The sequence below is a fragment of the Dryas octopetala genome, chromosome 3 (genome assembly GCF_963921425.1).
Source record: "Dryas octopetala chromosome 3, drDryOcto1.1, whole genome shotgun sequence".
Taxonomy (NCBI): Eukaryota; Viridiplantae; Streptophyta; class Magnoliopsida; order Rosales; family Rosaceae; genus Dryas; species Dryas octopetala.
Genome location: NC_141368.1, coordinates 22,096,392 through 22,168,480, shown reverse-complemented (window position 1 = coordinate 22,168,480; position 72,089 = coordinate 22,096,392). Strand labels below are relative to the sequence as shown.

Genomic DNA, 72,089 nt, shown 5'->3' with positions numbered 1-72,089 from the left:
AAGTTGGTTGTCTGGTCTTAACAGGTACATGGGCTCGGGAAATCTCATTCACGAGGCCGTTATGCTGCCGGATTTAGTATCCGAGCCAGGGCACGGTGAAGGGTATTCCGGACTTTTACGTAGTTAAATTTTAAGTGAAACTTATCTGCTTATATTGTTGAGTACCGTGGTTTCATTGTCTGTTTTAAAGATTTACTGTCTTACGTTAGAGAAGATTAGGTGTAGGATTTGAATTGGGAGAATGAATTGACGAGGATTTGAGGTGAATGAATTATTTGGGAATTATGGAGTTTCTTAGAGGAGAGTCACCAAATTAGAGAAGGATTATTTATAGTCGAGGTTAATGATTGATGATTAGGCAGTTATTATATACAAATGATCAAACTAATTATTGAGGAAAAGTCAGTATGTTTTGAGTGACAGACAAGTGATGATTTATAAGCGGGGATCAAATTCGGAAGGATTCGGCAGAGTTCAGAGAAATTTTGGGAAAAAAGGTTGTGAGTTGGAAATGCGAGTACGGATTGGATGAGCCTGCTCGTATGAGATTGTGGCTAGGATACGAGCCTGCTCGTACGGAGAGACCCCTCCGTATGAGATTGTGGCTAGAATATGAGCCTGCTCGTACGGAGAGACCCCTCCGTATGAGATTGTGGCTAGGATATGAGCCTGCTCGTACGGAGAGACCCCTCCGTATGAGATTGTGGCTAGGATACGAGCCTGCTCGTACGGAGAGACCCCTCCGTATGAGATTGTGGCTAGGATACGAGCCTGCTCGTACGGAGAGACCCCTCCGTATGAGATTGTGGCTAGGATACGAGCCTGCTCGTGCGGAAGGGTCATCCGTACGAGATTGTGGCTAGGATACGAGCCTGCTCGTGCGGAAGGGTCATCCGTACGAGATTGTGGCCAGGATACGAGCCTGCTCGTGCGGAAGGGTCATCCGTACGAGATTGTGGCTAGGATTTGAGCCTGCCCGAGTGCGGGATTGTGGCCAGGACATTGCCTACAGTACAGGTACGAGAATGATGTGAGTTTTAAGAATAAGTGTTTCGAGATATTAGCCTCCAAGGATAAATTCAGTTCAGAGTTTGACTTACGGCTGAGGGGATTTAAAAATGGTTTTGAAAGAAGAGATTTTTGAAAGTAGTTATAAAGCTGGAGGATTTCCATGAAACGAAGTGTGTGAAATTAGATAGATGGTTGTTTGGTTGCTTGTATTGCATTTGTTTGCTAGGACTTAGTAAAATCTAGGCTTGAATCGTGAGGACGGAAATGATAGTGTCTATGCGTTGAGGATATTAATTAGAATGTGAATGATTGAGGTTGAGGTTAATGGTTGATTGATTAGGCAATTGATTGGTTGGAATGATTATTAATATTATTGGTGGGATTTTGATGTGAATTTGAGGGATTTGGTTCATCTTGTTGCTTGGATGATTGGTGATGGAACTATTATGAAATTGAATAATTTTGGATTTTATTGTGGATTATTTATTGAGTATGGAATTGAAGAAATTATTGAGAACAATTATTATTATGAAATTTCACTCATACGAGCTTTAGTGAGCTTACCAGATTTGTTGTATAACTCGGTACACCATGGATGCGGTGTAGGATTGGTGTTTTGCAGGTTAAGCAGACTGAGGAAGCAGTGGGAAGAAGACGAGGCAGTGGGACTCAGAGAGATTTATTTAAAATGTTTTTGACAGAATTTTATTTACTTATGTTGTTGTGTATGGCTCAAAAGTAAGAGAAAGCAGATTTAACAGTTTGATGTTCAGTATTTTCATGGCCCGAGGTTTGAGGTGTTTCACATCATAAGCCAGGGCCAGCGCCCTAAACCAGTTTATACGTTGCCATTCACGACTATAGTTTTGGATTATGAGTATCCAAGGTATTTTCGACTCCCGGACTTCACATGCTTCTCCGGCGAAGATGATAGGGTGTCATCCATTGAACACATGGCTAGGTTTACGACTCAATATAACGAGCATTGGGGGGAAGAATTCTTGAAAATGCATCTCTTTGTATCTTCCCTTACTGGTGCTGCGTTCAGGTGGTTCATGCACCTACAACCAAATTCGATTGGGAGCTGGAGAGAGTTGGAAGTTGCGTTTCATGAACAATTCCATCACTGCGAAGAGGTTGTATCTGTTGCTGACCTGGCACGGCTGTTCCAGAGGGAGAAGGAGTCAAGCCTCGGCCTATATTGCAAAATTCAGAAAGGCTAGAATAAATTGCCTAGTTGCATTGGTCGAGCAAGAATTTGTGAAATTTGCTAGTGCTGGTTTAGAATTTGAGTATAGAAAGTACCTTGATGGTACCAACATCCAAGATCTATGTGCGTTAGCTGATCGGGTGGCTCGCTTTAAGTCACTTTTAAAGGAAAAAGCCCAAAGGAAGAAGTCACTTTTCAGAAATGAGCATCTATGCACTTTCTAGCCATGGAGGAAGATCAGTCCGAAGAAGCTAAGGTATCATTAGTCGAGATCAACATCGACAAACCTTACGAGTGCTTAGCATTAGTGAAGCCCCCGGCAGCAAAACCTGGCTTGACCGGCCAGGTAATTTCATACCAATCCTAGGGGAACACTCTTAGGTTGAAGGTAACCAAGCACTATGGCTTCGATTTGTGCAAGGCAGATCAAATTTTTGACCAGATGAGGGTAGAAAAGGTAATCAAACTTCCGGCAGATCACGTGATCCCGTTGAAGGAAGAGCTGGCCGGCAAGATTTTCTATAAATATCACGCCAAGTTTACACATGCCACGGCAGCATGTGTAACATTCAGGGAAATTGTCCAGAAACTGATTGATGAGGGCAAACTGAAGTTTCCTCAGAAAGATAAGGGTTAGATAAAGATTGACACTCAACCCTTCGGGACGTAACTATGAATATGGTGTCTCTGGGCATTCTAAATCCAATTGACCACCATCCCAAGATAAGGGTAGACTTGACTACACTTTGGGGGTAGGCAGAAGAGGCGCCACCAAAGATGTTGAAATGGTTGTGATCAAAGATGCTGAAAAGAATAAGAGCTTAATACTTGAAAAGAAAATTCAGCTAGAACCAGCTCTCCAGATCAAACAGTCAAACTTGGCAGGTTTACAGGTAAAGCTGGAGGAAGACTCTCGCCAAACTAGGTCGAAATGGATTCTGAATTAAGAACAACCGTGGATGAAGCCCCGTTAGAGAGTCAGGTTTAGAAAGAGAGACCCAAAAGGAGTTCAAGGTGGAAGACAAGACCGGCTTGAAAGAAGCAGATTACAACATGGTGTGTACCTTGCCGACATAATTTGAAGCCCTTTTCGGCGCACAGGGATTTCTTGAAGAAGATTTTGTAGATGAAGGGCTATTAGGGGTAGAAATTAATGATGTGGAAATCCCAGCCGGGGAAAAGGTTATTCAAGTAATCGGCAATGTTGCCGTAACCAAGTCTGGCCAAGCTTACTTTCAAAAGCCAACAGAAGAAATGACTAGCCACCTAAAGTCTTTATATATCACGACACATTTAGAAGGGGTACCGGTTACTAAGGTATTATTGATGGTGGCACCACAGTCAACATCATCCCTTTTGGATTAATGAGGAAGTTCCATAAAATAGAGGCTGACCTTCTGACTACAGACTTATTACTTACTGGTTTTTCCGGCAAAAAGATGAAGGCAAAAGGAGTCTTGCTAATGGAACTCATGGTAGGGAGGAAGTCCTATCTCATGGCGTTTTATGTAGTGGAGTCCACGGCCAACGATAACCTGCTTTTAGGTCGTGACTGGATCCATGCGAATTGCTGTGCACGTGCCATCTTCATCTCTAATCTTCTGGAATGGCGACCAGGTTGAAGTGGTACAGGCCGAGGGAAAGCCCTTTGAGGCGATGACAGGTGTAATGGAAGCCCAGTACTACGATGACAACATGGGTTATTTGGTCTTTGAAGGCCAAGATGCAGATAGGTGCCCAACCAGTGTCACCACAAGAAAGAAGTCAGATCAAACTGCCGAGGCAGAGATGCTCACGACAGTTACTCAGCTATTTAAAAAGAATTATTAATGATAAATGGCCAAAAAGAAATGAAATAAGCTTTAGAGGAAGACCTTGCTCAAAGACTTAAGGAGTATGAGCATGAGAAAAGTGTCAACGCCGAGTTAGTCAAGAGTTGCATAATTCTGGAAGAGTCCTAGTTTTTCCAAGAGTCCTGGGTAGACTAGGAAATTTTGGTGGTCCAAAAACATGAAGATTTCGATGAAAATTTTGGTAGTCCAAAAATACGGAGAGGAAATTTCGGTGGTCCAAAAACACAGAAATTTCAGTGGAAATTTCGAGGAAATATCGATATCGGTAAAAATTAGACAAAAAGGTGAAAATTGTGAGAAAAATAAGGAAATTTTGAATGAAACTTTAAGAGATGTTTATTTAATAAATTATCTACTACTTTGAAAACAAAATTTTAAGAAACTTAATCACATAGTGAATTTAATATGAAATTAAATGAATATAATGCGTGTTGTCGAACACTGTTACTTTGAACTTGCTTATTAATTTATGAAATTTGATTGAACACACCTCAATTTTATTTATACTACAAATTTTAACACTTTATACATTACATGGTGTCATACCCCAAAGTGGAGTCTATTACTTTGAGTATGTGGCAGCGCCAGATTAGTCACCACCCTTGAGATAAAACCATCTCAAAGCCAATGATCAATGTAAGGCTAATCAACACTAGAGTTTGAACAAAATATCAGAGTTAAATTTTTGATTTTAACAAAACAAATGTAACTAGTAGAAGCTTTCCTAAGTAGTGAGGTTGTGAGTTGAAAATGAATTCATGAAATGAGAAAATAGACCCTTGCTTTGAAATTCAATAAGTGAAGCAAAATGACATAAGAGAATTCATTAAACCTTTCAAATTGAAGCCAGTTATAAATTAAAAACAACAAAACAAACAATGAGCCATTCTAGTCCTTAGAATATCAACTAACGGATTTCTCAACCAAAGGATAAAATAAAGGTAAAAATAAGAAAAAAGATTGTTACACACTCATCCATGCTAGAATCCTCCTCACTTGAGGAATGGGATGTTGGTGGTGTTAGGACTTCCACACTTAGAGACTTATCATTCCTGCTACTCTATCCTCCTTCAGAACTTGTAAAATCCACCAAGCTAACCATTTTAAATTCTAAGGGCTTTTGCACTTAATAAACTGTGTTGGGGTCAGCATCACCAATACAGCTGATCATCTACTCTACTAGTCCAAAACATTTTCATACAATTCAAGATAGCTTTTAATTGTATAGGAAAGTAAGGCTTTTAATAAACACTTTTACCAAACTGGCCAGATTCACAAGCATATCAATTTGAAGGCATCCAAGCAATTCCAACAAGTCCAAACCAATGTAAAACATGTGAGACTATGACATTAATACACAATAAATCTGTTTGGGGTCCTTAGAATAAATTATAGATATGTACCAAACAAAAGATAACCTCTTTGTTCTTGGTTCATTAATTATAACATTATACATATCTCAACCGATATCTCAAGTAATCATGAATTAATCCATGAAATGCAAATGCATGTCTAAAAATAAAGGACAAAATTAATCACTTAGTTTAGAACTAATGTTCACTTTTTACAACCACAAACATGGATTTGATCCACATGTTTAGATCAATGGAAAGTTATTTTCTTTTATACAGTTATTATAGTTTGAACTATGTGCTAATGCAAGCTTTGATTATTTTTACTTGTTAAGTTGTTATGCATGTACCAATTGCCTTGTGGAAACAATTAAATTGCTTAAGTGATTTAGTAAGTATTCTCGGATCACATGCACATTTTTCTTTTCTCAATTTTCCCTACATCAACTCTTCTTCTCTAAAAAGACAAACACCATCTCAAAACTCATCCACCATATTCACAACCATTCTTGCAAGAGGAGCTTGGAGGCACTTGGGACAATAAGCTATTTTGAGTATCCTTGGAGGAGTAACACCCCTTGAGAGCTTGGCTTCAACATCTAGAGTTTTCTCTTTTCCCTCTAGCGAGCATCTCCCCCCGACGCCGACCACCTCCCCCAGTCTCTCTATCTCTTCCTCCCGCAGACTCTCTCTCTCCTCTCCTCTGCACGTGCGGCCTTACCACTGGAGGCAGTGGTCCGGCCACTTTCCTGGCTGCGCAAGGCCACCGGCGTGACCCCCAGGAGACGGCCATCTCCCCTCGGCTTTCCCCTCGCCGGCTAGCCTCTCCTGTGCGCAGGAACAGCTCGGGAAGCTCTGCCTTGCCGCCGGCCCTTTTCGTCGATTTCGACCATTTCTGGCCACCGTTGGCCGTGATTCTTGAGTGGTTTTACTCCTCTAGGTATGGGATTTCATTCCCCCTTGGTTTAGTTGATCAATTTTGAGAATTTTGTAAAATTGAAATTTGGGGATTTAGCACCCATTTCGGATTCCTCTTGAAATTTCGAAAATTGATGATGTTGTATGTAATTTTGGACAATTTACACCCCTAGGAAACGGTATTTGATTATTAGAATTGTAAAATTTAAGAAATTTGGACAATTGGTAATATTTAGATTAGACACCGCCACTTTGGGCGGCGACGGCGGTGGTTTCGACTACCCAGCTGTCAAATTCTTTAATTATTATGAAATTGAGGTTTATTTTTAGTTGGTTATTGAGTTTAGATGGGTTAAGGTTGCTGAGACGTGATAAAACCCCAAATTGGACAGTAATTTGGTTACTTTTTCGATACCAAAGGACTCCTAGACGAACCCCGGCTGAGGTATAGCGTGTATAAGGTTTAATTGAGTAAATTGAGCGGATTAAAAAGTTTGGGTGTTGCTGGATTTGGAGCGGGGAAGGTGATAGAAGGCTTTTGAGTGTTGGGCTTTAAACAAAATTTTATTTTAATCGTGAGAAAATATAGATTTAAGCGGAACGTTTAGGTTCACACACGAACCTTATATTTTCGTTGAGCCGAGCCGAGCCTAATTTCATATTTATTTATGTATATTATAGGCAATATCAACGAGGCTCAAAACAACCCGACAAAGGATCGATGTTGATTTCGCACTGTGAGTGGACCTTAGTTTACAAATTATTTTATGAATTTCATATTTTGACTCCTATTGCTAACTTGAGTTTTGATCGAGAAATAATAAATTGTGAGTGGATTGACTTTTGTTTTTCCGAAATGTTTCTGTATTTTAATTCTTTTCTTGAAGTGTGAGTGGACTTTTGTTTTGAAAGTGTCTTATGATTTCACGATTAAATTCATAAATTTAAACGATTAAGAGGTATTTCAACAAGCTGTTATATGTGATTACATATTGAAGATATCTTTATTTAAAGTCGGGCTTTGATTGTTACTTAGTTCCTGAAAGGATTTCATATAATCTTGGAGGTTCATTTCTTTGAATACTTATATTTGGTTTGTGATGTCTTGATTTGAGAAATGACACTTTAGAGTTTGGATTATTAAGAAGAGCATTGAGGGAAAGAAAAGGGTTATTCATTTATCTCAAAGGTAAGTAGAGATTTAAAGAGTATTTTAAAACTGCTGTGTAAATCTCTGCTCGTGCAGAGTGACCTCTCTGTACGAGATTGTGGCCAGGATACGAGCCTGCTCGTGCGGAGTGACCTCTCCGTATGAGATTGTGGCCAGGGTTTGAGCCTGCCCGTACGCGGGATTGTGGCCAGGACATTATCTACAGTACGGGTACGAATATAGTGTAGTTTCATTATTCTTTCAAGGAATTCTATTACAAAAGTTTAAACGAGAAGTTCTTTTTATGCTTTATCTTGATTCTTGGACTTCTACTTTTGCATGATACTTCTATTTAGAAAGTTCTCAATGAATGACTGCATATCGGTTTTATTCATGTATCTTACGTTAAATGGTTTTATGACGTTTTAGAAAAGATTTCAAAAATAGTTTTAAAACTGGGAGATTTTAAAGAGCGATTGTAAAGTCTTAGAGATTATTATTTTATGACTTCTAAAAAAATAAATAAATTTTATGTTTCATATTGTTAACTCATCCACTCACTGAGTTTATCTCACGTTTTCCCATATATTTTGTTTTAAATTTTCCCCCAAGTAGTAGCGATGGTGGAGGTCGAGCCATATACGTCGAGACATAATTTTTTCACTCTCATTCCTCGGACATTGTAGGCGACATGTTCACTTTGTTATTTCTTTTAGCTTTAGTATGAAACTTGTTGTATTAGTAGTTCTGATAACCGCATTTGGACCCTAAGAATGAATTATTTTTATTTGTTGAGTCTGAGACTCCCTGTTGTTTGCGATAGAGGTGGCTGTTGAATTTTAGAAGTGTTATTTACAGGTTTATAAATTTTTGGGTTAGTCCAATTTCAGGGGACGTTCTGCCAAATTTTCAGTATGATTTTTCTTGATTTTGGATCCTACAGGACCTCTCAGAGTTTCAGGGTGGAATCCGAGGGCAGTCCTGTCAGTATGTATATGAACAATGAAACTATATATAAAAGCATTCAAATAGGTTCACTGATTCAAACCAAATCAAAGTTTAAACAAAGTACTCCAAATCAAAGTTTAAACAAAGTATTCCAAACCAAATTAAAGTTTAAACAAAGTATTCCAAACCAAATTAAAGTTTCAACAAAGTACTCCAAAATACTCCAAAATATTAAACAATTTCTCAAATAACCACACTCATTCCACATTATAAGTTATCCACTCCAAATGTTCTTCAAGTGACATTTTCAAAAAGGCCTCTTTTATTCCCAACTTATGAATAAATGCAGCTGCTTTGTAGCGAGTGCGACTATCCAAGTTTGGGGTCTCCTTGATAGCATTCCATATATTGTTCTTGTTCTCTCTTTCCTTTTCCTCTATTTCAATTTTTTCTCTATCTTTTTCTCTTTTCTCCATCAGATTATGCATTCCTCGAATGTCAGTTGCAATTGCAATAATTGAATCCATACCAAGAGAAATCTATTCTAGAACATCGGCTCGAGCACTCATGGTATCAAATGAGCTAGAGTTCCCTTCATACTCACTTCTAGTTCATTTTTTCGGACCACTGTTTTCTAAGGGAACCTCCATATTAGTTTCCATGATATATGGGGATGAAGTATAATGTTCATGTGATGGAGCTTCGTATGACTGTGTAAAACCTTTACATCCATAGTATACACAAAACGCAAGTAATATATATAGATAACCATTGAGGACTGCAATATAACCATATACACGAATACAATATGCATATCACTTACCAGGTGAAGCCATGAACTTGGTTGCAATTCTAAGAGCAGCAGCCTTCCAGTCACAGTAGTAAAACAACCTTTCTCTTGATGGGGCAAAAAGAATAGGTATCGATGCTTTGTGTGACCAGGGACCATTGCTTTTATAGAGTCAAGTAGAATCCTAGCCCCCCCCTCCCCCCTTATCAAGGTGTGCCGGATTCATATCCTCATAGGACTCTACATCTGATTTTTTTGTAGACTTGTCTTGCATATTGTGTTATTACTTAAGATATCTAAGTCTCCTAATTCCATCCACATTAGTAAACCAAAAAGGTGAATGAGTAGTTGAGTTTTCCTAATGGTCCAATTGCTTATGGACTAAGCAACGTTGATCACATAATGATTCCTACAAGGACAAGGAATGTCCACTGAAGTCTTACATTCTCCCACTTGGACAATCATTGTTCCTTATCAGTAACATTACTCAACACTACAAGCAATTTGCAGGTGTGCTGGACTTTGATTAGTCAAACAAGACTTAGGCCAACGTTTGTCAAAATGCATCATTATACATCAGACTATAAGCAGTAACAAAGCCATTTAAATGCTAAAACCACTTACGTACAATCATTGATGTTTAAAAATACATCTTACAAAAGTCATCAAGACAATAAATGAAAATATAGTTTACAAAGCTTCATCACAGTACGCATAATCACTGCATTTGTAAACTTGGTCCTTCTGAAAATTTTGCTTTCCTATATGTAAAACATATGAAAACTTAATAGCAAGATATCTATATGCATGATCAATTAGTGTACAGATGCCACTGTCTATAATGATCTGTAAGACATTGTCAAAATAAATAAATAAATAAATAGGCATTCATGCAAATACCTTTAATGAATGTATACATATAAAACTGAAAACTAAAGTCTAAAACAAAAATTGTTATAATTGAATGAACAAATTAAAATCATGATAGGTCTCATCCAATGTAACACATTTGAAAATGAAATTCAATTACTGAAAATTAAAACGATTAATAGGAATTGTGAATAGCTAGCTCCCATTATTCCTAAAACTCCCACTGAATTGTTGCATCTAAACTCTCAAGAACTCCCAAATGAGCCACATGTTGTTTGAAAACACTAACTGCCAAAGGCTTAGTAAAAGAATCTGCCAGCTGATCATTTGTGTTAACATGCTCAATTTGCAATTCACCAGCCTTGACATTTTCTCTAACCATCAAGTATTTGGTTCCAATGTGTTTTGACTTAGAAGTCCTCTTGTTATTCTTTGAGATCGAAACTGACAGCCCCACTGTTGTCACAGTATATCTTGATGGGATTTGACACTGATTTAATCATCCTCACATCTAACATGAAATTTTTCAACCATATAGCATGAATGGCTGCTTCATATAATGCAACATATTCTGCCTGCATGGTCGAAGTAGTGGTTAAGGTTTGCTTTACACTTTTCCATGAAATGGCAGTCCCTTCAAACATAAAAACATACCCTGTAGTTGATTTCAAACTGTCCACACATCCTGTAAAATCAGAATCAGAATATCCAACCAAATCTAAATCTTGTACTCTCCGAAAAACCAACATGTAATCCTTGGTTCTTTGCAAATACCTTAGAACCTTCTTACCTGCAATCCAATGGGCTTGGCCTGGATCAATTTGATACCTACCTAACATACCTACAGCAAAAGCCAAATCTGGTCTAGTGCACATTTGTGCATACATGACAAACCTAACAAGTGAAGCATATGGCTTATCTTTCATAAATATTCTTTCTTGCTCATTTGTAGGACATTGTTCCTTGCTGAATTTATCTCCCTTTGACATTGGTGAGTCACGAGGCTTGCAGCTCAACATATCAAATCTTTTAAGTATCCGCAAAAGGTATGCTTGTTGTGAGAGTCCTAGAAGAAAATTCTTCCTGTCTCTTTTAATTTCTATCCCTAGGACATAAGAAGCTTTTCTAAGGTCCTTCATTTCGAATGTGTCTGACAAAAATCCTTGGTTTCTTGCAGCAGTACCTAGTTGCTACTTGCCAACAAGATATCATCAACATAGAGCACCAGAAAAGTGAAATCACTACCACTCATTTTGAGATATATGCATTCATCAGATGGATTTTCTAGAAATCCATATGATGTGATAATAGAATCAAACTTAACATACCACTGCCTAGAGGCTTGTTTGAGTACATAGATAGATTTCCTTAATTTGTAGGCTAAATGCTATTATCCTTCCTTTATGAAACCTTCAGGCTGAGACATATAAATCTCCTCCTCTAATTCCCCATTCAGAAATGCAGTCTTGACATCTATTTGATGAAGCTCCATGTCGAAATGTGCCACTAAAGCCATGATTGTCCTGAAAGCATCCTTGCTTGAAACAGGTGAAAAAGTCTCTGTGTAGTCAATTCCTTCCTTTTAAGTGAAACCCTTTTAGTCTTGCTTTGTATCTTCTATGCTACCATCAGGATTTTTCTTAGTTTTAAAAATCCATTTACATCCAATTGTTTTGAAACCTTGTGGAATCTCTGTTAACTCCCATACTCCATTGCCATGCATTGAGTCAATTTCTACTTCCATTGCATCTTTCCATTCTTGTGAGTTTGCATTGTTCATTGCCTGAGTGAAATTGCTTGGGTCAGATTCTGCTCCTATGTCAAATTCAACTTCCTGCAGGTATAAACATAGTCATCCGAGATGGTTGGTTTCTTTTGTCTAGTAGAATGTCTCCTTGGTGCATCTTGAATGGTATGTTGAATCTTAATGTTGTTTTGTTGTGGAATGACATTGTTTGCTTCTTCTTGTGGTTGCAAGATAACTGTATGTTCTGGTATAGGAACAATCTGTTCATATATTGGGAAATTTAATTCCAATATCTCGGTCTGCATTTGTGTTCTATCCAAAACTTCTCCCATCTCGAAATCACTCAATGCTTCATTTTGTGAAACTGCTTCATCTATAAATTTAGCTATGTTCGTCTCCACAATTCTGTTAGTGTGAGATGGACAGTAAAACCAAAAGGCTTTTGATTTATCAGGATAACCAATGAAAAATGCACTTGTGGTTCTTGCATCAAGCTTTCTTTGGTTTGGATTGTAAAGCTTAGCTTCTGCCTTGCAACCCCACACATGTAAGTGCATTAAACCTGGTTTTCTGCCTGTCCATAATTCAAAAGAGGTTTTGTCCAAAACCTTATTTAGAGCTCGATTTGTAGCATAGTTGGCAGTTTTTAATGCCTCTCCCCACAAGAACTTAGGCAATCCAGAAGTACTCATCATACATCTCACCACTTTTATAAGAGTTCGATTTCTCCTCTCAGCAACTCCATTTTGGTGAGGAGTGTCAGGAGTAGTGTATTGAGCTATTATGCCATGTTCTTGTAGGTATTGTGCAAATGGCCCCATGTTTTGACCGGCTTCACTATATTTGCCATAGAACTCACCCCCTGGCCTTATCAGACCTTACAATCTTAATAGATTTTCCAAGTTGCTTTTCAGCTTCCAATCTGAATATCTTGAAAGCCTTATAATGATTTCATTCATTTTATAAAGAAACCTTGTGCCATTATAAATAGTGATTTCATTCACTTTATTTCAAACACTCTATAACCTTCAGGGTTAATATCTTTGGTGTTTGAACTATAGGTTCTCATTATTCCACGTTTATAATGATGTTCAATTCTACTAGAATTGTCTCTTTCTAGTTTGACCAATCATTTAATTTTGTCAACATTTATAGTAAACGTGGTTCCACATTATTATAGCCCATGATGATTTTTAGTAGCTACTATAAACAAAATATATCATCATTATATCAACGATCTCACAATTCTCATTTGCATGCATTAGATATAAATATATATATATATATATCTTTGTAATTGGTACGCATGCCTCTTCAGGGGCTTTTATAGTCTTTCAAAGACTGTCATCTCTTCTAGGATGATTTGTGTACAGAATGTGGATCTTTAAATTTAATTAATTGGGCTTATGTGGACCATTTCATATACTCTCCACTTCTGGGGAGCTAAACTTTGGAAGCTATAGATTTGTCACGCTTCAAGTGTGCAATAAACCATTTTCCGCCAAATTGATGGACTACTATGTTAGGACATCAATCCATGTTGACATATATAAAATTCCATATATGACTTTGCAGTTTTGTTGTATATATATGCATCTAGCTTTCAAATAAATGCATTCACTAGATTTGCATTATCATTCATATCTCATTCCCATATTGAATGGTATGAAAAAGACTAGTACATGCATATTATGCTATTTCACACCGTTCTTCAGAAACGGTCATTTCTCCCTCTAACGGCAGTAAAATTTTCATAAGTGCATATTTAAAAATCAATAGTGTGAATGATTATACAAACTCAATTGCTTTTATAACTTCAAGTTATATAAAGACAAAACATAATCAAGTTTGCAATGCACATGTAGGTATATGAAACTTCTGATTTCAAATAATTCTTCAGCATCTAACTTTAAGTTATAATAAGAATCAATAAATTAATTATGAACAACTATGAACATATATGCCAATATGTTCTAAATTGAAGCTATGAAACTTTTAAGTTCATTAAAAGACATGAAACTTCAAGTTTCTATACAAAATATAAGCAGAACTTCGGGTTCTTAAATCTTGTTAAAGTATAGAACTACAAGCTCATATGAATAAAGGCTTTCTACTTAATCTAAACTTAATCAAGAACTTCAGGTTCATAAGAAAAATTATGAAGTTATGAAAAATTTGAGTTCTAAATCATGGAATGATAGATCAAAGAACTTCTGGTTCAATTTGATTCTATAACATAGAGCATGAAAATCAAGGAACTTCAGGTTCTGACTTGATTAAGTAATGCACATTAAACTACAAATTTTAGTCAATCATAAGAACATTAGGTTCTATCGCATCTCCAATTTTCATCCACTTCTGATAAAGAAACAAAAAGTCAAAGAACTTCAGGTTCTTATTTGACTGTTTAATGTAGAACTACATGTTATGATCCTATTTTTCATGAACTTCAAATTTCTCAGGTTTTAAGTAAAACCAAGGAATAAGGAACTTCACGTTATATGCGTTAGAATATCAATTTCTTTATAAGTTTGATCTCTCCATTCCGTGGTAGGAGGCATAAATACAGTATAGATCAAAGATTTAGAACTTCAAGTTCTATATAAAGAAAATGATATAGCCAACTAGTGTACATAATGAAAAGAATTAATTAACAATGTACAACATCTAATATTTATAGACCTGAACTTCTGGTTTAATCAATATTAGCAAAATATAGATAATATGTTCTCATGTATTTCCAAAACCTCAAATTTGGAGTAGGTTAGAACTTCGGGTTTTAAATATTTGCTCCTCAAAAGTCATAACATGAACATCATGTCCACATTAACATATTTCTGAAACTTCAGGTTCCAGAATCAAAACATGGGCATAAATTTAATTTAAAACTTCCGAGTCTAAAATGTTCGAGCTTTGAACTTCAAGTTCATATGCAGACTTCAAGTCCTTATTTTCTTTATGTCTGTACTATGTTAGAACTTCTAGTTCTTAACAGGATTCATATATTTTGAATTTCATGCCAAAATAATTTGCTCAAAACTTTAAGGTTGAGACTGTAGTAATTAGAATTTCAAGTTCAAAATTATATTTATACTCGAAGCTTTAGGTTCGATGTTTGGGACAACAGGTCCATAAAAAGAATTGTAATAACCTAGTTTTAAAAATAAAGTATAATTTTTGTTTATTAACATTTACTTATACTTATATTTATAAGTGCTTATATTAATATTAATATATATAATTTTTATATATATTTACTTTTTTTTTTTTTTATGTTTATATGTATATTTAAAAAAATAAAAAAAATGTTTTGGGTAAATTTTTTTAATTTTGTTTTAATTTGGGCTTGACTTGAAAGTTGACTTTTAAAATTAGTGGGTTTTTGATTTTGACTTTGGGTTCGTTCGAAAGGTCTCGAGCCTACAAGTCCATAAACGCGAACCGTGCGTGAATCAGAGTTACGGTTTGAGAGATACGAGCTCACTTAAGACAAACCCATAAGCAATGAAATAGACTCATATGTAATTGGCTTTCAGAAACAACACTATTTGATAGGCCCACTTACAACACCATTAAAACATGTAATGAGCTGAGTTCATTAAACATATGACGGGCCCAACTTACACCACACACCACACACTCATGGGCTCAAATGAATTATGATGCATGAAATGCATTTTACCTTAGTGCATGAGCTTTTGATTTTCAATCTTGATGTCTTCAACCTAAGACAAACTCTAATAAGCTAGACTCTTAATTATATCCTAGAGTTTGTTGAATGTGGCCAGCAAATGTAAAATAATTACAATGGTTTTGGTAAGAAAAAACCAATTTATAAATTCCTAGAACTATTAATCTCTCTCTTTGGTTTTCCTTGACAAAACAACCCAATTTGCTCACAATTCACTCAACACATATCCCCCAACTTAAACAATGTTCCTAGCTCAGATATATATATATATACCAACCCAGGTATTGTGTAACGGCCCGACCCAAATTTCACGAGAAATTTAAATTTTTATTCGTAATGGCCATTTAGAGGCATAGTGATAAATTGAATTGTGATACCTCGTATTTTTCAAAAAATTTATTTTAAATATTTTGAGAATTCATTTTGAAAATAAAAAAGTTTTGGTTTAATTTTTTAAATTAAGTTTTAAATTGAGTTTGACTGAAGAGGTTAACTTTTTATTTAACGAGTTTTGGACTTTGAGTTTGTCACTATTACAAAAACACTATATACATCACTAGCTTGTTACTGATACTATAAAAACTGTAACATCGCATTTTGTTTTCGACGATATCTAAACCAAATAACACATCATTAACATTTTTCATGTGATATCTATTGTACTTTTGTTAAGTTTAGAGGAGTTAAGAACTGATGTCGAATGGGTGTACTGATGACTTAAGTTAATCCACAAAAATAAAAATGCTACTGTTCACTCAACTTAAAATGTTTTTTTAGTCTTCCACCTAACCTCAGACCCGATAATCCCTCACATTTCACTCAGAAAACACCATCTCTCCATTATTGCCCTCTACCTCTCCTCCAAGCTCGGCGACCTTGCCGCCGACCCCGACCCCGACCCCCTCGATCTGGCCAAGGCCGCCCAGCTCCACTCCCGATGGGCTAAGCTCTCTCATCAGCTCCTTCTCTCTTTTCTGGATCTGCAAAACCTAGGTTAGGCTTCTTCCCTCTCTCTCTTTCTTTGTCTGTCTCTCTCTCTGGATATGAAAAACCTAGGTTAGACTGATATGGGCTCCGCCGATTCGACCACCAGTGCACCTTCGCCGACTGCGAAGCCCGAGATGGGGCGACGAGGAGGACGATCCTGCAACGTCACCTCTTTTCCCCTTTCCCTCTTTCTCTGTGATTTCTGTGTAAATTTTAGATTTCTGTCTAAATTTTGGCTATTATTTTCTACAGATAATTGATTATGTTTGCTTGAGGTCAGCAAAATCCTATTTTGATTTTTGGGTTTTGTTCTGGCATGTGATTTGTGCAGGATTTGCAGCTTTTTAATTTCTATTCGGGATAAGGAGTAAGGATTTGCAGAGAATGTAAGGATTTTATTTCATTTTTGGGTTCTTTTTTTATTTGTTCTGTATTGTATTTGTTTTATTTGGGGTTTCAAAATTCTGTGTTTTTATTTGGGGTTTCAATAGCACAGCAGAACATGATGAATTCCTTGCAGTCTAATATGGGTTCATTACAAGGGAATTCAGTGAAATCAGTGCAGCAGGTTGCTGTTGGTTCTCAATCTCCAACAAAATACTCTCAGTGCTCCACAATGTATACTTCGACACACACATTGACTTAATGTTCTGCGCGCATCACCATGATTCTTTCGGACTCTTGTGTTTTCTCAGAATCAAATCTGATATTTGGAGACATTATATCTTTGACTTTATTGGCTGACAGTTGTAGCTTCTCTTTCAATTCGCTTTAATTTTGTCATCTCTGTTTTTTCTTGGCTACATATGATAAAGAAAACATTTTTACTTGTGAACTCCTTTTTTATTTATACTTATTTCTAATTTGGTAAATCTTATAAAAATATTAACTCTAATTTGGTAAGTATTTGTGGAATCTTATCTCGCGAATAGAAAATAGGAGCAAAATCATATTTGAAGTGTCTTTTATCCCTATTGTGTAAACTCAAAGACAGTAGACTGAGAAATTGATTTAACTTGATTGATTATTATTGACTGAGTTGAAAACAACTTAAAATAGAATAAACAAAACTGACTTAGCACATAACTTGGAACAACACGTTCCATGACTAACAGACTTTCACCACTACTGGGATATCCCTACAGACTAGGAAACAACCAAACAACTAAGTCCCATAAGAATAGGATAACATACACCAACTTATTCAATAATTAATAAGTAAATAATAATAAACTTTAACACCCTCCCTTAAACTGAATGTCCTTCAGACATCAGTTATAAAGTAAAAACAAACTTATTTATCCATCTCAGCTCCCTCCAGCAAGATCCTTTATAGAGCAAACACCCAGCAAATTCCTCAACTTCAAGAACACAGCTCTTTTGAGAGGCTTGGTAAACACGTCTGCAATTTGGTCTTCACTTCTACAATAAACCAGATCAATGGTGCCATCTGTACACAAATCACGTAAGAAGTGATACCTCACATCAATATGTTTGCTTCTTCCATGTAGAATATGATTTTTTGAGAGTTTGATGGTTGAACTGTTGTCACAAAAAACTGGTGTAGATCCTTGCTGCTGGCAGTGTAGTTCTCCAAGTAATCTTCTCAACCATATCGCTTGACAAGAACATGAAGCAGCAGCAACAAATTCAGCTTCAGTGGTGGATAAAGTGACAATTGGTTGCTTCTTAGATGACCATGAAACAGCCCCTGAAGCCATCATAAACACATAGCCTGAAGTTCTTCTTCTATCATTTGGATCTCCAGCGTAATCACTATCAGTAAAGCCAATTAAACATGACTTTGACTTTGCTTCCTTTTTGTACAATATCCCAAAATCCATTGTACCTTTTAAATACCGAAAGATCCTTTTTGCAGCAAGGAGATGAAGTTTTGTTGGGCACTCCATGTAGCGACTAATGAGGCTCACAGCGTGCATAACATCTGGTCTTGTGGCTGTCACATACATTAAGCTTCCTACAATCTGCTTGTAGAGTGTGTTGTTGACCTTTTCTCCTTCAAGGTCCTTCATTAGCTTCATTCCAGGTTCAGTTGGGGTGCCTACTGGGTTGCAATCCTTCATTCCAAACCTGTCCAACACTTCCTGAACATACTTCTTTTGTGAAACAAAAATGCCTGCAGCAGATTGTTCTACTTCGATGCCAAGGAAGTAGTTCATCAGTCCAAGATCTGACATATCAAATTCAGTCATCATGGAATTTTTAAAAACATCAAACATAGCCTTATCGTTTCCAGTGGAGATTAAATCATCTACATATAAGCACACAATTAACATCTTTCCACCATCACCAACTTTAATAAAGAGTGTATGCTCATATGGACACTTTTTAAAACCTTCTTTGATGAAATAAGCTTCTATACGACTATACCAAGCTCTAGGTGTTTGTTTAAGCCCGTAAAGAGCCTTTCTCAACTTGTATACCTATTTTTCCTTCCCTTGTTGCACAAAACCTGGTGGCTGGTCAACATATACTTCTTCTTGCAATTCGCCATGCAAAAATGCAGACTTCACATCCAATTGAAAAATGGACCAAGAATTTTGAGCTGCAATGGAGAGGACCAATCGAATTGTATCGAGTCTTACAACCGGAGCGAACACTTCTTTGTAGTCAATACCCACTTCTTGCTTATAGCCTTTAGCCACAAGGCGTGCTTTGTATTTGTCAACTTCTCCATCCTTATTCAGCTTTGTTTTGTAAACCCATTTGACGCCAATCGACTTCTGCCCTTGTGGAAGGTCTGTCAACTCCCATGTATTATTTTTCGCAATTGATCTGATTTCCTCATTCATTGCTTGTTTCCATTTCTCCTCTTTGAGTGCTTCTTGGAAAGCTATAGGATTAGAATCTGAAAATAGAGCAAGATAGGTAAGTGGATATTCATCAGAGTGATCAATACCATCTACCTCATAGTCCATCATCCATGCTGGTCTTTTTCTCGTGCGTGGGGGCCTTGAATCAGCCGTGGAAATAACTCCATATGTACTTGCTTGTGGATTTGGTATGCTACTGGAAATTGTAATTGATGACTGCTCAGAATTTATTTCTTCTCCTTCATCAAAATCTGCAGGAATGTACTCCTTTGAGCTTTCAACAGCCCATGACCACGAGGATTCCTCATCAAACACCACATCTCGGCTGATCACAATCTTTTTATTGATTGGGTTGAACAATTTGTACGCCTTTGAATGTTCACTAACCCCAAGAGAAATGCACTTGACCCCTTTGTCATCCAGCTTCTTCCTCTTCTCATCTGGAATATGTGCATATGCTACACAATCAAAAATTCTGAAATGATCCACTGCTGGTTTATGTCTGTTCCATGCTTCTTCAGGTGTCATATCTTTGACAGCAAGTGTGAGACAACGATTGAGTATATGAATGCTCCAATTGACTGCCTCGGGCCAAAAACTCTTTGGAATGCTTCGGCTTGCCAGCATGCTTCGAACCATGTTCAGAATTGTCCTGTTCTTCCTCTTGGCCACTCCATTCTGTTGTGGTGTGTAGGCTGCTGTAAGTTGTCGCCTAATTCCATGCATCTCACAAAAATTTGCAAATTCTTGTGAGTTAAACTCTCCACCACGATCAGTGCGAAGAGTTTTAATTACTCTTCCAACATCCTTTTCAGCAAGAGCTTTGAAGTTTTTAAAGGCTGCAAAAGCTTCTGATTTTTCCTGCAAGAAGTAAACCCACGTTTTTCGACTGTAATCATCAATAAACGTGATAAAGTACCTCTTGTTCCCATTGGAAGTTGGGTTGATGGGTCCACAAATATCTGAATGGACTAACTAAAGAGATTTGCGAGCTCTCCATGCTTTCCCCTTTTGAAAAGTGTCTCTATGCTGCTTGCCAACAACGCATTCTTCACAAATTTGAGATGGACAATCAATTGGTGGAAGTCCTTTCACCATACCTCGCTGATGAAGGGTTTTCAATCCATTGAAATTCAGATGTCCATAGCGGAGATGCCATAGCCATGCTGTATCCTTCACTTGAGCAGAGAAACATGACTCAGTCACACTTTGGATATGCAACGGAAACATCCTGTTTGCTGACATGCTAACTTGTGCAATAAGCCCCTTCTTTGGATCATGGATTTGACATGTTCCTGCTTGAATATTGATCACATAGCCTTTTTCTTGAAGCTGCCCCACACTCAACAGATTGCTTTTCAAATCCGGAACAAAGAAAACACTAGATATAGTTTGAGAAGTGTTATCTTTGGCCCGAATTTTAATATTGCCCTTGCCCATGACAGAAATTGCAGAATTATCTTCAAATCTTACAGTGGTGCGACAAGACTCATCCAAATCAGAAAATGCTGACTTATTACCACACATGTGGTTACTGCAACCTGTGTCTATATACCACACATCATGGTGAGTGTTTTCAATAGTTTGGCAAACCATCAAAAGAGTAGCTTCATCTTTTTTTTCTATAAAATTTGCCTTTTCACCTTTATCTTTGTTCAAATTTGTTCGACACTCAGAACGATAGTGGCCATACCTGTGGCATCTGTAGCATTCAATGTTTGTGTAACGACCCGACCCAAATTTCACTAGAAGTTTAAATTTTTATTTAACTTTGGTTTCAAAAGGGTTTCAAGGAAGTTTAGTTTTACGCGACCTTGGAAATTTTTTTAAATTACTTTGGGAGTTTTTGAGAAATAAATGTTTAGGATTTATTTTTAAACTTTCGTTTTAAATTAGACTTGACCTCAAAGTTGACTTTTAAAATTAGTGGGCTTTCATCTTTGACTTTGAGCACGTTGGATAGGTCTCGAGTCCACGAGTTCGTAGACACGAAGCACGCGTAAAACGGAGTTACGGTTTGAATTTTACAGACGAACAAAGCATGGGGGCATTTTAGACTTTTGCGTTACATAGATTGTTCTAGAAAGACCCAAATTTGTATTTAAATTACCTATCTCTCTCTCTCTCTCTCTCTGGGGGACACACAGACTCACGCACACACACCCCCCCCCCCCCCCCCGAATTCTCTTTTCTCTCTCTGGCCGATCATCTTCTCCGGCAAGGACTCCCTCGCCCGGCGACCGGAGGCGGCGAGACCTCCACCCAGCTACTCGCCGTCCTTCTCTCTCCTTCCCGGCGTCTCTCCTCCCTAGAAACCCAGCAGAAAACCCGAAACCAGAGCCAACCCGATTTGGGACTTCGGCGGAGATTCGTCGATCCCGGCGGAGTTGGGATGCCGGAGAACAACCAGTCGCTTCCGCTCGACATTCCGAGCAAGGTGGTACCCTCCTTTCACACCGAAGATAACCCACGACTGAGAATCGACGATTTAAAGCCGACGGCTCCTTTCCCTTCTCCGACGACTCCTGCGGCCGATTGCCATGATTCAGGTATCAATCTTGACTCTCTCTCTCTCTCTCCTCTACGCATTGGTTGGGTTGGATTGGCCCAATTATGTTAAGAATTGAAAACCCAACTCAGCCACTAACGGGCACAGCGAGCCTCGCCGCGTGTGGTGGCTGGTTTGGACTCCCTTTAATGTTTTTTAGTCTTTCTTAAGTTCAATGAGCCTATTGGAGTTAGAATTAAGTTGATATATTGTGATTAGGTTAAAAATTAGTTTTCGATAGCCGGCAGAAGTGGCGGCAGTGTCGAAGTTCGGCCACTCCGAGACCATACGGCCGCTAAATGGAAATTGGGTTAGTTAATTGGAGAATATATTGATTGTGAGTTGATTTGTGGGCTGGAATTGCAAAATTTCCGACAGTTATTGAACCGATTTTGGTTTATCGGTTGAATGTTGTGAAATTGGACAAGTTGTGAGAACTTCGGAAATAATTGTGACATTTGGTTGTTTGGATAGGTTGGGTATACTTGAGGATCTCAACCTTTAACGGAATCATAAACCGAGTCGCGAAGGATATGATACACGAGAAAAGTATAATTTCTATTTGTCTAAATTTGAGACATTTCTGTTTTATGAGTGGATCGACTGGATTAGATTTGACTTGGGTTAATTGGTTTTTAATGATTGAAGGATCTAAATTATTTGAAGAGCTTAATTATGAGATTAATCGGCTATCACAGTGAATTGGATTGATAATTGGGTGACTTGGTATCATGCTTGTTTGGTATTGAATTAAGTTAACTTGAGACAAATTTTAGACTTTCGAACAGTACAGAGGGACACTTCGGTTGTTTCATGCAATTTCAATTGACACTAGTTTTCTCGACTATTAAATTAGATTTTTCTCACTGTGAGTGGACTTAGTTTTATAAATGTTTTTATGAAGTTTCAAAAATTAAACTCTTATTTGTTGCCTTGAGTTTTATTTGGATTCATGAGATGAGCATATAAATTTATAATGTTTGGGCTTGACATTTGATTTCCTGGTTTTAAGAATTATATTATTTTGAGACGATTTATTAATTGCATGATTTGAGGATTTGTGAAAAGCTTAAGAAATCGTTGATTTTATCTATTTACAAGAATGGTTTTAGAAAATGGCAGAGCGATTTTCAAATCGCCATATAAGTACCCTCACCCACAGGTACAAATACAAATAGGTCTTTGGGCCGTGTGCCGGGATGCCTCGCCCTTTGGGGGTAGTCTACGTGCACATACGACACTTTGGCTTGTTGTACGACGGCGATTCGACGGTACAAGGGCCACCGTATGTCCACTTGTATGACGGCGATTCGACGGTACAAGGGACATCCTAAGTCCACTTGCATGACGGCGTTGCGACGGTGCGGGTGGAAGGGCAATCTACGTGCACGTATGACACTTTGGCTTATTGTATGACGGCGATTCGACGGTACAAGGGCCACCGTATGTCCACTTGTATGACGGCGATTCGACGGTACAAGGGACACCCTAAGTCCACTCGCATGACGGCGTTTCGACGGTGCGGGTGGAAGGTTATGTAGACGGTCCACTTGGTGCGACGGTCTTGTACGGTACCAATGTGGAGCCTGTAAATTGGGTGCTTATATGGCCAACGTTTTTACTAAAAAATTTATTAGATAAAAATATTTTTAGTTATTTTCTATCAGTTCAAGACTCAAAAGAGGTTTTAGCTAGAAATTTTATAAGATACAGCATTTCTATTACTTCCTATTATTTTCTTTGATTAAAAGGAATTTCAAGTTGAAATTGTTATATAGAAACTTTTTGTTGGAATTATGTTCATGATGTAAGGTTTGTTAAGTTGTGAAAGAGTTCATTACAAAGATGTTTTCAAATGATATTCATTTTCAGTTCAAATTGGATATTTTTCAGCCCGAGCAGTTTTGTAAAGTGGTTTTCAAATGAAAGGTTTTGAAGTTTATTTTGTCCACTCACTGAGAGTTTTCTCACGTGTTATTTTTATGTTTCCCCCAGGTAATAGCGATCACTGAGGTCGGACCGTACCACGTCGAGGCATTCGAGTTATTCATCTCCAGCTTATTGGTATAATAAGATCAAGGTTTTCCTTGTAATAAATAAAATGAGATATGATTGTATAGTGGATTAGATATGCTCTGATTAGAATTGTATTACTTGTTGTGGGTCTGAGACATTATTATTTGGTTGTGGTAGAGGTGGTTGATATGTTAGAAGTGCTTTTTAACAGGTTTGAAATTTCTAGGTTAGTCCATTTTCAGGGGAGGTTCTGCCGAATTTTCGGTAGGATTTTCCTTGAATTTGGATTCCCGCAGGACCTCTCCGGGTTTCAGGGTGGAATCCGGGGGCGGTCCTGTCAGTTTGACTTATCGAACCTTGAATCTTGATCATGTCTTTTGCCTCTACTTTGGGAATTAGGAGTGGAGTGATCTTCTGACTTGTTGTGTCTGCCTTCTCTGTTGCCATCATTATTTCTTCTGCCTCTACCCCTTCCTCGGCCTCGACCTCGACCCCGACCTGAGCCTCTGGATGTTGGGGATTCATAGTTGGTAGAGACCTTCAGAGCTTGCTCCTCAATGGTACTGCGAGTGATCTTCCGTTCATGTACCAGTAAGAAACTTTGGAGTTCATCAATTGAGAGTTCATCAACATCATTTGATTCTTCAATCGAGCAAACAATATAATCAAACTTTGGAGTCATAGACCGCAAAATCTTTTCAACAATGGTAACATCTTCCATCTTGTCGCCATGGATCCGCATCTTGTTTGCAATTGCCATTGTTCTGGAGAAATAGTCATTGACAGACTCTCCCTGCTTCATTTGAAGAGCCTCAAAATCTCTTCGGAGTGTCTGCAATGCAGAACGTTTCACCTTTGTTGAGCCTTGGTACTTCTTTTTCATGGAGTCCCAAATTTGCTTCGAAGTGTCTTTTTGAAGAATTGTCTCTAGAATTGCACGATCTATTGCTTGAAAAAGATAATTCTTCACCTTTAAATCTTTCAGCCGTTGTTCTTCCAAACTTTTTTGTTGAACTTCTGTCAACACTGCTCCATTTCCTGGTTCATGAATGCCGGTTTCCACCAAAGTCCAATACTCCTTGGATCTCAGGAAATTCTCCATTAACATGCTCCAATGATCATAGTGACCATCAAAGCGAGGAATTGCAGGTTGCACAAAAGTTTCTGATGCCATGAGAGTTGCTGCTGCAATACAAGAGTGAGTAGAAGAGAGCTGCTGCTCAGTGAAGACTTTCTACACGACCTCTGTTTCTTTTTCTCTCTGTGGCTCTGATACCAAATGTAAACTCAAAGACAGTAGACTGAAATTGATTTAACTTGATTGATTATTATTGACTGAGTTGAAAACAACTTAAAATAGAATAAACAAAACTGACTTAGCACATAACTTGGAACAACACGTTCCATGACTAACAGACTTTCACCATTACTGGGATATCCCTACAGACTAGGAAACAACCAAACAACTAAGTCCCATAAGAATAGGACAACAGACACCAACTTATTCAATAATTAATAAGTAAATAATAATAAACTTTAACATATTGGTTGTGAGAGATTCAGGTTTTTAATTCATAAGTATGCTTCAATTGATTTATAAAGAGATTTTTGGTGTAGGTATATGAATATGCTGCTTCATGGATATGTTGGTTGCTTATCAGATGTAGTTTCCTGTGTTGTATTATCTACAATCTTTTCCATGAACAATTATGTCTTGCTTTAGCCTTGTAGCTTCTGGTGTGTGTTCCGACTGTTCATGTCGTATCAAATGCTTTTTTTTTTTTCAACAATTTTAACTACATCTTGCTGAATAGTTTTCCATTTTCCTTGAATAATGTTCAGAATGTAATGCTTTTCTGAATTATTACCCTCATAAGCAAATCTAGTATGCTTTTTTTGTGCAAGTATTGACTTATATTTGTTGCATCTCTAGATTCCATATCCCAGACAGTAAATGCAAATTTTGGTGATTAGTAAGAGGAATTCTATCAAAAGGTAAAGATTCCCTGACTCCTTGTCAATTAAATGGTCCTCACATTCTTTGTTTATTTAAGCCTCCTGCACTTGATCAATCACACACTCACAGAAGCACTCACAATGCAGACGAATAAAAGAGAGAAAGTGAGAGAAGAAGGAGACATATATATATATATAGAGAGAGAGAGAGAGAGATTATAGGGCTAAGTCTAATATTCAGCTTCACACATTTTCTTAATTCATCTGGTTTCTTAAGTCAATAGCCTATGACTCTGTTACATTGGAAAAGTAAATCTTAGCCAACATCAACCTAAGGTAATGTCAAAAGACCAAAATAGACATAGGAAGTAAAACCCTTAAACATAACAGGGCATTAACATTAACACACATATGATATAAGATTAGAAAGAAATTGAAGGCAGGGTTTTTGGGGTCTGGCCATTTGCAGGTTTTTGTCATATTTTTGGTTCCTGAATGTATAATTCAATTGATAATGGAAAAACTAGTTGATTGAGCTTTGTGTTCAGTTGGCCTATTTTTGGTTCTGTAGCTCCCATTTTCTACTTGCACTATTTCCTGTTTTTTGGGGCAAACTCAGATGGTGTTTTTAAATGTAATGCTTAAAATTGCAAATATGTGGAAGAAAAATAGATAATGGAATAAGAAATGCAAGCCTAGATGAGCTAATAACTATAATGAGTCATAACTTCTTTGACATCCTTATTTACAGAGCATGTCCCCTTCCTTTTAATGTTTGGTAGTTTTTCCTGTATTAAGAAGTTAATATATCAGGTTGGGGAGTATGATGTATTGCTTACCATTTTGTTTTTTCAATGGTTGGGGGTTTTCCAACTAGACGGTAAACCTTTGTGACATGCATGCTAGGATCGATTGAGAGCATGGTGGACTTGCATGTGAGTTTGGAGTTGCTGCCTACTGAAACCGAGCTGTACTTTGGGATAAGAAGCCATAAACTTAGTTGTGAACCCTGTGTGAGCCATTCTGACTTTGTGACTAGCTAGTACATGAGAATTGAATTAGTCAATGTGAATTAGAAATGTGACTAGCTATCAAATTGCTTGCAAGAATTGCATATACTGGCTATCTCATTGATTGATTTGTAGGGGCCCTTTATTAATTAGTATTAATTTTAACCCAAATTGTGACTTTGCTTCTGCAGGCCTTGTTTGGATTTGGTTTTAGCTTGCATGTTTTGATTAACTTATAACATATATGATGCAGGAGCATCTCCTAGGGTTCCAAGACTTATTATTTTATTTAGTAGCTTTTTAATTTTTATTTCCTAGCTGGATTTAGAGTCTAGTTTCCTTATTTCATTAGGTCTTTAAGGTAATTTTACTTTATGTTTTCCTAGTTGGCTAAGGTTTATTGTTTTCCTAGTCAATTGAGGAAATTGTTTTCCTATATAAGCTTAAGGCTTAGGTTGTAATAGACAGTTTTTGGCATAATATTATTCAGAGATTTCTGATGTGAGAGTTGCTTTTGGGTTCCTAAACCCTAGAACTCATCTATCTACTTTCCAACTTTGATTCTATAGCTTTATTCTCTCTCTTTTCTACTGTTATTGCTGGATTTTCCTTTCTATTGTGGTTTTTGCCCTATTACTACAGCTGGACAGCAGTCTATGCTTCTGTCCTCCATCAATATATGTTAGTAATTTATTTAATTATCATTCCAGTTCACTAAAGAGAAAACCAAGCGATCCAGTTATAGCCAAGAAAAGATTGATGAGGTTCGGGTTGAGTGGGGGGAATTTATGAACTTGAATTATGTTTAGACATGCATGTTGGCATTTGGTCCCTTGATATTTTGTTGATATTTTGTTTAGATCAATTTAGCTAGCTAGAGTTGAAATGCCATTATTTTGTTAAGGAATATTGCAGATTTGTAGACGAAGGGTTGCTGCATGCTTATGGAATTTTGATGAGGTGCTGCTGCCATGCCATTTTTTTGTAAAGGAACAATTGGTTTAGTCCAAGTGCTGCTGCCATGCCTATATTTTGTGAATTGTGGCATATTTTTGAATACCAAGTGCTTGAAAAGAAGAAATAGGGTAGCTAAGTACATGTGCTAGATAGTTTAAATTGTGTAATCCCTTTTGGGTTATTTAATTGACCAAGTACTTTCATTTTCATATTGTATGGATGATGACATTGTGGGAAAGAAGGTATTTTTAACTTGGAAGCATTAGTGAATTGTGAAATTGCAAGCAAATAGGTATTTTGAAATTGCCAGCAGGCTTTACCTTTAGGTACTTGCAATTATCAATTATATCACTTGTTTATAAATTAAACTGATGTATACTACACTTCACATGTCACTATTTTTGTAGGAAAAACTTAAACATATCAGTTATTGCACAAAACTGTAATTTTAGAGATAGTACATATCATATTTAAAAAAAATACTGATACAATAGACAAGTTTCGTATTAGTTTAATATGAAAACTGATGTCTACTAATTAAACACGATGTATATACTTGACTTACTTGACTGTATTATATCAAATTAAATTCAAAAACTGATGTGTAATGTAGTCAATCATATCAGTTCCACAATACTTTATGATGATCTATATATATAACATATGTGTTTCACTTACTTTGCTCGTCGGATATTTCATAAACTGATGTATGTTGTCCATCATTAATATCGAATTTAAAATAAATATGATATTAGAACATATATTAGACATCAGTGAAAAATTGATGTATAACTGATGTACATTAGATATCGCCTCTGGAGACATCGGTTGAAAATAAGATTATACATCAGTTTAACACTGATGTATATCGATGTATTTGTAGTAGTGTGTGCTTGTTGGATAAGTTTTGAGCCCACGATTTCATAGACATGTAGCACGCGTTGATTTGAGTTACGGTTTGAGAGATATGGGCGTTTGAAGCGAGGGGCAATTTTGTAAACTGACAAATTGGGTTTTAAAAACCCAAAATCAGATTTTTTTTTTTTTAATGGGATATCTCTCGCTCTCTCTCTCTCTCTCTCTCTCTCTCTCTCTCTCTCTCTCTCTCTCTCTCTCTCTCTCTCTCTCTCTCTCTCTCTCTCTCCCCCCGACCTTTCCTGGAGCTCCCTCTCTCTCCGGCCTCCCTCCCTCGTCGTCCAGCCAGGAGGTGGCGATGCCACCACCTCAGCCCCTTCCTTCTCTCACACACTCTCTCTCTCTCTCTCTCTCTCTCTCTCTCTCTCTCTCTCTCTCTCTCCTCCCCTGGTCTTTCTCTCCCTGACAGTTCTCTCTCTCTTCCCTCCTCTGTGTGCGCACAGCCCCACCACGGAGGCAGCTCTTCGGCCATCTCCCCGGCGGCGCAAGGCCACCAATGTGCCCCCGTCGTGCCTGCCATCCTCCCCAGCCTTTCCCTTTGCCGGCCGGTGCCCCCTGTGTGCAGAAACAGCTCAGAAAAAACCAAGTCAGCCGCCGGTTTCTTTTGCCGATTTCGGCCACCACCGAGCTCCGATCACAAAATCGATGGGTGAGTTTTTCTCCCCCTCATAATGGGCTTCCATTCCCCTAAGGTATTGCTTGTCAATTTTGGGTAATTTGTGAAGTTGGATTTTTGGGTCTATAACCCATTTCGGGTTCACCTTGATTTGGGCAGTTATGACTATGAGTTGGAAGTAAATTGTTTTTCATCCAAGTTATGCAGGTGTTGCCGCTGCTGCCACTGTCGCTTGTGGCGGCGGGTGGAGTAATTTCCTAGTAGTTCAGCCTCCCTAGGATCCCAAAAGCCAATTTTCAGCCCCGGGTACGTTCTTGGTGAATGTTGTGTGTTTCTTAGGGTCAGACAGCCACCATGGGTGGCGGTCGACTCCATTTTTGACCGCTTTTAGCTTGTATTATTTTATGTGAGACCATTGGGAATCAATTGTGACATTTGGTTGTTTTGACAAGTTGGGTTTACTTGAGGATTCCAATTTCAGTGTAGATGGGTTATCAGAATATTAAACCGAATCGCAAAAGATAGGGAAAGCGAGGAAGGATATTTGGAAAGCTTGATTATGTGATTGGTCGGGAATTGATTTGACGAGGTGGTTTAAATAATTATTTGGTGAGGATTTGTTTATATCAAATTGGTTTTGTTTATATCATTTATGTTTATCTTAGAATTGGATTGATAATTGGGTGACTTAGTAATCATGCTTGTTTGGTATTGAATGAAGTTAACTTGAGACAAATTCTAGACTTTTGAATAGTACATAGGGACACTTCGGTTGTTTCACGCAATTTCAATCGACACTCATATTGTCGACTATTAAAGTTAGTGGCACTTTTGTGTTAGGTGGATGAAGCTTCATCTCTTGATTATCGTTAGTGGCTAACAAGTGAGGGTTTGTGAATTGGAAACGTGTTCCGAAAAAGGGGTTGAGCATAGCTCAAAAAATACTGTGAGTGGACTTTGTTTTATAAATGTTTTTATGAAGTTTCATGATTTAAATTCTTACTTGTTGCCTTCAGCCTTTCTTGGATTTGTTGAATGGTGAGTTTGATTTTGATATTAAAAGGTCTATGGTTTCCAAATGATTATTTTTCCAATTTAATCTATTGAGAATTGAATTTGAGATTTATTCTTACTTTAATGAGTTATACAATAATATTCTATAATGAGTTTTGAAGTACCTATTTGAGATTTATTTTTATGTGAAAGATAATATTTTAAATATGGTTTTAGCGTCAACCATTGAAAGTTTTTTTTTTATTTGGATTCATGAGATGAGCATATGAATTTATAATGTTTTGGCTTGGCATTTGATTTCATAGTTTTAAGAGCTATATTATTTTGAGACGATTTATTAAATGCATGATTTGAGGATTTGTGAAAAGCTTAAGAAATCGTAATTTGTAGACTTTATCTATTTACAAGAATGATTTTAGAAAGTTGTAGAGTGGTTTTCAAACCGCCATATTAGTACTCTTACCCATAGGTACATATACAGATAGGTTTTTGGTACCCATCTTAGCACACATATAGGTTTTGGGCCGTGTGTCGGGATGCCTCGCCCTTTAGGGGTAGCTCTGCGTGCATGTATGACCAAGTTTGTCTGCATGTGTATGAAGATTACTCCGCACGTGTGTATGGCCAGGATATTTGTCTGCCTATGCAATACAGGATTCTGCACAAGTGTATGGCCAAGATTATTTGGGTACAATTATGGTGTGAGGTTTTTATTATCAGTGTTTTGAGATATCAGTTTACAAAGATGTTTTCAATTGATATTCATTTTCAGTTCAAATTGGATATTTTTTCAGCCTGAGCAGTTTTATTGTTTTTTTTTTTTGACTATTGAATATTTATTTTGGACGAACGAAGTTTGAAGTTGTTGGTTTCAGTTTCAGAATTTTATTATTTCTTCAAGGTTGATTTCCAGCATGAGATTTTAGTTCAGTATGATATCTTTCAAAAAACTAAATATCCAGTTGAATGATTTGATTTTAAGACGCATATATATAATGATTATTTATTTCGTTTTGCATTGTATCTTTTCGAGATTTCTCCATACTTCATATTTTTTAGATTTCCTATGCAGCAAGAAAGATTTACTGAATTTGAAATGACGTTACGAAATGGTTTTATGAAAATTGTTTAAACTGGGGGATTTCAAAGAGTGACGTGAGATTTTAGAGTTAAACGTGGTTCTAAAGAGTTTTTTGAAAAGATAATTAACCTTTGATTTCATTTCCATAAAATTGTCCACTCACTGAGTTTGTCTCACAATTTCTCTGTTTGTTTTAAATCTTTTTCCCCCCAGGTAATAGCGGTGGTGGAGGTCGCACCATTATACGTCGAGGCATACCTTTCATTTTCTCCCTTGGATATTGTAGGCCGATCTTTCACTTCGTTTAATTTTCTAGTTTCTTAGCGTAACATATTTTGTATTAATGATTTTGATAACCAACTTGGAGACTTCTGTCTAAATTGTATTCTGACGGGTCTGAGACCCTTTTTGGGTGTGGTAGAGGCTGCTGATGTTTTTAGAAGTGTTTTTACAGGTTTTATAAATTTTGGGGTTAGTCCATTTTTAGGGGAAGTTCTACCGAATTTTCGGTAGGATTTTCCTTCACTTTGGATCCCATAGTTCCCCTCCGAGTTTCAGGGTGAAATCTGAGGGTCGTTATGTCATATTAGTACAATTGAAATGTACCTATAAATACTTTTTTTCTTACTTGTTTGATTATTTTTTATTTTGTGGGTTAATGCATTTTTTTTATATTTGTATAATTTAAACGGATATTATCTTTTATTATTTTAAATTATAAAACATAAAAACTAGATAATTTTGAATGTTTTAATTAAAAAATTTCCTAAAGGAATTTATCTTTCATAATTTTTAAAATTAATTCATATTAATTATCTTAATTTTAAGAGATAATATGAGTCAAAATTTTTAAAAAGTCCATTTTTTAGACTAAGTACAAATCTTAGTCTATATTTTCTATATGATTTTAGTCTGAATGACCCTCTAAAATTGGACCTATTTCTAATTAACTGTTTATTTTATTGTGGTGGTTGGAAATTAAAATTCGAACCTCAATCATTATATGTTTTGGTATTGATTGGTATTTTGAAAATCAATATTTAATTGGTCCCATTATATAACATAAACAGGTTTACAACCAGTACTAGTACTGGGCCGTTTCTTTTCAAAACCATTTGTAAGGTGGCAATTGTATTTGATTTGGAATCGAATTATTTCAACTGTCAGTTTCCGCATCTTCTCTCAAAAAAAAAAAAAAAATACGAGTTTTTCTCACAGAAAAAAAAAAAAAACAAAAAAAACAGAGCTTTGAGTTCAATTAATTAATGACGCAACCGGAGAGTTTAACTAATTCCATCAACAAGAGATTGAACTGAGTTCCATCATTGAGAACTGAGTTGAACCAAGTTCCATCATCAAGAACCGAAGGAAGAACACAGGCGGGAAACCTGAGAATTCTAAGGCTGGAGGGGCCGCAATATCAAACACAAGTATAAAAAATATACTAACATTGAAAACCTACTTATATGTTTGAGCTAAATTCTTTTGACCGTGTTGAAAGGAAGGCCCATTAGCCTAAATTACAAGGTGTTCACCCATGGCCTCCACTATGAGCTAATATCTTGTGCCCTGATTCATTAAATAACAAGGAAGCTTCCAATCACAGCCCAAGAGGATGACTGGATGAGTGACCATATATCAATACTCATTAAGGCAGCGTTTGACAGCCTTAACGAGTTCCATCGTCAAGAATATAAGGGTGCGTTTGGTAACGTTTTACAATACGATTTTTCATTTTACAAATTCAAAAAATGACACAGTTTTTGAAAAACACAAAATAGAATTTCTAGTTTACAGTGTAAATTCAGAAAACGACTAAATGGTGTTTTCAGTAAATTTAGAAAACATAGATAACACAGATACAAATAAAAAAAAATTACAATTGAAAAAAAAAAAAAAAAGTGATATGCACCTCCTCCCCACCTAGCCAGACCCACCTCCGGCGGCAGCCCTACCCCCTGCCGCTGCCCACCTCACCCATCTCTCTTCATCTCTCCTCTATTTCTCTATTTTTTTTCTCTCTCTCTTCCCATCTTTCAAAATATATACTTTGCAATCCCTCTATAGTTTCCAATTCCCGCTCCAATAAACAGATCAAGACTCTCCGTAACATCCATGGCAGGAAGCTCACGAACCTTAACAACTTTTACATAGAGAAAATACATATGTTCAACTAGATCATAGGTGCTTGCAGTGTTGTCTCCATTAATAATACGGCCACCAACAACTTTTCCACCTCCAAAGTAGTCGCGCCGGCCGAGGTGGGTTGGGTTTTATAAAAACTTCTCTTCTTTTTAATTATATATTTTATGAAATTGATTAATAATAATTTATAATTAATATCTTTTGTGAATATAATTATTTGATTGTAATAATTGGTTAATATCAAATGTGTTTTCATTATTTTTGTTTTATATAATTTTTTTTCAATTACGCTACCAGACGCTTTCTCATATTTTGAGAATGCAAAATTTAATTTGTCATTTTCATTTTACAATACAATTTTTAGAAAATTGTTCTGTAAAACGTTACCAGACGGGCCCTAATATTGTTGAGACATATTATATAAGTTATATTAATGCAACAATATTAATATAACTTATATAATATGTCTCAACAATATTATATGTCTTCCTCTCAATAATAGCATGTCTTCATTTCATTTCATCATCTCTCCGTTTGCATATAGGGTAGGAACTAGCTAGGAAGACAAAAGTGAGCTCTGCGTTAAGGGTGGAATTAATGGGGGGCAACACTTCTGATAACTCTCAACGTTCACAACTGTCAGGTTCCGCATCATCTCTCAATTTCTCCTATTTTCTAAAATAATAATAATAATAATAATCCTCAGTGTTTTAAAAATCTGGTGATAGCTCTTGTATTTTTTGTTTTTGTTTTTGCCGTTCTTGATTTCTTTTGATCAATCCTTAATCTCTTTCAACTCTTTTGAGTGTTGATTCATTTCTTTAATTAAAGAAATTGTCAAGTTGTTATATAACATTCAAGTACTGCGAGTGTATATTTATAAGGATTAAGGTTATCGTATCCCAGAGGCAGAGTTTCATAACCTGCTTCACTTCAGCTCTTCAGCTCTTCAGAGTTTCATAACATTCAAGTACTGCGAGTGTATATTTATAAGGATTAAGGTTACCTGTATCCCAAAGGCATTCTCTTCAGCTCTTCCTGACGGTCTACAGGCTGGCTTAGGGCACTGTCATCTGCTTCAGCTTACCTGCTTCATCTCTCAGATCTTCCCGTGAGTTTTTCTTCTTCTGGCTTTTGCAAGATTTCTTTATTTTGGTTCTTGATGCTGATTCAAATCAAACCATCATTTTGAAATATTTAGGTTTCTTTTTATTTTTTGTTTAACTCCGGTCGTATACATTTACCATATATGCACAAACTTGAGAAAGACTAGTTTTTTTGACAAAAAAATTTAAAAACACTATAATTTGAATTTGCGTCCTCGTTTGGCCTCTTCATATGGAACGATATTAACATATCATATTAAAAGCCATATGGTTTACACTATTTATTAGTGTAATGATATTTTTTTTAGTAAATTAGGAAAACCACCTTAATTAACTAGCTCATATTTATCCAATTAAAACCCATGTCTTCTTTTTTTCATGTGTTATATTATACCCTTTGATTAGTTTCCAACTTATCCATTTTCTATATTTATATTTTCTAGTCAACATTTTCTTAAATTCAGATTTTGTAAATCTCTTTTATGCTCTCATGCTACATGTTAGATGTTTTCTTCATTGTTTGACTATTTATTTTTGAAAATAGTTATTATTGCTCCTTAAATTTTGGTGCATTTAATGTTAATAATAGTGATTTTACAATAATAAATAACCGCAATAATTACTTTCGGAACAAATGACCTTGAAAAATAAAAAATGAAATTTATTTAAGGTGGTGGCCGGTCGAACAGAAACAAACTCCAAATAATTTATTTATAAATACTAACATATATAAAATAGACTAATAAAGAACCTACACAATTAAATTAGAAATATGAAATAAGAAACTTACAACCAATTAAATTATAAATATGAATAAGAAACCAACAATTACAAAATATACTACAATGTACTTGTCTTGTAAGAATATATATATATATATATATCTATAGTGAACCTACAGTATAATGAACCTACATATATTCTTAATTACAATCAAAGAAATAATCTATAACAATTAAAGAACCTACATGAAATCAAATCATCTACACTAACAAATAAATATAACCTACAGACAATTCTTCTTTATTTGATTAAAGGAGAAGACATATATATATAAGGGATTAAGTGTTTTAATAAATCCATTAAGTTTATGGATTTTAAAAACAAACATTAATTACATAATGGCACGCACAATTTGTAAATAGTAAAAAATTAATGGAATATTGTTATTCTACGTGGAGCAAGATTTTAAATATGGGCTTTAGCTATTATAAAAAAAAATATTAGTAGTGTTAGACTCTTAAAAATATAATTTAATGGGCTAATATCTAAATGACCCTTTTTTTTTTTTTCCATAACGTTAGAGAGGTCTTAAGGGTCAAATTTTCCTTCTAAAAAAAACCATTAATAGGACTTACTCGTGCTTACCATTAAGTGACCTAGCAAATAAAATTGTTACTTTTTGGATTTTTCTAAAATAAAAAATAAAAGCTCTTTAAACCAACATTTATTACAACAGCTAATACATCTTTACACATAATAAACTAAAATATTAGTATAGTGGTATTCTGTGTTGTTTTTTCTTAAGCAAGCATCAAAGTGAAGGATGGACTCACCGGCCAAGACCTGCAGTTTGGCTTTTTTGTTTAGGGAATATTAATTCTGCTCATAAGAGCATCCAGTGGCCAGAGCCATGCTTGTTAAGGGAATATTATTATATTCATGCATTTTGTCGGGTCAGAGTCTCTCTTTCAGACATTCATAGTTTATTGTCCAAAGTATTGGAGAGTTCCGGAACAAAGACAAAAATATATCTGTTGGCGTAGTTTGGACTCTCCTCTAATAAGGAGTAGTTTGGGCCTTTTCTGTTGGCGTTTTTTTTGGGTTTATGTAGTTTTCCAATAAAAAATGTCACGTGCAACGATTTCATCGGTGTACGTGGATCCGAGTATTGTCCTCTTTGATATATTATATTGCCCTCTTTGATCACACATAGAGGTCATCGTTATATATGCTATTATTCTTACCGTTCTTATCTTATCACTAATAAATATGTGTATAATATTTGCAGTAGGTGTACCTAATCGACATGTTATAGGTGGATGTAATATCTTAAACATGTATAGATGCCCCTACCCATACGCAACGAAATAAATATGCCACAAAATTCATATATTTTATAAGATTTGTCATGCATGATGAAAGCAGACAACATGAAAAGTCCAATGAAGTTAGGCTTGATGGCTCATTTCGTAAGCGCCGTTTGGATTCACCGATTTGGATTTGAATATATTTCAATCTATATATTTGAAATTTTGTTGTTTGGATAAAAAAATTTAAATGTGAGAATATCATAAAGGATTTCAATTTAAGAATTTTTCTTATTGTTTGAGAGTTTAGGAATTTACACTAATGACTAAAAATAAAAAACATGAAATGTGATTTTTATTTTCATATATAGATTCAACAATATAGAATAAATATCTAAAAATAGACAGTTACACACAAACTCATGTCTAGCTTAAATGGTTGAGAATTTTATTTGTTTGTATGAGGTTGGGAGCTCAAACCCCAGCAATTACACTTTGTCTTTATATTTTAGAAAATAAAACACGGATCATGGAGATCGGGGGGGCGGTGGTTGTTAGTGGTGGTGCCGGTGGAGAGAGAGTGGTGGTAGGATTTCAAATGCGCCTCTAAAATCCACCATAGATTTGGATTTGTCCCTTCTTTAAATTGAACCCAAAATAGGAGAATTTGAATTTTTTGGATCCTGATCTCAATTTTAATTTTCGTGTTTATATTCTTGAGGATTTGAGGTTTACATTTTTTTTGTTTGAACTTTAAGTTTGAGATTTTTTTTGTTGAATTCTTGTTTGAAAATCGAATTCAATGCTACATACATAATTTCAGTCATTCTTGAATAAAAGTCTCGAGTTTAATTTTCGTGTTTATTTTCTTGAGAATTTTAGGTTTACATTTTTCTGTTTGAACTTTAGGTTTGAGATTTTTTTTGTTGAATTCTCGTTTGAAAATCGAATTCAATGTTACATACATAATTTTCAATCATTCTTGAATAAAACTCTCGAGTCTAAACAAGCCGTTGGTTTCAATTTTAGAAACGATTTCATGCTATGTGTAAAATGTCCTAAAATTGCAAACGACATAAAATACAAGTACTAAATTGGAAAAATTTAAACTAGGAGGACCAATTTAAGCATTTATAGTTTCTATATTTATTGATATTAGGCATTTATTTAATAAATATATTAACTGGTGCAATGAGAGTGTATGTCTCATGGTGGTCTAATGAAAATACTAGTTTTATGCGCAATACTTTTAAGTTGGTCATCAGTTTGTTTGAGGAATGCATACTATGTAAGTTTTTATTTTAATTTTAGCGGCCTTCATTGCAGGTTGGTTCGGTTTCACCCGGTTCAATAAGTCTCTAGAAATAAATAACAAAAATCAGTAGCCAGCAAAAATTACTAACTAATCCTAACTGTGTTTAGATTAAGGAAAAATGGTCAGAATAAGTGTTTTACTAAGGCCTGTTTGGGAGTTTCTGGCAGAGCCAAAATCGAAATGATAAAAAAGCAGTTTTCATAGCTTTAAAATAGAAATATGAATAAGTGTCTTTCTGGTGACAAAAGTATTTAGAAGTGCTTCTTGAGATAGTACTAATAGGTACTTCCTCAAGAAATGCTTCCAAGTGAAGCAAAGTGAGTTTCGAATGAAAATTTCCATGTACTATTTATAATTGACTTTAGTAACCAACGCTATTGGCAAAAAAAAAAAAAAAAAGACTTAGTAACCAAAGCTTTACTGTGTATAAGTACTTCTACATTCATGATTAATTATTTATTGAAATTTGTATTTTAGATACAAACTAGAAACTGTACTAATATTCTAACAATGAGTTAATATAAGTACGTAATTTTAGACATATATATAAATCTCTTTCTATGTTTCTATTATTCTAGGCATGTCATATATATGTTAAGTATACAGCTGTCAGAATTCTAGTGGCTCTAGTTGTTAAAAGGATTACTCAGTTAGAAAGGAATGAGTTAGTTGGAATTGTTGTTAGTCTTGTTAGTCTGTTTCGTTGGTTTTAGCTGGCTCTTGATATAAGCTTTGTGTATTTCTCATTCTCAGTAATTTCATCTCATTAATCAATCTAAGAGCTTCATTTCTTTCTTCTTCTTCATCCATTTTTCCTTTGCTTCTTAAATATTCTTTTGCTTCTGTTCATCTCGTGATCATGGTATCAGAGCCCCTGGCTCACGCTTTTGGTCCATGGGTCTTGAACTTCCCTTTGCTTTTTGCTTTTGCTGCTAGCTTCGACTTCATTTTTGTCTTCGTCTTCCTTTTTGTTCATTTTTCCTCTTCGTCCGTGAGTCCATGGGTCTGATCGTCTGATCTTCTCCGATTGTCTTCTCCGATCATCCGATCGTCTCTGGTTTCTGCAGCGTAGTAAAGGTGTTGTGCTTCGTCTACTGATTTTGCAATTTGTTCAGTGCTTGGTTCTTTTCGCAATGTGGGTTGTACTTTGGATTTTTTGAGTTCTTTAAATTGTGATTGCGAACTTCGTCGTCTGTGTTATCGTTCGTCGTTGGGTATTGTGTCTCTCTTCTTGTCTTTGTTAATTGATCAGAGAAGTGTGATTTCTTGGAGTATGTTCTTGTTTTGTTCAAGTAATTGTTCTGATTTGGGATCATATTGTTCTTTGTTGCTGTGATTGATCCTGGTTGTGTCAATTTCTGATAAATTCTTGACCGTATTGATGTTTCTTGAAGTATTGTGCATTTTCTTGAAGTGTTGAGTTTTCAGGAGTGTTGGAGTGTTGAAATATTGTTGTAAGTGTTGTGAGATTGTTGTTGGAATAGATCTGTAGCCATGTCGATTGCAAGTAGAGTTCATGGTTTGTTTCCTTTTCTGACCTTGAGGTTGAATGATTCTAATTACCTCAAATGGAGTTTTCAAGTAAAAACAGTATTAGGAGGTCATGGAATGTTTGGATATTTAGATGGGTCAATTGTTTGTCCACCAGAATTTGTCCTGGATGAGAATGGTATTAGTACACTGGAGGTTAATAGAGCTTTTACTGAATGGGATCAGACAGACAAGGCTTTGACTAGTTTGTTGATGGCATCTGTTACTGAAGAGTCTATGGAATACATCTTAGACTGTTCTTCTGCTCATGAAGCTTGGATAAATGTTAGGGAGAGGTATAACACTGATTCTCGAGCAACCATTATGCAACTCAAGACTGACTTTCAAACCTTGCAGAAAGGTGCTGATAGTGTTGAGAGGTTTTTACTGAAAATTAAACATGTCAGGGCTCAATTAGCTGCTGTGGGGGTGCAGGTTACAGATGATGATGCTTATGTAGTTGCCTTAAATGGTCTCCCTGATGAATTTGATCCCGTGAAAGCTGTACTGCGTGGTCATCAGGGCTCTATGTCTATGAAGGAGTTTCGATCTCAACTTCTTGCTGCTGAACAAGACATTAATAAAAAGCTTTCTCTTGCCTTGGTTTCTAATCACACAATATCTGCTATGGTTGCCAAACTTCCAGTGCCTAAATTAGGTTACACTGACGGTTCTAATGGTCACACTGATCATACTACTCTTGGTTCTGGTGGTTCTCATACTGGTACTAGTAATTCTGGGAATTCTACAGGGAATGGTTCTCATAGAGATGGTGGTTATGGCAGTCATTTGAGTAATGGGTATTCTGGAGGTTATAATAACAGTGGTGGAAGTTATAATACTGGTGGTGGAGGTTATACTAGTGGTGGCAAATTCAATTCTAATGGTGGTAGAGGTTGGAATTCTGGAGGAAATGGTGGTAAGCATATCAATTGGGGTAACACTAATGTCAATAATTGGAACAATGGGAGTAGACAAGTTCCTGAGTGTCAGATTTGTTCTAGGAGAGGACACACTGCTGTGAACTGCTTTGATAGGGATAGGACATCTCAGAATACTGCTTCCTCTGTTGTGGAATGCCAAATTTGTGGCAAAAGAGGTCATGTGGCTTTAGATTGCTTTAATCGATACAACTATGCATATCAAAGCTCAGCACCACCTCAGACTTTGAATGCTCTTACTGCTCAGGCCAATGTTGGTTTTGCAACTGAAGATGTTTGGATTGCAGATACAGGAGCTACTCATCATATGACAGCTGATCTTACCAATCTCACAATGGCTGAACCTTTTGAACCTGGTGAGAAGATTACAGTTGGAAATGGTGAAGGCTTGGGAGTCAAGCATATTGGATTCTGAGTTGTAGTTGATTGGGTTCTAAGTTGTAGTTGAAGTTGAAGTTGTAGTTGTCATGTGGTGGTTTCTTGAAGTTGTCTTGCAAAGGAGTTGTAAAAAAAGTAAAAACAAAATAAAAAAGTTGAAGTTGTCTTGCAAAGGAGTTGTAAAAAATAAAAACAAAAATAAAAAGTTGAAGTTGAAGTTGTCTTGCAAAAGAGTTGTAAAAAATAAAAAAACAAAATAAAAAAGTTGAAGTTGATTGAAGTTGCAAAGGAATTGTAGTTGTAGTGGATTGTGTGGTAGTGATTCTTGTAGTGTAAAAAATTGTTGGTCAGGAGTGTAGTAATGTTGATTGAAAGCAAGGAAAATTGTTGGTCAGGAGTGTAGTAATGTTGATTGAAAGCAAGGTTGAAGAAGTGGAGCACACAATTCTTGCTAGTAATCCTGTGTCATGGCAACCTCAGACTTGGTCCCCTTGCTGAGGTTGAGGGGGGATGTTAAGTATACAGCTGTCAGAATTCTAGTGGCTCTAGTTGTTAAAAGGATTACTCAGTTAGAAAGGAATGAGTTAGTTGGAATTGTTGTTAGTCTTGTTAGTCTGTTTCGTTGGTTTTAGCTGGCTCTTGATATAAGCTTTGTGTATTTCTCATTCTCAGTAACTTCATCTCATTAATCAATCTAAGAGCTTCATTTCTTTCTTCTTCTTCATCCATTTTTCCTTTGCTTCTTAAATATTCTTTTGCTTCTGTTCATCTCGTGATCAATATATAAGCATAAACTTTGTGCGGACAGTGTTATCTCACTGATTCATAGGTTAATTTCTTACACTCCTTTCTACTTGTGCTTTATAATTGAAAAATATTTATTTTGAGGGATGGAGATGGTGACCTCATTGGGCTATATCCAAGATTAGAAAAATTATAGGGTATAACCGATATACCGCCACGTGGTATAACCGAACCAACGTATAAGAGTATTATTGGACGATGTATTTATATTAGTAAGGTATAGTATTAATAACATTCATTCATACTATAACACAGACTGGTTATACCACGTATCAATATATCGGTTATACAAAATAATTTCTCCCAAGGTTGACCTTGTTTCCAGGATAAGTATGATTACTTTGCCAAAATTTATAAAAAAAAAAAAAACTGAAATTACTTTGAATATTGCAATCTATATTGAATGGTAATTCCACTTAAGTGGGAATTCTTACAAGAACTGACTTGTTTCTTTAATGGTATGTATGTTATCCGAAGAAATGGCAGCAAAACATTTCAACTCTCAACAAGACGATGCATCTGAGATATGCGATAAAGATGCTATCTTGCCCTCTTCACCCATGGTTTCAGCTCCTTGTATAACAACGCCCCTAGACGATCCTCGTATGCTCTCTCTCTCTCTCTCTTTCTCTCTCTCTCTCTCTCTCTCTTCTCTCTCTCTCTCTCTCTCTCTCTCTCTCTCTCTCTCACACACACACACAATTAATAAAACTCAGTTCTTTTGAAATAATGAAAAAAGTTTCAAAGTAAATGACTTTTTTTTTTTTTTTCTCTTTTAAAAATGATCGAATGTACTCAATGAATTGATTTCCTTTATACCGATAACACATCATTTTATATACAAGAGGACAACATTCAACTAAACCTAAAAACTGTTCTCTTGAAGATTTTGAACTAGCTATTAATTTTAAGGCTTTCAACTATCAATTAATTTAAGGGCTTTTAATTAAAAAGCCCCTAGTTTAGTAAACCCGAGGCCCATACACCCCCCCCCCCAACAAGTCATGTGGGACCATAAAATATTCTAGCATAGGACCATGGTTTATTCTAGCATGAGACCTACCCATTCTCATAGAAAAATGAGGGGACCTATCCATTCTCATGGGTACATTGGAAAAGGCATGAAAATATAGGACCCATGGTGTTAGAAGAATACGACCTATGTTTTGAAAGACCTACAAGTTATGGACGTTCTCCAACAACATGCATGCAAAGGGACTGGAGGTATAAATCACCACAAGTTGAAGGATCCATTAAATATAGAGCAAAGGATAACTACCCTCACACTCACTTAGGGAGTCGGATGCATCCGAACATGGGGATACATCCGAACTCATGGATCCATCCGTGCCTAGGGACCTATCCGAGCTCGTGGATACATCCGGTATGCATCCAAAGCTCATGAAGGCATCCAAGTGCGAGCTCACGAAGGTATTTCCATACCACCCGTGACTAATGGGACCTAATTAAGAACTCCTTGTTCTACTAGGAAACCAACGTCCATACGAATTAAATGGCTTGAATCCTCTCCAAACAAGGATTCAAGTACATGAGTCAATCCAATATGAATTATACTTCCCGGTGATTACAAGTCTAACCAACTTACAATCCTAAGGCCATAGGGATTAAATCATCCCCTATAAATAGACTCTCATAAGATCACATAAAGGGAGGTAATTTCAAAGCTCTAAGCCAATGCTCTGAATTGATAATTGATCTTGTTTTCTAACTTGACCGTCAGGGAGCCTTTGACCGACACCGGTGTCACCATACCTCTGAAGGTTTTTCTTGTGTTTACAGGACCCATCGTTTTCTAAGTTTAGCTACTTGGAGATTTCGTGTTACAACAAGTCAAATTAAATCTTATTAGAACAAACTCTAAATATAACTCAATGAAAATTAAAGCCTTAATTGAATTAATTTTTTGGATTTTGTTTAAGATCGGCTTAGGGTATATAGTCTCTAGAACTTGGTGCTAGAGCTGCAAATCCTAAATTCTAAACCCTAATCCTATCATTTTCATATCACTATCATCTCTAGAGATGGAAGCACGATAGATTTCTTGTTATTAATGTTGGTCCATGGATATCTTGTGTTACATATAGTGGAATCAGGACAAAAGTATACTAGGGAACGCGTGCTCCTATTCCATGCTACAAATAGAGGTGACTAGAAAATAGCTAAAATAATCATAGATAATGATCCTTGTATTTTACGTGCCAGTATCATAAGTGGGAGGCAGACTGTTGTTCATGTTGCTGTTGGAGCAGGACATGTTTACATTGTGGAGAAGTTGATGAAATTGTTAAACAAAGAGGACTTGGTCTTGAAAGATCAAAATGGGAATACAGCCTTTAGTTGTGTTGTTGCATATTTTATATACACTATGTTGGGGCATAATTTCTCCGATTAGACAATTTGTCAACAATAAAATTTTCTGATGATTTTGAGCAGCCCAAATTCCATCTTCAATCGTCGTCCGCGAAATCCGTTGGGGGGTGTACCTGCCAAAAACACTTCGATGCTTAAGTTAGAAAAATTCCTTCAAATCCCCTTTGATTGTTCATCATGTTGGTATTTATAGGCTTCATCATGCCTTATTCTTCCTCCATCCCACTCCACGTCTCTCCACTTCCCTTGCCTTTTAATCATGGCCTTAGTGGAGATTTTTGTGGGATGTGGCTGCTGTAGTGGGATTTCTCTATCCCCTCATAAAATAGTTATGTGTCAATTTAAGTGGTCTATAGTTTTGGGCTTGACTTATTTCATCCCTTGTCCAGCCCAACTGGTTTGGCATAGCCTTTTATGGCCCAAAATGGTTTATTCCGATTTATACTAGCCTAATTTGTGGTGTTTGGCCCATGTGATTATTTTGGATCTCACAATGCCCCTTTTTTCTCTCTTCGTACACACTCTCAAGTACGGAGAGAGAAAATTACAAATGAGTACAAAATGATTCGTGAATAAAAAGGTAATAAACGAGTACCTTCTCAAGCTTGCTCCCTAGCCTTTGAGCATGTACATCATTTGTTTGGACTCGGACTCGGACCGATTTCTTCAATCGATACCCTTTGTATCTAACTCCTCTCGATGCTTCCTTCGTAAATAATTCGGTCAGTGAACTGTTCGAAGCTCTTCATGTCCCTATTTTCCTTTTTTTCAAGGGTGTTCTCTAGCCTTTGAAATCGATCTTTAACCTTTCTTCGTGTCACCCCTTAAGGTGTAGGACAATTTTTGTTTATTTCATGTTTTGCTTTTTTTCGAAGGTGAACTTCTTGCCTCCCAAAGTTGTTTTCCTCTTCGAAGGTGAGCCTCTCACCTCTCGAAGTTGCCATTCCTCTTTGAATAATAAATAAAGATGTATGTTTTGTTTATTTTTATCGTTCGTTAATTCTGACTTGTCATTCCTTGCATATTTTCTGTGACACTTGACCTGAAATGTCATTAAAATATGTCTTTCTTGTATGTTTCCCTTTCTTGTATATTTCCCTTGACATTAAACCCAAAATGTCATTGAAATATATCTTTCTTAATTCCTTGCATATTTCTCGTGACATTAAACCCGAAATGTCATTGAAATATGTCTTTTTCTCTTTTTGTACGATCAAAATAAGTTTTATTAATCAACCTTTCCAAACGATCATCTCCCATACCACTTAGCCTGAAGTGAGGGCCCAAATGTTGTAGGGTAATACAGTCATTTTATCAACCTTCCTATCAAACATTTCCATGCCACTTAACCTGAAGTGTAGGTCAAAATGTTTGTAAGATAATATGTGTTTTCATAATACGATCAAACTCGGTCTCAGTCTCGGCCTTTCATGCAATTTAATTAATCAAGGCATGTTATACCAATCCGATAATTAATCCAATAATTAATCAATCAATCATGTAATATCAATTCGATAATTAATCCAATATCTTAGATTCCTGTCTATGCAAAATAATCAAATATCATTCAATTTTTTGAGAGAATAGGATAAGAAATTCTTAGCTACTATATTTTCCATCTAGTTTGTTGAGATTTTGGCCGATCCCACCATATGAGCTATTTGGGATGCGCTTCGGCTATTTGCTTAATTTGATTCTTCCTCAACCATAGTTTCACAATCACAGGTATGCCCCCTGTCCAGCCATACATTTTATGAAAACCGTACCCAACTACTGTTTAGTTTTACCATCGACCCTGTGAGTTGTAAAGTACCCAAATACAAAATACAAACATCTGATATTTCCCTAGCTGTAAACCATGTAACTTACTTCCTGCAATTTATTTTTTGTCATTAAGACCAAGTAAGATATTATCAAAATCATATGAGACTCATATATATCAGAGTTCATTGATGCAAAAATTCGGAAATCTTAATTTCAATCTAACACTTTGTTCTTTATTCCGAGTGTTTTATCCATTCTCGCCAATGTGGTTTAGGTTTCTAATAAAGCCTTTAAACATTTTTATTAACCTTATACAATATCAAAACCTGACCTATTCAAACTGTAACGAGAAATGCATCAACTTTTCCATTAGATACCAGAGAAATTGAAATACTCAGGCTATGAATGCAATAATTGATATTCGGCACATTTATATAGCACAATCAATGATTAGAATATAGAAAATTCTTATCTGGTATATACGGAGGCATTGACCCGAGAGGAGGTGCCTTGACACCATGCCTCCATGCCTTGCTCCTTGTAAAGCTAGCTGCAACTTTTTCGTTATATGCATGCTTCATTTTTGTCTGTAAGAGTGCTGTCAATCTCTCGAATTATTTCCAGACCTTCTCGGTCAGTTCTTGGAATAATTGTCGTAACCTGCATCTAATGACTATGCTATTGTAGCAAAGTATTGCTACATTAGATCAATCAAAGCAATTTAATTTCCTTCATATACATTTATATATATATAAACACCAAAAAATGCACTCCATAAGAACATAATATGCCCTTCGAAGCCCTTGTGTATTTTTTATTTCTTGGCCGGGGAGCCACCTCACACTGACTCTAGTGCATGCTTCCATAGCATCAGTTTTTCTTCTCCTATCTTTCTTCACCATGCTTAATTTCAAAACCATACAAGTAGATTTCGTCAAATATTAAATCAAGAATAAAAACAGAGCTTAAATTTCAATTAGCTTTTTATTCACTCCCTATCTTGCATGTGCATATTTAGGTGGTAAGACACCAATTCTAATTTTGGCAACAAGAAAGTATATCTTCCGTGTTTCATGCTATATTCAACCTTATACCAAATGCCTTTCAATCATAAATGCATGTAATTTCATCTTTTTAATTTTCCGAAAAAGAAGTAAATTGAATCATGTAGCTGCACAAATCAATCACATGCATAGGTTCTTTACCACCAAAAATATATATTCATCATGTGCAGTCATGCACGCAAAATTCTGAGAAGTGAGAAAATTAACCACTTTCCTGATTCAATCCTATCTGAGAATTCTTGCTTGGCAATTTCATCTTCCCAATGCCCTTGTTGGCTATCTTGATAGACATGGTGGGCTGCGTGAGCTCGAAAATCATGTCACTTGTGGCTTTGTTTCGTTTGTCTTACTTCAATCACAATACAAATGTCCGAATGTACAAACATGATGCTTTGATTTCATGAAAGCATATATAACCCAAAAGTTAATTAATTTCAATCAAATGTCTTGCTTGTTTAGAAGCCTTGAGTATGCTGTGTGGGTTTTGGTCACAAGTTTTTCTAATAAATATGCAGAGATTGCATGTACAAAATCCAAAATTTGTTTCAAAACATACATATATGATAAAGCACACCACAGATTAAATAGTTTACCATACCAATCCGACAATTTGAGAGGGTAACAATGCGAGTGGTTTGAAAGCCAAGATAAATTAGCAAATACATTTAAAACAAACTCAAATCTTTCATTTTTCTTCCAAAGCTCTCTTTAGCAAATTCATTAATCAAAAACACATTATCTCAAATTGTAATATCCCGCAACAAGTATAAATGAACATTGAGACGAAGAATACAAAATATAAACAAACTTTCCATAACCAAGTTGAAAACTAAATACGTCATTTCAAATCATAGTACGTACTTTTGACATGAAGTCATGTATGCAAGCATGCTAAAATCTTACTTGATTGTGAAATTTATAAAATCCAAGATACGTGTATTTAATTAATATAAATGATTATTTGAGAGACATTTAAAATTTAAAACTCAAAATAAATTCAAGTTAAGTCAATGAAATTAAAACCACATAGAAACATAAATTATTAAAATTCAAGGTCCACTCACAGTGAGAAAATCTAACTTCAATCCTCCGCCGGATCGTCACAAGTCACGGTCGTCTCGCCTATACAATAACCAATAAAATAAGAAATTAGTCTCAATTTATGTAAATTAATAGTGTGTGTGATAGCCTAAACGTTCCTTCCGACTCACGTTCTTCCTACTAATGTCAGGGTCCATCAATAGGATAAGCCCAGTAAACCTAACTTTTGGCTCTTCTAATTTTTCTTTGAGCTCCTTGCCTCAGTGTTGAAATTCTGGAGTGGAGACTCAAGCCATTACAACCAGTTAGCTCCACAAAGCCTCATATCTCATGAAAACCACATCGCAGAGTAGGTTCGAGTCATGGCCAGTCACGTGAGTGCAAAGATCAGGGTCGCACTCGCAACCACTGTTCCATCGCCTGTTCCATCGCAGTTCGTAGGAGCATGAAGGTCGTGGTTTGATCTCGCAGGCTGGAGCTCCCCTCAGGTCCAGCTTCGTCGCATGGCGTGCGTTCTCTGCTGCCAAGTCAGTCACGCCGGAGTTCCTGGAGTTCTCAGTTCTTCGGAGTTCAGAGTTTGGCGCCCTTTGGGTCGAGAGTGGGTCCATCTCCTCGCAGGCCTGAACTCCCCTCAGTTTGAATCATGTCGCAGCAAGTCGCGAGTTCTTCGCTGCCAACTCAACGCAGTAACCAGCGCCGCAGGTCGAGTTCGTGACGAATCCTGCGTGCATTCAAGATTGGGTCATGGCTTCGTCGAACTTGTTTTTGCCTGTCGATTGCCTGGTTCGAGCTTGCAGCCAGTCGAGTTTGCAGCCATCCACGTCGAGGCTCCGACGAGTTTGGGTTCGCAGCCAGTCAGGAGTTCGCAGCCTTGTCGAATTCCGTCGCGGTTCGGAGATTCTACCTGGTTTGAGTTCGTGGGCGATGCGAGCTCGCAGCCAGTCAATCACACGAGTTCGCAGGCCGGAGTCGGTCTCGTCGGAGTTCCTTCTGATGCTGGCGGTTTGATTCATCACAGACCCAGCTCGTTTCTAATTCAAAGTCCTTGTCCTTTGGCTGATCGTGTATTCCATAAATGATCTTGGCTACTTCAATAACGCCTTGCCGACAAGTCATTTCTGAAAGCTTCAACTCTTCAATCTCTGTTTTAGAAGCCTGCCTTCCCTTTCCGATTGCAGCACCAAAATACCTATACGAAACACCACATATCACCTATATATATATATAGAGAACCAAATGAAGGAAAATAGCATCTCGTGTTTCCCCCGATCATAATACCAATAAACCATCGATATAAATTTGGAGAGTACCTAACATTGCCAAATATTATATCATCGAAATATAGAATAATCATAAAATTCGTCAATTTATTAAATAGAAATTGAGAATCTTCCCTGATTGGGGCCTTGATCTGTGCCCCCATTATAAAGGACATCCGGAGCTTCTCTAATGGCCTTTCGTTCAGGCATTCCCATAGACGGCGCCATTTGTTGGAGCATAATTTCTCCGATTACACAATTTTCCAACAATAAAATTTCCTAATGATTTTGAGAAGCCTGAATTCCATCTTCGATCGTCGTCCGCGAAATCCGTTGGGGGGTGTACCTGCCAAAAACACTCTGATGCTTAAGTTAGAAAAATTCCTTCAGATCCCCTTTTATTTAGATCCCCTTTGATTGTTCATCATGTTGGTATTTATAGGCTTCATCATGCTTTATTCTTCCTCCATCCCACTTCATGTCTCTCCACTTCCCTTGCCCTTTAATCATGGTCTTAGTGGAGATTTTTGTGGAATGTGGCTGCTGTAGTGGGATTTTTACGTTCTATCCCCTCAGAAAATAGTTATGTGCCAATTTAAGTGGTCTATAGTTTTGGGCTTGACTTATTTTGATCCCTTGTCCAGTCCAACTAGTTTGGCATAGCCTTTTGTGGCCCAAAATGGTTTATTCCGATTTATACTAGCCTAATTTGTGGTGTTTGGCTCATGTGATTATTTTGGATCCCACACACTGTAAATCCTAAAATCATGAGTGCTATAGCAGATACCCAACCCACACAAATTAACGATGCAGAGGAGAACATACCTCCAAAATAGGCGTGATACGAAAGGAATGCAGTGAGACAAAACAAATCTCCAATCTTTTTAGCGCAATTCATCTGAAGTTGGGCTTCTACATGTCGTCCCATACCTGTGATGGTAGATTGATAGCAAGATTCATGGCACTAGTCGGAATTCAAAAACCCCCCAATATTATTAGGCTAGAATTGCTAGAATGGAGGTTGATTTGCAGAGTCCCTTAATTTTCGCTTTGACTACGTGGTTTAAGACAGTGGCAAGGAATGTAATTTCTAACAAGAAGGTGTCTTGTTTGTTTGCTGAGTTGGAATGAATTGGGCCGCATATGTTAATTTTGAATGGGTGGGTCGCATCCACTATACTACACTAGAATTGGGCCTATGTCTAAAGCTTTCTTTTTGAGAATGAACATTATACTAATTAATTTCCTTGTTTAGGCTTTTTGAGAATAAATACGAACTTTGAATATTTTTTGTTTTCCAGAGTTCTCAATTTTTTTTATCTGGCGTATGCAGACGATGTTGGACCATATATATCTTGTGTTATATATTGACATTATATATTCATCCTTCATGCATGTTTCAAATCTTTACAGCGGAACCGAGTCAAAAGAGATGGTCCTCCGAAGTCTGCGTGAACCTATTCCTCGCTGTATTAAGAGGTGACTGGAAAGTGGCTAAACGAATCATAGATAAAGATAAGACTATTTTACGTGCCAATATCATAAGAGGAAGGCAGACTGTTCTTCATGTCGCTGCTGGAGCAGGACATGTTCACATTGTGAAGGAGTTGCTGAGAATGTTAGACAAAGAGGACTTGATCTTGAAAGATCAAAATGGGAATACAGCCTTTAGTTGTGCTGTTGCAGCTGGAACTTTACCAGTGGCTAAGATGATGTTACAAATGAATCCAAGCCTGCTGGAAATTCGGGGTGGTCAAGGAAGGACACCGCTTTATTTTGCCGTTTTGTTTGGACGTGGCGAGATGGCGTTGTATCTCTACCCTAAACTAATCAAAGATATCGACCAACGGGACCGAGCTGAGATATTTTTCACTTCTATCACCAATGAATTATATGGTAAATATGCATCTTAACTAATATGTTTTCCCATTCCCTTGCATCTTATTTCTAAAAGAAAAGGATGGAATTCATTTTGGATAAGAATCCTTTATTTAATGAGGTAAAGAATAGATACATCCAATCATCCGAAAACCATGCCAATAAGTTAAACCCAAATGTTTTTAGTGTTAAATATTATTGCGTCTGTAAGGATGAAAGACTTTAGACGTCTGAGTTTAGAGCTCGTTCAAATGCTCATCCCTTTACCATTAATAAGTCACAAGTGCAGATTTTGTTCAAAAGCACTCACTCAAATTAACAAAATATCTCCGTTGCTTTTTATTATTCAGTATTAGCCTTGAAAGTTCTTCACGACTACCCGGAGTTTGCAGTGGCTTGTGACATGAATGGTGAGACGGCATTCCATTTGTTGGCTGGGAAGCCTTCAGCATTTGCCATCAACAATTCAGGAATATGGAAAAGCTTCATTCACCCATGTAATTCTCTCCTCGTTGCATCTTAAACTTCATTTAATCTTTCCATTCTAGTCAAGTTATATTGTGTTTATGTCACATGATTTGATGTTTAGGTCAAAACTAGACAATAATACTCGGACTCGTGGTACATATATGACCAACACTAACATAAATCATTTTTTAATTTTGTCCATGTTCAGGTTGACTTACATGTATTGTGAATTAGAAATTGGTCACTAAATTTCTCTTATTTTTAAACAAAACCTATCACTCATACACTCATAAAATAAAAATATACATAATCTTGTTGCTAAGAAAACATAAAAAATAATCGTATAGTTGTGTAAAAATTCATACAATATCATATCAACAAAAGGAAAATTACTCATTTTTGTAATTTGATACAAGTTAAACGAGTTTGTAATGTCGTCAGCAAAAAAAAAAAAAAAAAAAGGAATGTATTTTTATATACGATACAAATTAAATGAGTTTGTAATGTCTATTGGGTACGTTATTAGTGTTTGATATTAACCCTGCATGTTTATTATTTGTGTAATTAAATCGTGTTATTTACTAGTTTGTGTCAAGTAATAGATAATTTTAACTTGTCCCAAATTGGCAGCCTCATCAATCAGTTACAAGCATTTCATAAATTTATATTTGTTTTGACTACACAATATTTTTTATTTGGAATTACGGCTAATATTTTTTTTTTTTGAAAGTTGAAATATTTTCATATTTACAAAATATAGATATTTTTTCTTTTTCATCTAGAGAATGAAGAATTTAAATTTAGAATATCTTCTCATATTGGAAAGATAAATACCACTAAACCAATAACTATTTCGTATAGAATAGAGACATTAAAACTTAGATTATATTTGACCTTAGCGACTTGAAAAAATAGAATATTTCCATTATAACATTGGCTTGTAGAATATATGTTGGAAATCAAATTCAAGACTAACTTTTTTTTGACTTGTTGCAGGCACAGATAAGGGAAACGGGAAAAGAACTCCCGGCCTTCAATTATTAAAAAGCCTTTTGAAGGAAGTTTTAGGGAAAAGTGACAGGACGATGACCGACATTATAAGAAAGCCTTCACATGCATTATTTACCGCAGCAAAATTAGGAAACTTTGAGTTTGTGGCCGAGCTTGTTGACTGTTATCCTGATTTTATATGGGAAACAGATGACTGTAATCGGAGTTTGTTTCACATTGCAGTTATGTACCATCACGCAAATATCTTCAATTTGGTACATAAGTTCGGTTTATACAAGGATATCATACTCTCTTACAAAGATAATAAGGAGGATAACATTCTGCATTTAGCTGCAAAGTTAGCTCCACCACATCAAATGAATACCTGGTCAGCACCTGCCCTTCAAATGCAACGAGACTTATTGCTGTTTAAGGTAAACATCCTTTTCCTTTTTCTCTCGTTTTTAGTTTCTAGTTTTTTATTTTTCACTTGTATCTAGGGAATGGGAAGTAAGACTTGAACTCTTGTCATAAGTGTTGGATAAAATGCTCTACCGCTAAAGCTACTAGTCCACACACACACACACAAACTCTCTCTCTCTCTCTCTCTAAAGAAATATAGAGAGACATTCTAAGATACTTATCAATTTGTTTGATTGTGTGTGTACATATATATATATCCACACAAATTCTCTCTGCGGAACATCCATTCTTTAGAGAATTTTTATGATTTTTTATTCAATATTTGACAAAGTTCACCATTTTGGCGTATAGGGTTCTATATTTTAAGGTATAGAATTATTGTTCGAGGTTATATTTTAGATTTTAACTTTCCAGTATAGGGCAGTGGCCCAAAACTCGAGAGTTAAAATCCAAAATTTAACTGAGGAATGAGAGCTCAAATTCATGAGAGTTAAAACCGAGGAACGAGTCTTAATTGACGATTTATACCCTAAAATATTAAATCATGTCAACAATAAGATCAAAAGGCGAAAAAAAGCCATATAAAATATGCATCAGTTTTTTAATTAAAGAATGGACGTCTTGCAGAGAAAGAAAAGTCATATATATATATATATATATATATAGGTCCCTTCCATTGTGGGATCCCTTTGGAGCCCATTCTATATCATATTTCAATTATCCGAATCGTTTATTTTGTAGGTCTTTATTCCAAAATCATCTAGACAAAAACTTAGACAAATTAGAAACTACTAAAATATCTGATTTTGATCAAATAAATAGACGAACAATCTTTTTTCGATAAATACTTATAATGGTGACAATTTAATCAACGATTAATGTTTTCTGAGTTACCTAATTTTTTATAAGAATGATCATTCAATGGAGACAAAAAAAATAGAAGGTTCCGATCATTAAAGTATAATGTGGAGTGGACGCTACAAGAGATCTTTTAAATAAGCTTATTTAAGAGATCCCTTAATGGAAGATGCCAATATATACAAAAACATATATATGATATCTCTTTCTTAAAAGGGATCCCTTTTTACTTTAACCAAAAGGGATCACATTATTTGAACTATCTCACATCATGAACCAATAATATGAACCGCTTAATGTTTAGATGTACATTTAAAAACCACTCTAGGAATAATTAGCAATAATGGAACTTGTTTGACCATTTGATTATATCATCATGATTATTTCACTGTTTATCGAAAATAATGTGTTCGTCTGTTTATTTGGTCATAGTTAGATGACCAAATGGATCAGATTTAGTTGATTTTTTTAAAATGATGATTATTGAGTAGGGACCTAACAAATAAACGGTTTGGATAATTATATTGCGTTGAGGGTTGGACCTGCATGCAATCCCAATTTATACTTAAAAGGGAATCCATCTTAAGGAAGCTCTTCCATATATATATATATATATATATATATATACGTATAAGGGTCCTTCAAGTGTGGATGATCTTCAGCCGATCCTCCCTTGTATTATATGCACAAATTCTATGTGCAGGACGTCCATTCTGTACAGAGAAAGACTATATATTTATAGTCATGTTCAAGTGAGGATGCATGTGCATATATATATATATATATATATATATGCATCCTTACATAGTTAATTAAAGAACGGACGCATATGTTTTATGGTTTTTTTAATTTTCACCATTTGATCTTAAACTTGGCAGGATTTAATTATTTAGGGTATAAATCATCAATCGAAACATATTTTTTGGTTTTAACTTTCATGATTTTGAGTTTCTGTTTCTCCCAAAACTCGAGAGTGAAAACCTAAAATATAACCTCGACCAATAATTCTACCCTAAAATATATATATAGAACCTTATACCCTAACATGTTGAACCATGTAAAAAATGGCCTAAAAATGACAAAATGTCATAGAAATACCCATGTTTGTTCTTTAGATAAAGAACGGACATCCTGTAGAGAGAATTTATGTGTATATACAAACACACATATGGTATTGGATGGAGCTTCTATTATGGGATCTCTTGAATAAGGTTTTTTGAAGGATTCCTTAGTGGAAGTTGTAATTAAAATATTGATAATTACAATTTTAATTAGAGATAATTAGGCTTAAGTCTTTTATAAAAACAGTTATTCGATGAAGACCGAGAGTGTTTTAAAATTTATAAGAAAATTTTTTTAATTCATAATAAAGTTCTTTAATTTATAAGAATTTTTTTTAATTCATAATAAAGTTCTTTTAATTTATAAGAAAATTCTTTGAATTCATAATAATAGTCTTCCCTCGATTTGAAGGGTATTTCCCCTCCTAGGGTGTAGAGTGGGTTTTACACTCTTTGTAAAGGCTGCATGTTATGTTTTAACTTTAGGATTTTGGGCAGAGCCTAAAATTTCAGAGTTAAAACCTAACATAAAACCGTCAAAGAAGAAAAATAAAAGGACTTGATTAAAAATCCTAAATCACTACCGGTCTAAGTCTAAGAAATACTCATAAAATGGACTGGACTCTAAGTCTCCCTTTTAATTATCTGGTTAGTTTCCGAGTGTTTTTAATAACACAATGCCTCATATTATCAATGTGCAGGAGGTGAAAAAGGCTGTTCTGCCACATTACCTAGAGATGAAAAATTCAGAAGGTAAAACACCTACAGACATATTTATTGAAGATCATAAAGGTTTATTGGAAAATGGAGAATGGCGGATGAAAAGAATGGTGCATGCTTGTTTTAAACATCGTTGGTTATAAAGTTTATCTAATAATTGGACTCAGACGTGGGGTGGGCGAGGTGATTTCTGGCAGCATGTGCGCAACCTATTGTGGGGTTCTATAGTGCCAGGGAGACGAAATTACTTGCCGCAGGGATTGGCCTCCAGTTTGCTTATCATTTGGGATTTCGCAATGTTTTCTTTTTGGGGGCCATTGGGTTTTTGCAATCTTATTTTGGATATGGATGCGCAAGATGTTGTTTGTAGTAGGCCAAAATACAATTTTGGTCTCTATATTTTAACGAAACTTCCATTTTAGTCCTTGTTCTTTCAATTTTGGCAATTTCAGTCCTGTACTTTCATTACTCTTGCAATTAGGTCCAAACTGTTAACTCCGTTTATTTTTTAGACAAAAATATGACGTGGCGGCGCATATGAATGAGTATTTTTTACATTTCATGATTAATAATGTCTTAAAAAAAAAGGAAAAAATAATCTAAAAGTTAAATATTGTTGTAAATATCATTAATTATGTGACTGTCCATTATCATGTTTAATATTTATCTTCTGTATTATTTAGAACAATTGTATAGATAATTAAGGGGAGTCCAATTCATTGTAAAATCGGAGACCTTAAGGGTTTATCGCAGATCATCCTAGAGCCTATAAATAGAGGCCTTATATGAATGAGAAAGACACTCTGATTCCTTCCCAATTCTCTCTTATGTTCTCTCTATATTTTTCTTTATTTTATAACACGTTATCAGCACGATAGTCTCTCTTATATTTTATTTTCTTATAAACTCTTCTTGAATTAAGAGTCATGTGGTGCAACCTTGTTGCTTTTTGACCAATACTCTTGATCTTAGAATTGTTCTATTTATATAGTTTATGTGTTATACTCTTCTTGTGCCTCCATGATATTTGTCCTATCTATACACGAGTGCTTCAAGATATATAGGTGTTTTCAATAGGATGCTTAATTCTCACGTTGAATGATCTGATTCAGTTGGGTATCTGTCTATTCTATATCTGCTAGTTTTCCTATATCTCGTTATATGCTATTCAATTTATATATATATATATATGCGTACATATTGTTGATAGTTTTTCCAAATAAGTAGATGAGTACTTATATATCATATGAGTTTACTAGCTTGCTTCTTTGAATTACCCGAGGTCCATGAGTTAAAGGCTCCAATAAGAAGCACGTCTTTCTATTTCCTTCCTCTTAATATATATATATAGGAGAAGTATTTTTGATAATGCAGGTCGAAGTATATCATAATCTTGTGCACAGTGGGAACCTAATAATCGTTTAAGCCAACACATATTCCATGTTTCCATATTGTTTTGTTTCACCCTATGAATTGACATGCAGGTTTGAATCCATTGATTCAATTCAATTCATCGTGAATATATGTTCCTATATTGAGAGAACAAAATCATGAATTTCTTTTACGAAATATTGGCTTATATATTATGCTCTCATACGTACTTAATATATTATGTATATAATTATAAGCTTTGATCAATTATGTCTCGTGTGCCTCTTCAGAAAAGAGAATATATTTGCACCTGTATATGTTATCTATACCGGCCTCTTGCTATCATGGGGTTTTCTTATTAATTGGGTTGGATCAATTTTGTTAGTTTACAGGTTTGTTTAATTGGCATCTCTAACCTATTATTATTGTTTATGATGATTTATCTCTTTGATTGTATAATGCCAATTTTGGTTGAGATCTTTTAAGATGTGGGATTCAATTTATATATATATATTATATAGCAGCAAGGTTTCATGGTATTGGAAGCTTGAGAACGTGGTAGATTATTTAGTCTTATGGTGGAAAAATATTGGTACAATTTTTATCAGTCTGGCCTATATACTATTCCTTTTATTGGTTACTAATCTCTTGCAGATCTGATTCAACTCTCTCCTCTTTAGGAGTTGTTTTATACTTAATTGTGTGATGCATGGATGCACCTTTAATCATCTTTATCGACAATAGCTGTTAATTTTATATCTTGTATATGCATGTGCCAAATAATTTAATTATCTTTTCTTATTTGTACTCATTTATATCATCCAATATTTGTTTTAAATATGTGATCTTTATCACCAAGTTTATCTGGATTAAATATTCCATGATTCTGAAATTGATTAAGAGGTCTGAAGTTCCTCAATCCTAAGTGAGTGCCAAAAGAGCCTCCTATGCAAATTGAATGAGAGGTCTGAAGTTCCTCAATGCTAATTAAGTGAGTGCCAAAGGTGCCTCCTATGCAATGAAGGACCTATTGTTCCTTTTGATTTTGGAACCAAAAGTTCCCATGGACCTACATATTTCAAAGCTGAAATTAGGCTTATTGGATCCCAATTATATGAGCTAATATGTTCACATCATTGGTTATCATGGATCCTGATAAATTATCCCTTTTGTTATGTAGTGTCCGAAAATATGTCAAATCACACAAAAGAGATCATAACCTATAGTTCCTTGATCCCTATGATATTTATTGAGGGCCAAAAGTTCCTCAACCTCAACGATCATAATTTACTATTCTTTGATCTTATGAAATTGAGGGCCAAAAGTTTCTTCATCCCAATGATCAGAATCTACTATTCCTTGATCCTTATAAAATTGATTGAAGGCCAGAAGTTCTTCAACCCCAAAATTAAATGATCATAACCTATAGTTCCTTCATCCTTGATTCTCATCAAATCACTTGAGGGTTAGAAGATCCCCAATTATTAATACATCGTATGAAGGGCAAAAAGTGATCCAAATTTTATGAAATCACATGAGAGCCAAAACTGCCTCAATTCTTATTCAAAGAGAGCCAAAGCGCCTCAATTCTTATTGCTTGAGAGCCAAAGTGCCTCAATAATTATAACATGAGAGTCAAAGTGCCTTGATCCTTTTACGATTGAATGAGAGCAAACAATGTCTCAATTCTCATACGATATATTAATGAGGGCCCAAAGATCGCCAAATTTTATAAACTCTATGGAGGCACTAAAGATCTTCAATATTTGTACAATTCAAATGAGAGTCAATAAATCTCAATTTGTGCATATTAAAATGAGGGCCTATAGCTCCTCAACCAAATCAAGAATTGAAAATTCCATGAGAAAATAGTCTTTGAAAGATCGGAATAAAAATTCCTTGACCATGAGTTTGAAAAAAGTTTCATGATTGATACATGAAAGTGCATTTATTTAGTGCAATTGTAGGGTTTGAAACTCTAATTAAATGCTATGGGCCAATAATGCAAGGAACAAAGTTCTAACTTCAAAATGCCTAAGAATTAATATGCATTACATGCAAAAGCTCTATTGGAGCCCGTTCTATGAACAAGATTTTGGGCATATACGAAAATATATCATATGAACTTGAAGTTCATGTTCTCTCAAGAACCTATTGTTCTATGATCTTATAGTCCACATTTTGAGGCTCATTGAATTGATCAAAATCGGACATGAACTTAAAGTTCTATTTATATATTGAATCCCTATTAGATTATTTCAGATTTTTCAAATGTTGAACATTGTTAAGTTTAAGTTTGATGGTGATTTTTTTTTATGGATCATTGAATATTGATATTAAGATCCACATAAATGACTCAAAGATCATTTTGATCATATGGAATTTCCAATGGAAATATGATATGTTGAACCCATAAAGGGTGATAATTTTCCCGCTGTTAGGGGGAGAAAGGCCGATTCCTATAGAACGGCGTGAAATTTATGAAAAACATCATCATGTTTGATTGATCCCAAGTATGAACCTATAGTTCAAAGGATCATTCACTTGCACAAATTGTAAGTCAATTGTTATATGTGTTGACACAAATAAAGTGACACAATCACATGTCTCAATTGCAAATGGCTCAGCCAGGTTGATGTCCATGTAGGACAACTTGATAATATGAATGACACGCCTTTAGCATTGTAAATGTATAGGCTCCCAAAGGTTTAGACCATATGGAAAGGTCCATACAAGCCCAATGATTATATTCACATTCTCTAAATAATCATCCAAATGAGATGACAGTCTTAGAAAAGACACAAGTCTATGAGATGAGAATTAAAGCCCCTGAAGAGGCTTGGGTACCCAATAGTTTGAAATATCTATTATGCATGCATATAAGAGAATTGTGGGATACAAACAAGCCGATCATCAATGATATATTGATATATTCATAGTACGTACTAAATTCATTAAGGGCTGTGGTGATGAGAAACCATGTTTATGATAATGTAGACAAATAAATGATTGGCCAAACTGGAAAGAGGCAATTCTAGTAAAATTGATTATGATTGAGAAACGTGGATTAATTGGACATATAGTTCAAACACCAAATTAGAGATGATAAACCATAAAGGTTGCAAATGGGTGTTTGTTGTAAAGCAAAATTAAATCGCTAATATGGCACAAGATTTCTCAATGAGACATGAAATTTGATATTCTCCTACTATAGATGCAACCACACAACGTTTTCACTGCATATGGAGATTTACATATATAAAATGCTTGAGGCACATTACCAAGCGATTTCCTAAGGAATTTAAAGCTCAATGTCTATTGAAATATACATTGTGCCATGAAATACATGAGTTGCTTAAAGCAAATTCTTGAAGAATTCAAAGAGCTTGAAGCTCAAATTATGTACTCAAGTTTATTACCATAAATATGGTTTAAATTGCCTCAATGGGTACTTTGATAATAGATAAATTGAATTCAAATTCAATGTCGTTGCAATGTATTTAAAACACTTGGATAAATCAATTGGAGCTCCCGAAGAGCCTTTGAAAACATACAAAAATTTGTATATATTAATGGCTAATTATGCTATGTAATCTCTCCAATGATCCAAGTATTGATTTCCTTCTTTTATTTTTTCGATCCCTTATCAATAATAGGGCGTACATGAGATTTGAGAATTATATCTAAGCACTTGATTTAGTGAAACTATATTTTGTTGGCATTGTTTAAATCTCAACAGAAATTCAATGGATGATCCCCTATTGATGGCATGTGCACTGCCAAACTTGACTGTTTAGTATATGACATTTGAGATGAGTTATCAACAAGTCAAATTAATGTTTGTTGTTAACAGGGGGAGTAACTCATCAAGGGGAGCATCCAACCATTTTACGTGTTGTACTCTTTTTCCTTCGACTAGGTTTTTATCTCAACGAGTTTTTCCTAGCAAGGTTTTAATGAGGCAGCATTAAGCGCATCCAATATTATATTAATGATCTTGCAAATTGTTGTACTCTTTTTCCTTCTCTTTGGTTTTATCCCAATGAGTTTTCCAAGCAAGGTTTTAACTAGGCAATCTTCACTGATTGGAGAAATTTATCAGCATCAGGGAGAGCGTGCCATCAAGTATTGTACTCTTTTTCCTTCGTCCAAGGTTTTTGTCCCATTGGGTTTTTTTTTCCTGGCAAGGTTTTAATGAGATAGTGTCGAATGCCCATCATATCTATCAGAAACACATGAAGATTGTACTCTTTTCCTTAGCTAGTCTTTTTTTGTAATGACCCGACCCAAATTTCACGAGAAATCTAAATTTTCATTCGTCATGGCTATTTAGAGGCGTAGTGAGAAATTAAATTGTGAGACTTTGTATTTTTCTCAAAAGTTATTTTAAATATTTTGAGAATTTATTTGGATCATTTTGGGGAATTATTTTGAAAATAAAAAGGTTTTAGTTTAATTTTTTTAATTTATGTTTTAAATTGGGTTTGACCCAAAAGTTGACTTTTAAAATTAGTGGGCTTTCGTCTTCGACTTTGGGCACGTTGAATAAGTCTCGAGTCCACGAGTTCGTAAACACGTAGCACGCGTCGATCCGAGTTACGGTTTGAGAGATACAGGCAATTGAAACGAGGGGCAATTTTGTAAATTTACAGAAATGAGTTTTAAAAACCCAAAATCAGTCTATCTCTCCTCACATTCTTCTCTCTCTCCCCCCCCCCCCCCCCCCCCGACTTCTCTCGGGCTCTCTGGAATTTTCCTCCTCGTGCACACACACCCCCTTCGAGACACCATCGCCGGCCACCCCCGCCGACTTTGATCTCTGGCGAGCACCCCCAGACGCCAACCACCCTCCCCCGAGCTCTCTCTCTCTCTCTCTCTCTCTCTCTCTCTCTCGCACCTCCCCTGCGCGCACACACAGCCGCCACCGGAAACCACGCCGTCAACCACCTTCCACCGACCCAGGCCCATCGGCGTGATCCCCCGGCGCCAGTCAACCTCCCAGCTGCTTTCCCGCGCCACCCCGTGCTTCCACCTGCGCGATTTCTTCTCGAAAAACCACCACATGCCGCCGACCTCTCTCTTTATTTCCGGCCAATTTCTGACACCAATTCCCTCAATTCCAGGTGGGTTTTCTTCCCTTCTTAGTAGGCTTTCATTCTCTTATGGCTTGATTGTCTGAATTTGAGTAATTGTTACAGATTGAATTTGGGAAATTGATGTCATTTCGGGATTTCTTTGGGGTTTTCAGATTGGGGGTGATGATTGTTGTTTATCTGGACATAATTGAAATATTAGGAAGTTCAATTAATGTTTAGGATGTAGAAATTGAGTGGGTTTGAGAAATTTTGATAATTTTGGCAAATTTTGGCATTGGAACAGCCTCTTGGGCGGCAATCATCGAAACTTTGAACCTATGAAGCACGGATACAGATACGGATACGGCGATACGACAAATTTCTAAAAATTAAGATACTATACGTCATGGATACTTTAAATATATAATAAAAATATACGGCAATTAAAAATATATATTAATATATAATAATAAAAATATGAATAAATTAAACCATACTTTAAATATCATAAAAATTCAAATTCAAATTCATCATTCAAATTTAAATTCATTTAACTCAAACTCTAAAGACTTAAAAAAATTATCCAAATTTTACACATATATTGCATAGCTCTTTTGAAAACATATTACAAGTGAAACATATATATTATTAATTAATATTACACATGGTATTGGGTAACATATATATTAACTAATATTACACATGCTACTAGGTAACATATATCATTATATTATATTATTAACTAATATTATAGATGGTATTGGGTTTTCCACCGAATTGGAGAGTCAAGAAATGATTTAATATAATATTATGCCACCGAATTGGAGAAAGTCAAGAAACAAATATACAAGCTGTTAATAATATAATATTATATTATATTACAAGTTTTCAAGTTTCCATATTAATCTCAACTAGTACAGACTACAGACTAAAACTGGGGATGCAGACACCCAAAGGGAAAACAGTAAAGGAAATGATCTGTACAGAATTATCAAGAAAAGCAGCAAGCCCACAAGAAATGGATGATTACGAACTGATCTGGAACAGAACTTGTCGGCGGTGCAGCGCAAGTCGATCTTTTGGAGTGGGTTTCTGCGCATTCAATTTGGGTTTTCAATTTGGGTGAAGTGGGTTTCTGAATTTCTGCGCATCTGATTTGAGTTTCCAAGATGAAGAAGATGAAGTGGCTGAAGAACACTGAAGGATACCAGTGTCGAGAGCAAATGATACGCGTATCCAATGAGTCAAATACGTATCCTTTGACCTGGATACGTATCCAATGCGTATCTGTTCGTATCTGAAGCGTATCCATATCCGATACGAGATACGGCACCAAAATGGCGTATCCATGCTTCAGAGCTTCGAACCCCCACTGTCTTTTTGTGATTTTGGGATTTATTTCTGGTAATATTTTGAGTGGGTGATTGGTTTTGGGTATGTAGAGTGTGGTTGGAGAAGCCGATGTTGTTTAGGGGCGGAAATGTGAGACTGGGTCGATAACAAATTTCTCTAAAACGAGCTTTTCGACCGAAATAAGTCTTGTGCAAATTTTCTTTTAAGTTTAGGATTAGTTTGAATGGTTGGGTGACATTGGTTAGAGCTGAGAAGCTTTGGATGTTTGAGGAGGTGTTTGTGAGTTTAATTTTAGCGTTGTAAATCGTTGTGTTGGATGAGAGACGGGTGTATCGTACACACACCTTTAATGTGGCCAAGTCGAGGCTAATTTTATTTTATTGTTTATTTATATAGGCGAGACGACCGTGACTCGTGACGATCCAGCGAAGGATCGAAGTTAGAGCTCTCCTTGTGAGTGGACTTTTATTTGTGAAAGCATTTTATAAACCTTATGAATTTACTTATTTGATTATCTTGAGTTTTAATTGAGAATTAGTAAATCAGAGTTGACTTTCGGGTCTTCTAGTAAGATTATAGAAATTTATTAATTTTATTAATCTTAATATCTCGAATTTGATTTGGGATTTGGTGAATAAATGTTGGATTTCAGATTTCAAATGCTTCTTTAATAAGTTTTTAAAACATATATCTACATGTTGGTTTTAGTCAGTTGCTGGGCTTTGGGAAAGGAATTTAGTTTCTCATCTTATATACTTGGTTCATTTAATATTTCGTTTTGTCGAAAAATATTATTTTGATTTATGTATATTGAACTTGATTTGAATTATGCATGTTGACATATGGATTTAAAGACTCTTTTGGGAAAGTACAATGACTATTTATTTTTGGAAGTGGAAATGTTGTGAATTGAAAATGCAAGTACTGATCGGACGAGCCTGCCTATGTAAAATGCACGAGATTGTGGCCAGGATACGAGCCTGCTTGTGCGGAGTGACCCTCCGTACGAGATTGTGGCCAGGATACGAGCCTGCTTGTGCGGAGTGACCCTCCGTACGAGATTGTGGCCAGGATACGAGCCTGCCCGTGCGGAGTGACCCCTCCGTACGAGATTGTGGCCAGGATAAAAGTCTGCCCGTTTGTGGCCAGGACATTGTCTACGGTACGAGTAAGAGTATGGTGTGAATTTTAAGTATAAGTGTTTTGAGATATCAGTTTACAAAGATAATTTCAGTTCAGATTTGATATTTCTCGGCTTGAACAGTTTTATTACCTTTTCAGTATATCGAGATTTATTTGAGATGATTTTCGAAAATGGATTGCGAAATGGTTTTGAAACTGGGGAATTGCAAAGAACAATTGTGAGGTCTTTGAGATTTTTATTTTAAGACTTCTAAAAGGATAAATAAATTTTATGTTTCGTTTTCTTAACTCGTCTACTCACTGAGTTTGTCTCACGTTTTCTCTATTGTTAATTTTTCCCCCAGGTAGTAGCTTTGGTGGAGGTTGAGCCAATCACGTCGAGGCATATACGTCCATATGCTTACTCGAACCTTGTAGGCGCCATTTTCGTCGTGTAAAAATTCCTTGTAATAGATTAGTGGCTCTGATAACCACTTTTAAATTTTAAGATGGTTTTTCTTTGAAATTGTTGGATCTGAGACCTTTTTTGATTGTGGTAGAGGTGGTTGATGATTTAGAAATGCTTTTACAAGTTTTCAAATTTTTGGGTTAGTCCATTTTCAGGGGAGGTTTTGCCGAATTTTCGGTAGGATTTTCCTTGATTTTGGACCTCATAGGACCTCTCCGGGTTTCAGGGTGGGATTCGGGGGCAGTCCTGTCATTTTTCCCATAGGGTTTTGGCTAGTAAGGTTTTTAATGAAGCAATTGTTACATTCAATGGACATCTAAGGGAAAGTGTTGTAAATATCATTAATTATGTGGCTGTCTATTATCATGTTTAATATCTATCTCCTGTATTATCTAGAGCAATTGTATAGATAATTAAAAGGAGTCCAATTCATTGTAAAATAGGAGACCTTGAGGGTCTATTCCAGATCATCCAAGAGCCTATAAATAGAGGCCTTATGTGAATGAGAAAGACACTCTGATTCCTCCCCAATTCTCTCTTATGTTCTCTCTACATTTCTCTTTATTTTATAACAAATATAATATAAATACACTCTTTTTTATTCATTTTATCATTTTCTTTGATATTTTTTAAACCTAAAAAATAAACTGGATAGCAACTGCAGATTAGGAAGATTGCGATCAAGAATGGGTGGTTAGACGGGGGTGGTGTTGGTGGGCAAGGTAGAGCTTAGGTCACGGGGAGGGTAAGTTCCATAATTTTTTTTATATAAAACAAAAAGATAATTAAAAAAGAAAGAAAATTAAGACAAACTTAAATAATTAAGAAAATAATAATACGTGTATCCAAGTGTGATTGGGCCACAACATTTGGATAAATGTGTTCCACTCAAAGGTTATTTAAAATGTCCAAAATATCTCTGCTACGTCATATTTCCACCAACCATTTAAGCCTAATTAACGATTGTTGTTTTTTTCCTAGAGTAAATTTATTTAACCTTTTTCCAACTCTAAGTTAACTCGCAAGTGTGCGAATCGTATTTATAGCAAATGATACAAGTATGAGGTCGATCCCATGAGGAACGATTAAATATCAACAAATCAATTCAACTTATTAATTAGAACACTTTAACACACACACACACACACACGAGTAGGGGGTTGATTTAGGGTTGAAACACACGCACACCACCACACACACACAATTATCTTGCAATGTTAAAAATTCAGAATCCATTCCAATTATGTCTAATTCAACCATCATGATTGTTAGCTTTTCAATTCAAACACAAGTATTAAAGTTTGACTACTAAAAGCTTTGATTATTCCCTTTTTGAAATTATTCATCTACGTGATAACTGATATGTTCATAAATTCATATCCTTTTATATTCCTCTTATTTAGTTTTTGTAAGTTCATTTGATTAAAAGCTTTAAATTTCATTTAGTCTTGTGTTTTTAGATTCCGAACAATAAAATGAGAAATTTCACCATTCATTCTCCTTAATAGATTTTAACATGAATCCAATTGGAGATAGAAGCTAACACCTTGAAGTTATTCCAGGTTAAATTTCGTGACATTTGAAGACTTCTAAGGTGTTCATTTTGAATTTCAAAGTCAGCCCAAAACTGCACCCGAGGAGAACTGAGTCAGCTGCATTGTGTGGGGCATAACATTTTGGTTTGAGCTTGGATTGTTGAATATAATATATGGTTGGAAAGAAGACATCCAGGGCTTTCTATTCATATATAAAACGTAAACTTCTGAGTTGGTTAAGGCCTCCAAATTGCTCTCCAAAGAAAGCTCAGAAATCCTGTCAGAAAAAGGATAAAGTGGTCCCAAGGCATCTTTCCATTTTGGGTAATTGCCTATCACATGCTCTCTTTCCTTCCCCTTTGTTTGCCCATTCTAAGCAAAATTCAGAAACCACAATGTGAAGGCTCTAAATGAGGCAAAGAGAAATCTACCTATCTCAACATCCTTTAAGGATCATCCATTGAGGGATAAGATGAAATATTCTCATTTTTGAATTAACCAAACCTTATCCCTTCATTTTCTTTTAATCCTAGCCACATATTCTAGACATAACAACTCACCCAAACCAAAACACCCTCTCATTTTTGAGCTCTCCTATCCATCCTCTCTAATTTCACTCATTTCATCATTCATTTCATCATCTCATCTCAAAAACACACATCTCATCTTCCAACTTCCAAAACCCTAGCCTTTTCTCATCTCTCTACATCATTTCTTTTCTCTATCTTCCCTCCATCAACTCTTCATCTCCAAAAAGCCAAACACCATCACAACACCCATCTACCATATTCACCACCATTATTGCAAGAGGAGCTTGGAGGCACTTGGGACAAGAAGCTATTTTGGGCATCCTTGGAGGGGTGACACCCCTTGGGAGCTTGCCTTCAACATCTAGAGTTTTCTCTTTTCCTTCTTGTTTCCATTTATGTTTCAATTTGTGATGTTGTTTGTAACTTTTATGGCTAGTGAGTAGTTTCTTGATTTGGGGCTAGGAATCTAGCCCTAGCCCAACCATGTAATGACTTTGTGATTGGTGATATAAACGCATCCATCCAATGTCATAAAGTAGTTTTCTATTGCGTTTTAGTTTAATTGTTTCACTTTTTGTGTATTAGTTTGTGTACATTTGTTAGTTACTCTTTTCTTTTATTGACATTGGATGCTTTCTTGAGTTTCTTTCTTTTATCCTTGTGACTTATAGTGTTCTTGCTCTCTTGATAGGTGTATGAGTGAAAACCCAACCACTTCAAGTTCACACATTATTTTGAGAAGTGGGAAGGAATTGATAGAGTTTACAAAGGGTAGATCAAGAGAAAGAGGTACAAGGAAGACAAGGGAAAAATCACCTCCAAAGGAAGCAAGGATGGGGGATAGGAATCCACCTCTACCACCACTAGAGGAAGAAAGACCTTTGAGAGATTTTACACTACCTCTTTTGGCCACTCATCCTAGTTGCATTGTGCTTCCACCTTGTGCAAATGCATTTAAGATCATGCCGGGTACATTGCAATTGTTACCTAGCTTTCATGGAATGACAAGTAGTGATCCCTATTTGCATATCACCGAATTTTGTGAAGCTTGCTCAATCGTACAACTAAATGGAATTAATGAGGACAATTTAAGGTTAAGGCTTTTCCCATTCTCATTGAAGGACAAAGCTAAGCAATGGTTATACAAGTTGCCGACCGCAAGCATCCATACATGAGAGGAAATGCAAAAGAGCTTTCTCCAAAAGTTCTTTCCACCATCAAAGACCAATGCTCTTAGGCAACTCTTAATGCAATTTAGGGAGCAACCTAATGAGCTATTTCATGAAGCATAGGAGAGATTCAAAGATATGGAAAATGGTTGCCCTAATCACGGTCTCACCAAGTGGATGATTCTCAACTTCTTCAACAATGGGTTGACTCAAGAGACAAGGAGAAGAGTGGACTATGCATGTGGAGGAAGCTTTATGGACAAAACCGAAAGGGAGGCCGTAGAGGTTCTTGACAATTTGAGTGAGACTTCACAACTTTGGGACAATGTCAATGATAGGTTGCCAATGAAGGATATGAACTTATCTATGAAAGAGCAACAAGAAGAGGAGTATTTGACATGGACACTCCTCACATCAATGTGCAACAAGAATTGAAGAAAATAGAGGCCACAATGAACAAGAAGCTTGATTTGCTTCTCAATGCTCAACAAGGGAATTCTAGCTATGCACCATCTTCATCTATGGCAAGCAAGGAAGTGGAGCATAGTAGTATGATATGTGAGAGCTTGCAACATGAGACAATGCAATGTCCTCAAGGAGGTTCATTTCCGGAATTTATGGAGCAATGCAACCAACTTGGTTATCAACAAAGACCAAGGAATGATCCTTATAGCAACACTTACAATCCGGGGTGGAGAAACAATCCAAACTTTAGATAGAGTGACCAACCACAAGCACCTCAAGCACCATCCTATCCAAGTCGTGAGCAAGGCCAAGGGTTTCAAAGGCCTAATGGTGGCTATCAAGGTGCTAGTAGCTCTTCATTCAACAACCAAGGAGCCATCAATTCATATCAAGCTCCTAGGGCACCCTACCAAGCTCCTTCACAACAACAACAAATGCATCAAGAGGTAATCAAAAAACCCTCTATTGAAGATTTGCTAACTAGTTTCATCATAGAGAGCAAAGGAAATCAAGCCAAGCAAGATGAAAAGATCAACATTCTAAGCAATGGTTTGAACAAACATGAGATGCAAATGGGGCAATTGGCCAATGAGGTTAGAGAAAGGAAGCAAGGTGTGTTTCCAAGCATGGTTGAGAACAATCCAAAGCATGAGCAAGCTAAACTTATCACTACCTTGAGAAGTGGCAAGGAGTACAACAATCAAGTAACCTTGCCAAGCTTTGAGGAAGAGGTACAAGAGCAACCTAGGGAGCACACCAAGGCACAACAAGGAAAGCCACTTGCACCACCCGGATTTGAGAAGCAAGAGAAGAACAAAGGGAAGGTCATGGAATTAGGTGATAGTGAGGTGAATTTGGGGTACAATGGTGGTTATCCTAAGGCTTTGAAGGACAATCTTAATGCCAAGGCCGAGAGTAGCATCAAGGAGAAGCAAGAGAAAGAGGTACAAGAGCAACCTATCCCAACCAAGGTGATTAACCTTGCCAAGCTTTGAGGAAGAGGTACAAGAGCCCCGAAGGAGCACACCAAGGCACAACAAGGAAAGCCACTTGCACCACCCAGATTTGAGAAGCAAGAGAAAGAGCAATCCGAGAGACCATTCAAGAGAGGTATCACATTCAACCCTCCTTTAAAGATAGTGCAAGATTTTGAGCCACCACTTCCATATCCTCAAGTTCTAAGAAAGCAAGAAAATAAGGCTAGAAAGAAAAAGAGAAGAATGAACTTCTTGAGTTGTTCAAGAAAGTGGCTATAAACATTCCTCTCCTCAATGCCATAAAGACCATTCCTTCCTATTCCAAGTTCTTGAAGGATCTATGTACAAACAAGAGGTACAAGACAAACTTTGTGAAGAATGATAAGGTGGTGCTAAGTGAGCAAGTGAGTGCCATTTTGCAAAGGAAGCTTCCACCTAAGTTGAAGGATCTGGGTTCCTTTACCATCCCTTGTACCATTGGGAATCAACCATTTGAGAAAGCTTTGATGGATTTAGGGGCAAGTATCAATCTTATGCTTTATCATGTGTATGAGACACTAGCTCTTGGAGACATCTCTCCCATCACTATTTCTCTTCAATTGGCGGATAGGAGCATAGTGTATCCAAGAGGAGTAGTGGAGGATGTTCTTATAAAGGTTGATGAACTTATCATTCCGACGGATTTTATTATTCTTGACATGGAAGAGGTGGAAACGAATGACTTGCCTATTATCTTTGGTCGTGCATTTATGGCAACCGCGAGTGTCAAGATTGATGTAAAAGAGGGGCTTATGACCATGACGGTTCATAACACTACCATTGTATTTAGGGTGTTTGATGCATTGAAGAGACCATCACAAGCCTATGATTGTTATCGGATTGAAGTGAGCGATGTCATGAAGTTCAAACAAGAAGCAACCATGGAGGCCGTGAGATCCTATACAACACCCTTGGTTCCCAAAGTTGAGGAATGTCTTTCCAATGACAAGCTATACAAGAAGAGAACCACAACATATCATGACAAAAAGCTTGTGAAGAAGAGATTTGGGCCAAAGCAACTTGTGTTTCTTTCAGAACCAAGATGGAAGTTGTTTAGGGGTAAAATAAGATCAAGATGGAGTGGTCCATTTCAAGTAGTTCAAGTCTTTCCCCATGGTGTCGTTGAGATCAAAGATTTGAAGAGTGGAGCCATCTCCAAGGTGAATTGCAATCGTCTTACACTTGAATGGGAGTTTATGCTACCTTAAGATTCAAGTAATGGAAATCAACAAGGGGAAGTTTTTCTTGACCCTTATCTTGTTTTTAAATTTATTTATTTATGCTATGTTGTTTTATGTGTTGTTGTTGTGTTTTGTGTTGTGTGTTGTTTATCTTTCACCCTATGCATCAATTTTTCATTACAAAACTTTCAAAGTCACTTTTTAACATTGAGGACAATGTTAGATTCAAGTGTGGGGGGAATGTAACTTTTGTTGAAATTTTTTAATTTTTTTTGTTTAATAAGGGCTAAGAAGAGAATGAGCATGTTTAGGTCTTAGAAGTTCCTCTCTTGTTAATGGTGAGTTATGAGACCTTGTTTGAATCTATTTACACAAACTTCGTCAATTTGATGCATTTTAATGAGAGAAGCATAGTAAGACTTGTGTGAACCAATTATGCCATATACGTGAGTTTTGATCCTAATGGAAGTGCATATATTGTTCCTATCACTTTGTTCTTCATGTGTGATCAATCTTGTGCATATTGCATCTCTAGAACTTGCTTAATATCTCTCAAAGCTTTGTGTCATGTATGAATCCATCTTGGAAATGATCTAGGCATTAGGAATCCACCATGGCCAAATGAGCATAATCCCTAAATATATTATATCCATTAGATTGCCATTTTGTGCCTTTATGTTAGCCTTTCATTTATTTTCACTACAAATGTCTTACCCTTTTGCTTAAACACTAGCCTTACCCTTTTCAAGCTAACTAGTAAGCAATATGAGATTGAGTTATGTTAAGGTGCTTGCAAAGAAATAAGTTTGGGGGTTTTGGGAAAGACAAGTGTGGGGGTGTTCTATGTATGCCAAAAAAAAAAAAAAAAAAAAAAAAAGAGGATCGTGATTGTGATTGCATGTCCAATTGTCAAACAGGGTGTGGATGTGATAACTTTGAAACTGCAATTGCATGTCTAGCTTGAAAGGATTTGATAAAAAAAAAAAAAGTGTTATTCAAGAAATAAAAAATGTTTTTAGTTTAAGTTTGGGGGAATGATTTGAGGGTTGAGTTTTGGCAAGCATCTTAAAGTCTTTAAAGTTTTTAAATCTCAACAAGAGAATTGCTTATTATGTTTGCTTGGAATTTGTGATAACCTTTCCTTTTCATTTCTTTAATCCCTC

The 72,089-nt window shown here is 36.1% G+C and overlaps 1 protein-coding gene and 1 long non-coding RNA gene across 2 annotated transcripts; both read left to right on the top strand.

The window, feature by feature from the left end:
- The first annotated feature begins 21,551 nt into the window (after positions 1 to 21,551).
- On the top strand, positions 21,552 to 27,383 carry LOC147291806 (uncharacterized). Its single transcript, XR_015121415.1, has 4 exons — positions 21,552 to 21,910; positions 23,905 to 23,973; positions 25,859 to 25,920; positions 26,788 to 27,383. It is a non-coding gene; the product is annotated as an uncharacterized LOC147291806 (long non-coding RNA).
- A 21,103-nt stretch (positions 27,384 to 48,486) lies between these two features.
- On the top strand, positions 48,487 to 68,270 carry LOC147291805 (uncharacterized). Its single transcript, XM_086236030.1, has 6 exons — positions 48,487 to 48,985; positions 50,656 to 51,138; positions 51,471 to 51,617; positions 52,585 to 53,012; positions 55,622 to 55,776; positions 67,787 to 68,270. Exons 1-6 carry the CDS (start codon positions 48,487 to 48,489, stop codon positions 68,268 to 68,270), a joined length of 2,196 nt encoding a protein of 731 aa, XP_086092156.1.
- The last annotated feature ends 3,819 nt before the right edge of the window (positions 68,271 to 72,089 follow it).

Bases quoted from the DNA above. Each gene is read 5' to 3' on its own strand.
- LOC147291805 (XM_086236030.1), top strand. From the start codon at position 48,487: ATGGCGTGCGTTCTCTGCTGCCAAGTCAGTCACGCCGGAGTTCCTGGA. The intron at 48,986-50,655 runs GTTTGATTCATC...AAATCTTTACAG, and splicing joins AGTTCCTTCTGATGCTGGCG to CGGAACCGAGTCAAAAGAGA. The intron at 53,013-55,621 runs GTAAACATCCTT...ATCAATGTGCAG, and splicing joins GAGACTTATTGCTGTTTAAG to GAGGTGAAAAAGGCTGTTCT.